Genomic DNA, 72,089 nt, shown 5'->3' with positions numbered 1-72,089 from the left:
GCTGAAGGTAGCAGGGGCAGAGAAGAAGTTTTTGCTCCCTCTGATTTGGATGAGAGGAAATCAGGTCTTTAGGGAGTAAGGGCAGATTCCCAACTTCTCTATTTAGAAATTGAAGCTGTTTGTTTTCTACTAAAATTGTATAAAGCATGTTCTAACTGCTTTTTAGTTCCTAAATATTGTTTTCACTATAAATCAGCTATATTATTTTTTAGAAAAACGTATTCTTAGACCAGAATAACCTATTTACAAATGACCTTTTGGAACGCAACCTGTTTACAAGTTAGGGACTCTGGGTAATGCATCCCAGAGTTAAATGCAAATAGTTTTTCATTATCTGTTGTTATGGATCATCTGCTTCATTGCTCCTCTTCATTAGTACAGATAATAGAGATCTAACTGAATTACTGCTATCAAGCATATCCATTACTTTTGTTCTGTGCTACACAAGATTCCTTGGGTCCTTAACATTATTTCCAACTTAATGTTTTGGTTCTCTGTTTTTTGGGTGGAAAATTTTTTAATATAACTAGTGACCTCCATAATATGCCAATAAACGGACAAGCTGAATAAGCTTTGCCTCCCTTTCTGAACAGATATTTACTAAGAATCATCTCAAGGTATAAATGTGGTGTCAGGGGCAGTGGGGTACATAGAGATAGAGTGTAGCATACTTTCAATAAGTTTATTAATTTTTTATTGAAATCTTGTTATATACTGGACACTCTTCCAGGAGCTAGGGATGCCTACCAAGCAATAGACTTGGTTTGTGTGCTAATGGAGCTTACATTCAAGTGGGGGAAGATGACAATAAACATTTTAGAGAGTAATAGGTGCAATGTAGTATAGAAAACTGGTTAAGGGATAATGAGATAATGTATAATGCATGAGAAGGGATTCTTTGAGGCATGATGATCAGAGAAGTCTTTTGTGAGGAAGTGATATTTGAATAAGATCAGAATGAGGAGGTAGAGCCAGGCATGGGAAGAATAGCATAAAAGTGCTCTAGATAGAGAAGATCGAGTGTGATAGCCCTGAATTAGAAAGGGCTTGGTGGGTTCAAAGGACAGAAAGAGGTCAACCAGGGCCCAAAGTATAAAAATTCCATTAAAAATAATCTTCATGTTTTAATACATGGTAAAGACAATAATCTGCTATTAGCAAAAAAAAAAAAAAAAAAAAAGTCTGAGGGTCAAAAATAATAAGGTGAGGGACACCTGGGTGGATCAATGGTGGAGTGTCTGCCTTCAGCTCAGGGCATGACCCCACCATGCCAGGATGGAGTCCCGCATGGGGCTCCCTGTGGGGAGCTTCTTTCCCTGCCTATGTCTCTGACTCTCTGTGTTTCTCATGTATGAATAAATAAAATCTAAAAAAAAAAAAAAATAAATAATGAGGTGATGGCAAGACAAGCTCCAGATAGCAGCAAGCATGTGTGCATATGGAGAGAAATAGACTTTGATAGATAAGGTGTATCCCTGCTTTAAAGATAACACATATTAGTTATTTTTGTGACTAAAATAATAATAGCTAGCATATATTGAACTCTACTATGTGCCATGCATTCTTCAAAGCACCACAGGACATACCTTATTTAATCCTTACTTATCTCCCTATGGGAAGATCCTTAAAAAAATGTCCTCTAATATATGATGGAATTCGAACAAAGAGAAGTAAAAGAACTTGTCCGAGGTTAGATAGATAATACTTGAAGACACTAGGAACCAATCTACACAGTCTGGCTATTACCATTAAAAATCTAGAAGTTGAGCTGTTGTCCATTGCAAAAAACGGCACTAATGTTTTGCATCGCTGTATAAAACCTTTTTGTAATATGATTTGGAGCTTTCCCATCAAGAGGTGGTGTCCATGTCTCCACCCTAGGAGTCTGGGTTTGACCATGTGACTGGCTTTGGCCAATGAGATATTACCAAGCATGACACAGGAAGATGCTTAGACAGTGCCTACCCCTTGGCAATTTCCCTCTTTCATTATATTTGAGAACACTATGACCACCACCTTGGGAACAAGGCTGGGCTAGCCTGCTAGATGAGGAGTAGGAGCTACACACTTAGCTCCATTTTCCCTGCTAACAGTCACTCTGCTCCCAGACATGCGGGCGAGGCTTTTCTATTTCCAGTTGACTGCAAATGTGAGAGTGAGCCCAGCCAACACCACTTGGAGCAGAATTGAGCCATTTCAGTTGAACTGAGCACAAATTGCTAACCTTAGAACTGTAAGCAAATAAATAGTTGTCATATCAAGCCACTGAGATTCAGAATAGTTTTATTACATAGTAAAAATAAGCTATTCAGTCCAAAGTAAAATAACAGCTTTTGGTTATTTGAAGATGTTGATCAACCATTCTTCTTTCCCCATTTCTTGTGAAGATGCTATTATTCTATCTTCAAGCAAAATAAATAGAGGAGACTAGTCAAAGTGAGCTGTGCGGGGGCCATAAAATTGCCTTAACAAACTGTTGCGTCCCAAAGAAAAGACCATGACACTTGATAAAGCATAGATTTGGTAGAAATATAGTTCTAGCCAACCCCATCTGTCATATGTCCTGGTATTTAATTTCAATGAATAACCCAATAGCCCCATGAGAATTTTGATAGTGAGTAGGACAACTGCTTTCAACTTAAAAGCTTGAGTGATTTCATAAATGTTGTTTTAGAGTACTTGATGTGTTAAAATTCATGATGGGTATCTTTTGGCCAAAGAAAGTATGATTAATAATGTCCAAGAAAAGATGCTAGCCAGTTAAAATATGTCAGCCACCTCTGACAGAAAAATAAAAGAAGAAATATCTTATATGTTGTTCATAGCATGAAGTAAGCAAGTTCTTTCCAACAGGGTCAGCAGAATCGGATATTGCATTCTCTAGAAGATTTGCTTATCTGTTCGAATCTACTGACCCCTGTTTGGTCTGCCAGGCTTACACCAATATTCACCTCACAGGTTTACGGATGCAAAGTTAACAGCCATGAAAACTAATATCAATCACCATTCATTAGAATGAAGTTCAAATTTATTACCATAGCACCCCTATCTCATGATTCCACAATACCCACATGACTATGTGGCGTGTTGCTAAGATTCAGGAAAAGGTAACAGTTACTGTGGTATTGCATTTCCAACATGAACTGGAAATAGCAATGAGGACAAGATAGGATCAATGAACTCCAAAAGAGACAATTTTATAAAATGGGAGAGAATATTGCTTAACAAGACATTTTTTTTTTTCAAACATCCATACTGTCACAAAAAGTACAAGAGTAAAGAAAATGAAAACAACACAATGGACATGGAACTGAAAAATAAAATGATCTCAAGGTAGTCACTTCCTAGCCACTCCCCAATAACTCCTTGTCGAGGATAAGAAATTCAGCCTGCACCTTCTACGAATGGAGTTGGGCAAAGAATAGGAGCCAAATACATTATATTCTTTATTATGGAAAACATTAGTGCAGCTGTTGCATTAATAATCATTATACATGCCTATGATTTAATCTTTTTTCAGAAGATTCACCTATGCCAGAGTGCTAATGCTATATTCTGTTCAGTCACATAGACCTGAGGTGATGTTGTTTCAATTTGTGCTATGAATGTGTATCATGTCTCTTTCACTAGATATGTTTCTTAGGCAAGCCACAATTACAGTGGAACAAAATTTTAAAAATGAAACTTTTTTGCATCTGCAGAAATAAGCGTTCAAAGCAATATCGGTAATAATCGCCAATTTTTTTTTCAAGTATTTATATCCAGTTAGTTAACATACAGTGTAATATTCGTTACAGGTGTAGAATTTAGTGATTCAACACATACAACACCTGGTGCTCATCACGATAAGTGCGCTCCTTCATCCCCATCACCTATATCACCCATCCTCCCACCCACTTCCCATCTGGTAACCATCAGTTTGTTCTCTATTGTTAAGAGTCTGTTTCTCGGTTTTCCTCTTTTTTTCTTTTTTTCCCCTCTATGTTAAGAAACAAAACAAACCAGTTTTCTTTTTCATCTCATTATTAGGGCAACATGATCCCATACAATGTTTAACAGATTTCCCATATTCTCTTTGAGGAAACAGAATAAGATTCCTCGCATATGCTTTTAGCCAGTGTACCATTTCTCTCTGGTACCATCTGTCCCTGAGTAACTGCTTTTAACTTCTTTTTTTTTTTTTTTTTTTTTTTTTTTTTTTTTGGTCATTTTCAAAGTACTCTGAGACAAACACATTTATGACTAATTAATATGGTGATAATACCCGCTACCTCGGTGTGGATAAATCTTATAAAATTTGTATCAGGTGTAGAAAAGACACTTGCCCAGCTCACATTTTCTTTCCAGGCTGCATTCTAAGGACTTATCAGAGTAACAACAAAAGAAAAGAAGGATTTTTGGTTGTTCAAAACATTTAAAATGCAATAATAAAAATAATACTTAAACAATTTTACATGCTTTCATCAAATTTTTTCATTTGTTTATCTTGATAGCCTCCTTTCCTTCACCCTCTTATATTAATTTATTGATGAGGAGACTGAGGGCACACAGGGAAGACCATATTGTTGAATGGTAGAGAGAAGAATTACTTGTTAGTTTCAACCTCTCCACTCTGGTGGTCTCAACTCCATATCATGAAGATGGAGAAGTTGAGTGTATGGAGTTCTGGTCTAGCTTCATTTAAAAAGCTGCATTTTTCCATGTTTTATATATTAAGGTTTTGTCGAAGACTGTGTTCTATTAATAAATAATATTCTACTAAAAATGTACAAAGATGGCATTATCACTCTACACTGCAATATAAGGTATGCCAACTCTGTTACTATTTATTGATTTTATTGATCGTTAAAAATATGTTAATGGAGGTGAAGTCAGGACATAAGAAACAGAAATGGGGGATCCCTGGGTGGCTCAGTGGTTTAGTGCCTCCTTTGGCCCAGGGCGCGATCCTGGGGTCCGGGGATCGAGTCCCGCGTCAGGCTCCCGGTGCATGGAGCCTGCTTCTCCCTCTGCCTGTGTCTCTGCCTCTCTCTCTCTCTCTCTCTCTCTGTGTCTATCATAAATAAATAAAAATAAATCTTTAAAAAAACAGAAATGAATAGCTTTTGTGTTTAAAGTGGATCAAACTGAAATAAATCCCAATATGGTAAAATTACTCTTGTAGTCATTCTATTTTATCTGGTGTGTCAAATATACACATATATTTGATATATCTATCTATATCTATTTATCTATCTATCTATCTATCTATCTATATCCAATAGAAGATATATATTGACTTATTGCTAGACTAGAATTTTAGAAAAAAAGTTAAAACTAATTTCACAACACAAAAACCTTTTAAAGAGATTGAAAACAGGAAAATTGAAATTTTAGTTTTGATTGCTATTCAAATATAAACATTTTCCATAGCACCTAATTTCTATATGTGTATATAGCATCTATGTCCTATTTTGACATTCTATTTTTATTAAAATAAAATAAAATATATTTATTAAAATTTGAGTTATGAGAATCTAATAAAATGTTTAGTTGATAATGATCATTTTCCTTTCAGAGGTTCTTCAGTTTTTCCTATTTCTCTCTCTAGTCTTGCCTGCAAAAGCTGGGATGACTAGTTTGCTTTGCATCTCTCTTGACCATCAGTAGAGAAAGTAAAAACTCTCTGCCCCTTAGTCTGGCCATGGAAGCCCAAATCCCATCTCTGTAGCTGCCAATGTGTAATGCCGTTAACATACGGGCAATTCCATTTTTCCTCTTGCCCACTCCTTGTGTACACTGTTGTGTCAATCAGTTGCATATGTTTTCACAGGAGGCGAAATCAAAGCAGCAACCATTTACCATATGTGACTGTGCCATATGGGGTTCCATCCCTTTTACCATTTCTTTCCTAAAAAATGAATACACAAAAGACATCTTATTCACACATTTTGTTTCACATGTAAGATCAGTCATAAATGATTTCTAGGTTATCCAAAATCTTTACTACCACCAAGGCTTTGGGCTTCTTGATGAGATGCTAACAGATTGCCAACAAAACTCCAACAGGTCATTATTTTACCACTCAAAATTCACATTGTCCTTATCTTCATCTTACTGAGGTATCAGGTTTCAGCAATTCAATCTGCATCCACTTTCAATGTTAAAGTCTAGGGAGATGATAAAATGAGGAATTAAATTCCTCTTTTGCTTAGAACATTTTCTGATATCTAGCTCCTAATGATCATTTAGGAGAATGAAATCCTAATGATTCATCAACTGAATCTTGAGTCATGGATGTACTCAGCTCCCTGTCATTGCTGACACAAGTATAAATTAGTGCTTGGAGTAGGAAAAGGAAGAGTGTGGGTATAAATTGAGGGTATTGGTTGACTGACACATATGGAGCTGGCATTCTAACTTCCAAGTTCCTGAAGGGAGTTATAACAAATAAGGAATAAGGTGCTGCTTTATGATTATCTGGCTATTTGCTAATACTTTTCGATCAAAATTCTGGTGAATATTGGTTGGGGAACACAATTTCTCCTCATTGTCTACATGGGTCATAATACATGATCTCAAATCCTGTTCTTAGAAGCTTACTGTTATTTGGCTAAATGAATGGTAGACATCCAAATTTGTGATGAACACACTAGAACATATGCACAAAGAGAGACTGTGTACAACACACACACACATACACACAATCTTTTATTGCACAGAGACCATTTGCAGTATTAAATAATGCCCTAGAATTTGAATATGTATCCAACCTGCAAGGTATTCCAGTTTCTTTTGAAGGAACAAGAAGAGATATGTTTGAAAGAATTTCAAACAAAGTTTTTTAGCATGGGGAGTGGAATAAAAACTTCCTACTCATATTTTTCTTCTTTTTCCTTTAACCCAAACAGCTGCACAAAGGATTTAAAATTATTTTGTTATCTGTTTAATTTGCTTGCCTCTAAAGTCACATATTAATATACTTGAACATTGAACCCAATTAATAAGCTTGTGCACCTAAGATTTCTGAACATTTTATTAGTTTGTTCTTAAAGATTCTTAAATTCATGTGCTTCCTCTTGATCATTACAATGGCTTTACTTGATAAGAGATTCAATCCATTTCATATTCTTAATTTACTAACCATCTAGTATGGTTTTTTTTTGCAAATTAGCATATTATTACTATTGCTAGTTATATACACATACACCAAGTCCAGTAATGTGGAGGTTAGAAAGTGGGGTTCTAAGTAATTGCTGAGTAGGTGCCAGATATAGGCCTTTGGGCACTTTTCTACATTCAAGTCAAATGCATTGCTCTTTCACTCTACTCAGTTGTAAGTGGTATTTTTTTTTTTTTTTTGCAATTTCTGCATCCATTGAGCATAACTAATTGTTTCTACAATCTTAAATTTATATGGAGTTTAAATTAGCTTGCTGATTGTAATTTTTAAAACTCATATAGATCAAATATGAACAAGTAACAAACTTTTTGTTCTGATTTGTATCAGAACTATTGTAAAAACATTTCTTAAAAGATTAAAATATTGAACGGTATATGTTTTCCATGCTCATTGGTATCTCAGAAATAAATAATATTTTATTTTATTGACACTGTTTTTTCTTAACCAAGTATAAAACATCTCCTTAGTGCTTCCCAATAAATAATTAAATTTTTCATCAAGCTTCCCCTCCTTTGAAATACATAAATGAAAACACTGCTCTATAAATCCCACTTACTGAAGTATAATAATAGTGAAATCAATGTCTTAGAAAAAATGCATCTATTCAGTGTCTCTTTAATAACCACTGAATAACAAAACCTACAGGGAAATATTTTCCCTATTCTCCACAGGATGTAGTGAATCGAAGTATTTTCATTAAAACTAATATGAAATGACAGAAAGTAGAGAAAAGGAGGATGGTCCTTGTTTATTTTACTTCTTTTTGCCACATATCATATATTGATAAAGCAATTTTAAGAGACGTATGCGTGATATAATACAGCGAAATTGACTTTTCTTTTTCATAACCACATGCACATTTTTACATGTACAGCAATATTCTTTTTGAATAGCTACCTGCAGTTAATTCTAAGTCCCTATTGATCTTCGGTGGCCTAGACAAGTTAAAGTGATGATAAAGCAGACAACCTGAATTATCAGCATACCAAATAGGATATGAAAACTTGGTCATGCACAGGCATTCATCTCTGATAATGTATAGTGGCAGACACCAAATTCGAAACTACATTGTGTGTTTTTCAAGCCAGAACAAACTACAATGTGAAAAGAATACCATTTATTTTCCTTCTTTTGTGATGTTCAGCTGCGTAAACATATATTTTAAATAACTACAATCAAGAAAACCATGTAAAAAAGCTCAAATAACCCTCCATATTTAAGTATAAGCAATAAGATGTTTAGAAGATCTAAAATAAAATTGGCTGAACATTAAACTTACATATACATTGCTGAAAACATTTTTTGAGTCTCACCACACTGAGCAGACATGTAGAGAGAAAATATTCTTATGTATAATTCAATGAGAATCCAAGGTAGCAGTAAATTCTACAGAGAGTTTCTGAAAGAGATTTAGACAGGGAAGCAGATGGATCAAACTGGGTCATGTTAGACAGGATAAATATTATGGCTCCTCTTCTGCCACAGAAAATAGAAAAACCATAGAGCTACATTGCGGATGCTCTTTGAAAATTGGCAGATACTTTTAGGTAGAAAAGACTTGGAAGTATTTCACTTTTTTTTTTTTTTCTGAGGTTTCAAAATGGGCTTTTTGTCAAGAAATATTTTCTGTGATCATTCTAACTAAATACTAACTAGAATCAATCTCAGGCCTCAGCCCCATATCTTTCCTAGTAGTGGACTGGTTTATAGAGCTCTTATTGACAAACAGTAAAGCACCAATTTATAACTCTCTATGGCTAAGTGGAAATAAAAATAAGAAAAGCTACCGCATGAGAAAAAGCAATTTTAAAGTGAAAAGATTGTCCAAGGAAAAGAAAAATCTCTAAGTTGTGGCAAGTCAGCAACGTGCTAGAAATTAGAAAACTAATTTAAACCAAGAATAAGAAGATACTACTCTTCACCTGTTTCAAAGTTAGAAAGTCAGATAATGAATTTAAGCATTTTTTTTTAAATGCTTAAATCGCTTTCTGCAATCCTCATGTATTACATGATCCTTTGTGGGGTTTTGGCAGTGTTGTTTCTCCTCAATATCTTATCTCTCCTTATGGATTGTCATTCTTCCAAGTGTATACTGGAGCCAGATGCCAGATCTTAGACCAGCTTTCCACAGTTAACTCTGCCCATCCCTCTTAAACTTGGCGTTCAGTGAATATGAAGTTGATAGCTTATAATCAATCAAACTGAAAGTATTTATAACACAGAAAACTGCAAACACCTCAAATGAGGGCTTCTCTTCTCCCAGAATGCCAATTGTTCAACATTTGTCTACACACTACTGCCTGGCATAATGCTTAGATTTAATAAATATTTTTGAATGAATAAACCAATAAATTAATGTTTGAGACCATATTAACATTTACATAAAGGTAAATTAGAAGACAACTTATTCAGGCTTTTCATAAATTAATATGAATATTAATAACCTTTAAAAATTGTCTTGACAAAAATCAGTACATTATTTGATAGAACCAAGGGTTTGGAGATAGTGAATCATCTCTGCCACCAAGTGATAACCTGCTTGCAAGCTTTTTTTTTACTCCTCACTTCCAGGGGCACTGAAAGAAAATGAAATAAAATAGTCAATTTGGAGTCTTTTGAGTTAATAGAGGAGAAGATAGATTTCTATGCAGAAGTTATTAGGTAATATAAGTAAAAGAACAATATGTTTTAAACTCCCTAAAATTTGCACTTAATGTTCTCTGATCCAGATGCTATGTTTTGAACTAAAGAACCAAAAAATTCAACTAGCCATGGGTATTTAAATTCTCTTGGTCCTGATGAGAGAGAAAACTATAGGGTTATTTGGTTTAGTAGTGAAGATAGTGAGGAGGAAAAAAGTCTGTTTTTCTCTATATACTCACATAGACACTCAGAACATTTCTGTAGTCTGGTCATCAAATGTGTGGGTGTTTTTCCCACACTAAGTAATTCTCTGATTTTTCGGACACCAGCTGGGTGTGCTACAAATTTACTCAATTCTGACACTATGTACCTGGAAATAGCATCAGATTCCACAGATTTAAAGCTTATTCACAAAAGACTCCTTTTCTGCCTAAAGGCAGAGTATGAATTCTTCTTTTACTAGAGACAGACTCATCAGTCCAGAGATGCCACCAAAAGAAAACGTAAATAAGCCTTACTCCGTTAGCTCCCTTTCCTATATATATATATATTTTTTTTTTATGATAGTTACAGAGAGAGAGGGAGGCAGAGACACAGGCAGAAGGAGAAGCAGGCTCCATGCACCGGGAGCCCGACGTGGGATTCGATCCCGGGTCTCCAGGATCGCGCCCTGGACCAAAGGCAGGCGCCAAACCGCTGCGCCACCCAGGGATCCCAGCTCCCTTTCCTATAATTACTCTCCCATAGTTTGACACCTGTGGAAGCCAAAAACTACTTTCCTTTGTCTTGTCCTTTCTCTACAAATTCATTGTTTCTCTTTGAAGATGCTATGTAAGCTTGAATTATAAACTGCTGTTTCGAGTTACTTCGGTTTGATTTCTCCTACATGAAATGCACTGCATGTGTTAATAAAATGTTTTTCTTTCTTTCAAGAGTGCACAAGCATGGGAAGGGAGAGGGAGAAGCAGGCTCCCCCTGAGCAGAGAGCCTGAAGCTGGGTTTCATCCCAGGATCCTGGGATCATGACCTGAGCTGAAGGCAGATTCTTAAAAGACTGAGCCACCCAGGTGCCCTCATAAAATGTTTTTCTCTTGTTAACCTTTTAGAATTACAGCTGAAAAAAAAAATAAAATTACAGCTGAAAACCTAAGATGAGTAAAGTTTTGCCTTCCCTACATTGCCATAGTATTTTTCCATTATCAGATAGGTTGTCAATATAAGGTCAATATATGACTTTGCTAAAAGGTCATACTTTCACCCCTGTCATTATTCATATCTGAAGATATATTCTTTTTCTTATCTTTGCTGCTCCTAGGCTAGTTCAAATCCTTATCATCTCTTGACTGGATTATTGAAATAATCTCCTAACGAGTTTGCCAATTTGTATCCCACATGACCCAGTACTGTCTTTTTTTTTTTTAACACAGCAATCAGTATGATGCTCATAAAACAGAAGTCAGAATATGTCACTCGTTAACACTGAACCTTCCAAGAGCTGTCATGCCATTGAAAGGCAAAGCTTAAACCATTGCAACTGCCCACAGGGCCCTACACTGTCTGATCCTTAATACTTCTCTGATCTGATTTTCTTCTAATCTACCTCTTTCCGACCACCACCACCCCAGACTCTCTTTGGTCCACTCACACTGGCCCCTCTTGCTGTGTCTTAAAGACAGAGATTTTGAACCAGCTATTCCCTGTGCTGAGAATGCTCTTTCTCAAGATGTATACTTAGTTAACTAAGTTTGGCTCCTTAGATTTTGGCTTAAAATGTTACCTTCTCTGAAATCTCTATTTAAAATTGCCAGTTGCCACCTCTCCCCACCTACCCCCTTGCCCCAACTATTGTGTTTTTCTGTTTCATTTTACTAATAGCAAACACTTCCTTCATGTAATGTATCTCCTTCTAACATGAGAATTCAGGTTACATATGGTAAAGTATTTACTCACAGCTGTGTCCCCAGTGTCAAGAAGAGCGCCGGGCATATACTAAGCACTCAGTAGATATTTCATGAGTGAATGAATAAATGAATAACAACAAGGATATAAATCCAGAATACTGAACTTCAAAATTAACATCTTAATTCTGGTAGTCAAATGATCTGATTTCTAATCAAATTTCCGACAATATATGACTTTCGCAAATGTTAAGAGCAAATGGTCTTCAGGGGATTCATTTACTTGGAGAATGTGTTAACTTTCTCTTGATGCTAAAAATACTGCAGAACTATCTTTAGGAATCCTATAGATCCTTAGAATATTAAGCAGCAAATCTCTTGGAATCCTTCCTCCTTTTCTGCTGTCAAAATCTACCAGTAATCGGTGCTTAATTCAAAGGATAGCTCCTGGGGCAGCCCAGGTGGCTCAGTGGTTTAGCACCACCTTCAGCCCAGGATGTGATCCTGAAGACCCAGGATCAAGTCCCATGTTGGGTTCCCTACATGGAGCTTGCTTCTCCCACTGCTTGTGTCTCTGCCTCTGTCTTTCTTTCTCTCTCTCTCTCTCTCTGTCGCTCACAAATAAATAAAATCTTAAAAAACAAAAACAAAGGATAGTTCCTTCATGAAGCAATTCCCAATTAATCTGTTGTTCATCTTTGAGTTGTCCTTAGTATCATAATTTACACATCAAATTTCTTATCAATTTATCAAATTACTTTTTAATTATATCTATATTGTACTTGAATTACCTTTAATCATTAGCTATCTGGGTCTTTAAATATTAGGCACTGGTGTACTCTGAATCAATCATAATAACCCATTAAAAATATTTTTGATTGGTGTGAGAAGATTCAATTTATTACTTGATCAAATTTTAATTACTTATTTATTATCCAATTTCTTTTGTTTAAAGTACAATTCAGAAATCTGTGTAGTATAAAATAAAAGAATAAGACAAATATTAAGTAAAATAGTTAATTTAAAATTGTAGAATTCTATATTGATTCAACTTAGGAAAGAAAACACATCAAAAAGCAATTTTTCAAAGGTCATTTTCTATTTGGAGAGATAGATTTAAGATTCTAAATCAAGGAATATGTTCACTGAAATTTACATGAAAGTTGGACCTTTATAAGGAAACATGAAAGACAGTGCACTCCAAAGAAAAGAAATGAAAGTGTCTCTTCCCATCTCTTGAACCTTCATGGCACTTATTTTTTTTTTTAAAGATAAATGGTTACTATGATTTTATGTTTCACAGTTATAATTAGAAGTTATAAGACCCCTAACGAGAAAACTCACTAGAACCACTTTTAAATAGACTCACATATTTTCACCTTCACTTAGAAAGTGGATGAAAAAACTATATATAGCTTTAAGAACATAATATTAATATTAAATACCATTTGTTGAATGATGGAAGTATTGATGCTTCTTTAAATGTATATGTGTCTTTACATGTATAAAAACAAGCAGAGTTACTTTAAAAATCTCTGTTTAGTAAAAAAAAAAAAATCAGATTGAATTACTGGATACTCTATATTTCAGGTTATTTCTTGTCAATCCTTGCATCTGCCCCCACAACCTTTGCATCCCACAGTACTTTCTTCTCTCCTTATTTTTGAACTAATATTGAAGCCATGTGCTTTGGCATCCTGATTTCTCAAATGACTCCTATAGGATTGTTAGATAAAGAAAATGTGGAATCAACTTAGGTAAAGAAAATGTGAAATATTGTGTTCTGAATTCATGTGCATTTTAGGCACAACTAAAAAGTAGGTTTGGAAAACACGTATCATCAACCTCTACCTCTACCTCTGTCTATACCTCCACCTACATCCATATTTATATCTATTAATTTCTACATTCATATCTATATGCCTTGAGCATTAAGTTCCATTTAGCTTGTGAATGGTGAGTATCCTAGAAGAGAAGATGACTCATTATATCCATATTGTTGAACTTCACAAACTTAGATCAATTTTCCACGTTCACAGAATAAAAATGAGAACTTTGCAATACCTCTTTGGGCTAGAAAGTTGAAACCTTCCAACTATGCAGCTTCTAGGAATTTATTTCAGTGCCTGAGGTGGCTCTCTTTAAACTTAAAAGGAAACAGACAGAAACTCTAAATGGCAAGCATGTGATGACTTTTATCTGCAATATAGCAAAATAAGTAAAAAGAATGTTATATTTCTAAATACTCAAGAAAATGAGAGAGAATTCAATCTTTTTGTAGGGAGAAAAGAAACTTTTTTTTTTTAAAGAGGAATATTATCTTTGAAAAGATCCGAAAAAAAGAAAAAAATTAAAAGATATGAAAAGTACTGTTAAAACATATGTGCTACTAACTCTGGGAAACAAAGGGTTGCGAAGGAGAGGTGCGGAGATGGGGTGACTGGGTGACGGGCACTAATGAGGGCACTTGATGGGATAAGCACAGACTGTTATACTATACGTTGACAAATTGAATTTAAATAAAAAATAATAGAAAAAATTAAAAAATAAAGTTCCATAAATGTAAAAAAAAAAAGTATGTGCTTATGGTATACCAACAATTTTGAAAAGATTTAGGCAAAAAAAAGCAAAACACATTTTATATCTCATTCATATGTAAAATTATTTCTTTTTTTAAGATTTTATTTATTTATTCATGAAAGCACACACACACACACAGAGGCAGAGATCCAGGCAGAGGGGGAAGCAGGCTCCATGCAGGGAGCCTGAGGTGGGACTTGATCCGGGGTCTCCAGGATCACACCCTGGGCTGAAGGCAGCGCCAAACCACTTAGCCACCTGGGCTTCCCTATAAAATCATTTCAAAACAAACATATACTTTAGGGTGCAAATATATACTCTAAAGTATTTGATGAAACTGTCACATATTTAACTTATAGGAAGATAGAAATAAAGAACGGCTTAGGGGATAATTGAAGATGTTTCTGGGAAGAAATTGATTCAGAAGAAATATAGTCATCCAATAAGAAGAAATATGGTGAAAGAAGTGGATTCAAAGTTTTTTCTTCATTCAGAGGAAGAGAATCAAAACTATTTTTTGAAAAATACAAATAAATCACAAGGAGCAGCTAAATAGAAAAAGGTATGAACAACAGTGCTAATTTTCTATAAGAAGATTATTATAAGAAGGACAGTAAAAAACAAAAAATAGACTGAGATTCTCATTAACATATTCCATAGTGGAGAGAAGCAGCCCAAGTGGAGAGTAGAAAGCCCCGTGAGAAAATAAAGCAAATCTCTCCAGAGTATCTCTGCCTACAGAAGCATGAGGCAGATGGTAGGCCACAAGGACTTTCAAAGTCAACACATGTTAAAGAATTGTAAAAATCAATACTTTACCCAACTGCAGCAACCAAAAGATGGGACATAATTCATTAAGTTGAACTACAATGACATTGTCATTTTTGTAGGTCAGACTCACTGAATATCATCAGGAAGAAAGTATATTACCTGAGTTCAATAAATATCACTTTCAGTTGTTATAATAATAAAATAACACATTGAGAACAGTATGGAGACAGCAGAGTTAAAGAAGCAAGGCAAACCCAAACTATTACAAACTCGTTAAAAATGAGACCCAGGGGATCCCTGGGTGGCTCAGCGGTTTAGCACCTGCCTTCGGCCCAGGGCATAATCCTAGAGTCACAGGATTGAGTCCTGCAAGGGGTTCCTGCATGGAGCCTGCTTCTCTCTCTGCCTGTGTCTCTCCCCCCTCTCTCTCTGTGTCTCTCATAAATAAATAATTTTTTTTTTTAAGTGAGACCCATAGTAGGCTGGAATAAATTGTGCTAAAAATGTAATGACTGACTTAAGATAGACCCAGCAACCACTTTAAAGGAAAAATAAACAAATAAACAAAAGGAATTATCAGGAAAATTGTAGATGAAAAAGACAAACTTACCTGATGTAAGGATGATTGGTGTCCCTAAGGAGTGAATCCTGTAATAGGAAAAACATATATTTAGAAACATAATATAGGATGATATTCTTGAGATAATGGAAGAATTAAATCTGTATATCTAAAATGAACTGGAATGCCTAGGCAATTTGACATGGAATAATTAAGGTTGAGACAAATCCTTGTTAAGCAATTAAATGTTGAGAATGAAAAATAAGGACTATTCTCACACAGCCAGAAAAAGCAAGTCAGGCTGGTGTCAGACTTTATCAGAGCAGCCATCAATATGAGAAGACAGTGCAGCAATCTCTATTCTCAAAATATAGAGATTCAGCAAATTGCTGTTTTCATTTTTTAAAAATAGTTTTGGGGTGCCTGGGTGGCTCAGTCATGCGTCCAACTTTTGATTTGGGTTCAAGTCATGATCCTAGGGTTGTGAGACCCCACAATGGGCTCTACACTGGATGGAGAGCCTGCTTAAGATGCTCTCTCTCCTTCTCCCTCTGTTCCACCCTCTCTTGTGCCCACGCAGCACTTTCTCTCTCTCTCTCTCTCTCAAACAAACAAACAAAAAAAAAAAATCAGTTTTTTTCAAACACAAAATACTTTGGGAATACAGAGTACATTTAATCATATTTTAAAACAAAATGCTTGGATGATTAAATCCACCTGACTCTGACATTAATCAAAATAAATTAGGGAGAATAAGAAATATTTTGGCATATGGACTGATGGGCAATGACACAATTTAAATACATAAAGTGAATTAAATACTTGAACAAAATGTAAATAGTACAAAGTCTCAGAAAATAAAATAATTGTAAAGCAAAGAAAGGAGATGAAAAAGGAAAGAAGAGGAAAGTGATGTAAGCAAGTCAATCAATTCATCATAGGAAAATCAACTCATCCCATAATATGTAAGACTTAAACATGAAATTAAACGATAACTTCTAACTCATAATGCTTTTCATCATACATTTTTTCAATCTAGAGATCTCTTTGAAGATTCAGAACTTAGAGTAAAATTAATATATTTTTAAAATCATGTAACTTCTTCAGTTATTTTCTGCTGAATTCAAGATAATTGTAATTAATGCTTTAATTTAAATCATTCCATATTTTTTTAGATTTTATTTCTTTATTAGAGAGAGAGTGTGAGAGCACATGAGGTAGAAGGAGAAATAATCTCCCCACTAAGCAGGGATCTTGACTCTGGGCTTGATCCCAGGACCCTGGGATAATGACTCCAGCCCAAGGCAGCCACTTAACTGATTGAGCCACCCAGGTACCTCTAAAACATACCATTTATAGAATTAATCTCTGATTGAAAAATTTGTTCTGTCTGTAGATGTATATCCATCCTTCTATTCACTTTTTGGTCCAGAGAAATGTTAATACTGCTTATTTCTGGATAGTAGGTTTTTTTTTTTTTTTTTAAGATGTATTTATTTTTTTAGAGAGAGAACATACAGATGCAAGTGGGGGTCAGAGAGAGAGAAGCAGACTCCCCACTAAGCACAGAGCCTGACACGGGACTATCTCACAACCCCAAGATCATGACCTTGACAGAAATCAAGAGTTGGACACGTAACCAACTGAGCCACCCAGGCACCCCTGGATAGTAGGTTTTTAACTATTATGTTGAGTTTTACCTCTAACTTTTTTGGTTTTCTTTAGTTTATTGAATTGTGGGCATATATTATTTTTTAAAATGATAAAGTCACAAAAAATGATAAAGTCACTACTTTGAAAACATATATGCACTGGTTGGTGATTTTAGAAATAAAGAAATGTATTCATGAGATCAGTTGATTTTTACTTTATACATTTTTATACTATTGATATGAATTTTAAATATCATATTGTAAGCTATTTCAGGGCCTGTTTCTGAAACTTTCCTTATGATTGAAAAACTATTGTTGCACTTAATTAGAATCTGTGGATAATTTCATTGAAGTATGTTGATGAAGTATCTTAAAATATAATTTTTAAAGATATTAATTTCATTTGGAAGTTACAGGTGTATTGATCATCTTACTGATTTGCTTTCAAATGTGATGATTTTGCAAAAGCACTTCATAAGCCCACTCTACATTTTCTACTTTCATACAAAAATGAGCAAACGATTAAGAGTGTACAATAATACAATGGAAATTTTCAGATGATTTTATATGTTATAAGTAATTAGTAACAAAAAAAAAAAAAGAAAGAAAGAAAGAAAAGTGAGTATACCTTTTAGTGTGTAATTAAGAATTCCAGAGTCTTACATACTTGTCACACCCAATATTCTTAACTATTTATAGTGTTTAATGTTTTCTGTTGTATAGTTTAGTGATGGAACAACTTAAAATTAGATTCTTTTAAAATTACATATGACATGGAAAATTCTAAGACTGTGGAATTAAAGGAATTGAATGTTTTTCCTAAAAAATGAGTTAGAATAGTTAACAAATATTAAAGAAAATAAAAAGAAATGGAGGACTCATACCAAACAAATTTAAGACTTACTAATAAAGCTAATTAAGACATTGTGATACTGACAAAAGAGTAGATAAAATAGAACAGATCCAAAAATAGACTCACATAAATATGGTTAACTGACTTTTGACAATGCAAAGGTAATTCAGAGGAGAAACATTTGTCTTCTCAACAAATTGTGCTAGAACACTTGGATGCACATATACAAAAAGATGAACCTAGATGCAGGCGTTACCCCCTATTTAAAAATTAACTCAAAATGTGTCATACACCTAACTGTCACAATCTACATGATCTTGGTTTGGTAATGAATTTTCAGATGTAATCGCAAAAGTATGATGTACAAAAGAAAAAATTGGTAAGTTGGAATTTTATTAAAAACTTCTGAAAAAAAAACACTTCTGCTTAAGTTTAATAAAATGGAAAGATGAGTCACAAACTGGGAGAAAATATTTGTAAAACACATTTGGTAAAGAGCTTGTATCCAGAATATACAAAGAATATTTAAAATTAAACAACATGAAAACAAACCACCCAACTAAAATGGGCAAAAGATTTATACAGACACTTCACCAAAGAAGATACACATATGGCAGATAAGTATGCAAAAAGATTCTCAACATTTTTTTTTGTCATTAGGAAAATGAAAATTAAAGCACATTATATTAGAAAGCAAAGATTTGGGGAACAAAGAAAATTTAAGGGAATATATGCCCTCATTACATTCTGATAGAAGGACTAGGTAAATTCTTATGATTTTAGTTGATGGTCTGTTAGCCAAAGGAGGTAAAATATTTTTCCCTTGCCTTCCAGATAACAGGACTGAAGAACACATGGTGATGTATATTTGAACTGTTACATGCTTTAAAAAAATAATTTACAAGAGAAATAATAGACTGAATTTCTCCTTTGCCTAATGAATGAAACTTCAAAGATACTGCTAGATATGAATACCTTAAGAAAGAGATCACCAGCTATGTTTTTTCTTATGGTTATGTATTACCTTTGCTTTAAACTATGTCTGGGGAACAAACAGAAGCATTCGTTATGTTCATTTTCTATTTTATAGCAAGATGGAAAATAAGCTTTCTCTGAAGAGGCCCAAGTGGGATGCTTCCAGGCATTTCTGGTAACTTGTAATACCACGCTGCCTGAAATGATGGTGATATATTCTTTACTTAACTTTACAAACTTGCAGGTTTTATTATTAAAGAATACAAAAGAATTGAATAACACTGACTTGCGATGGAATAATGTTGCCCTAGAAAATGTAAAAGCAATCATTTTGTAATGTATAATTCATTCCTTTGTAGGACAATCAGAAAATTGTTTTCCTGTCTGGATTGTTCTGAATTTTTACTCTAGCTGGAATCATCATTGTTCTCATTCAGAGTGTATAGCCATTTACACGTGGGAGAATAGTAGACAGTTCGATTAATCTAGTAATTATTTGACATCCAAGATTATTCCCTGACTGACTTTAGTTTCCTTTCTGTTAAGAGTTTGTTTGTGTTCATTTATCTTTTAGAGGATAAAGATTATCCCAAATGTCCTGTGAAGGAAGTTAAATAAGGCAAAATATCTCATCCTATCGCATGAAATTCATGCAGATGAGCAATTCCATGTTATATGTGTAAAACACCTGAATGAGGCAGAAGGTAAACAGGACAGAGAATATATTTCCTTATTCTGGTGTGGATTTACTGCCAATTTGATCTTTATACAGTCCTCTATTCTCTTAGTGCCAGCATCTGCTGAGCACCAATTCCTCTTGCTTCTATAACGAAGGCTTCTGGTTCATGGCTCAGGTTTTATCCATACGTAAATCTCTCTTGCACTATTCTATTCATTCTCTGGAGGAAATCAACCAGGTTTCTGCACTGTTTTTTTTTTTTTTTTCCCTTCAACTTCCACAGATCGTTAACTAAACACATTTTTATTCAAAATAACTATGTGCCATCCACTCGTCCAGATGCTTGGGATAAGTTTATAAACAAAGATTCCCATTTCTTGGAGCCCACAGACTCCTGAGAGGTGGCAGGTGATAAGCAATACCTCAATTAAGTGAATTATATATGTTAGAGGTAAAAAGTGTTATGAAGAAAAAGTGGCGAGCAGACCAGTTTGCAGAAAAGAGTGATCACAAAGGATGGTCTGGACAAAGACTTGAAAGAAGAGAAAGAGTTTGCCAGAGAGAGTGTGGTTAAGTGCATTGCAGGAAATAGACTATTAGAAGATGGGAAGAAGTTTTTAATTTTGATATAGTCTAATTGATCTGTTTAGTTCTGATGCCTGTGCTTTTGTTATTGTATCCAGGAAATCACTGCCAAATCCAATGTCATGAAGATTCTCCTATATGCCAAACCCAGTATCATGAAGGCTTTCCTCTATGCTTCCTTCTAATACTTTTATAGTTTTGACTCTTATGAATAGGATCTATTTTAATTACTTATTTATAAATGCATCTATTTTAATTATTTATTTATAAACCTATTTTTCCATGCTACTTTCTTAGTGATAACAGCAAAAGGAGGATGTTCTCTATTTATGTATTCCCCAAGCATGAAACACTATGTCTGATATAAGTTGTTCATAAATGTTGGATGACTACAAAATAAATGAATGATTAATAATAAAAATGAAAATAAGATCTTCCTATCTTGGGGATAGGTCTCAGCATTCTACTTGTATTAAACTCATTTAGTTCTCACAAAACACCTCTTAAGGAAGAAAGGGATGCACTGAGATGTTAAATTACTTGACCAAAATGATATTGATGGGCAACAAACCTTGGAATTCATGTGCATATATATTAAATGTTGAAGCCATTTATAACAGTATCTTCTAAATGGCAGAGTAGAGTGTAGGTTCACAGATTTGGCTTAGCATCATAAGAGCTTTAAAAAATACAGTCTTGGACTACACCCCAGATCCACTGAGATACTGAGAACTGGAATTTTAAAAATTGTCTTGGGTATTTTATATGCAGTCAGCCTGACATCTGCCTAAGCAAAATTGTTTGCGAATCACTGAACACTAAGATTCCTCATTTGTACTTGTACACAATAGGACTAGAAAGTGCTTGAAATGTATTCTTGCTGCTGTTATTTGCTATTCAAATTATCATCTTCCAAAGACAATTGAAATTATTTGACCAGAGAAGGAATACTCCAGGGACTTGTAGAGCTTGACTTGCTAAACTAGGGAGTATTATTATCATTAGGAGGTAAAACAAGGGTATTAAAGAAATGTAGAGCCTCCACCTGCATGGTAAGCCCTGAAGTAGGTGAGTGTGTACATTAATGTGTACAAATCACATAGAAATAAAATGGAAAGAGGAGCTCACAGACACTTACTCCAAGCAGCCTACTAAGGGTGGGCAATTTGTTTTTTGAAAGAGCAAAATAAGTTTTGAGAGAGACCATTAATGACTAAAGAATGAATTAATCAACTCAATGGATGTGTAATGCCTCCCTGAGTCATATAGAATTTCAACTTAAGCTACCAATTATCTTTCACGCTCCTTACCAAACATCATTCTGCCCTACAGAGTATAGAAAACATTTGAAAAAGTGAGGGGGCAGGGCAAGATGGCAGAAGAGTAGGGTCCCAAGTCAACTGTCCCCACCAACTTACCTAGATAACTTTCAAATCGTCCTGAAAACCTACAATGCAGTCTGAGATTTAAAGAGAGAACAGCTGGAATGCTACAGAGAGAAGAATTTGTGCTTCTAACAAATACAACTCGTTTTTAGCCACTCTGCACTGAGCAAAATGACTAGAAAGAAGAACTCACTACAAAAGAAAGAATCAGAAACAGTACTCTCTGCCACAGAGTTACAGAGTTTGGATTACAATTCAATGTCAGAAAGCCAATTCAGAAACACAATCATAAAGCTACTGGTGGCTCTGGAAAAAAGCATAAAGGATTCAAGAGACTTCATGACTGCAGAATTTAGATGTAATAAAGCCAAATTTAAAAATCAATTAAATGAGATACAATCCTTCCTTCCTTAGGAAGGAAGCTGAGGAAAAAAGAGAAAAACAATTAAAAGATCATGATGAAAGGTTAAGGGAAATAAATGACAGCTTCAGAAGGAAAAATCTACGTATAATTGGGGTCCCAGAGGGCACGAAAGGGACAGAGGACCAGAAAGTGTATTTGAATAAATCATAGCTGAGAACTTCCCTAACTTGGAGAGGGAAACAGTCATTCAGATCCTGGAGATAAAGAGGTCTCCCAACCCCCCCCAAATCAATAAAAATCATTCAACACTCGGCATTTTATAGTGAAACTTGCAAATTCCAAAGATAAAGACAAAATCCTTAAAGCAGCAAGAGACAAGAGATCCCTAACTTATATGGGGAGAAATATTAGATTAACAGCAGATCTCTCCACAGACACCTGACAGGCCAGAAAGGGCTGGCAGGATATATTCAGGGTCCTAAATGAGAAGAACATGCAACCAAGAATACTCTATACAGCAAGACTCTCATTCAGAATAGAAGGAGAGATAAAGAGCTTCCAAGATAGGCAGAAACTGAAAGAATATGTGACCACCAAACCAGCTCTGCAAGAAATATTAAGGGGGACCCTGTAAAAGAAGGAGGAAGTCCAAAGAAATAATCCACAAAAACAAGGACTGAATAGGTATTATGATGACACTAATTTCTTATCTTTCGATAGTAACTCTGAACGTGAATGGGCTTAATGATCCCATCAAAAGGTGCAGGGTTTCAGACTGGATAAAAAAGCAAGACACATCTATTTGCTATCTGCAAAAGACTCATTTGAGGCCTGAAAATAAAAGGTTGGTGAACCATTTACCATTCAAATGGTCCTCAAAGAAATCAGGAGTAGCCATCCTCATATCAGAGGATGTAGTAAGAGACTGTATCTCAAAGACTGTAGTAAGAGATGAAGAGGGACACTATCATACTTAAAGGATCTATCCAACAAGAGGACCTAACAATCATGAATATTTATGCCCCTAATGTGGGAGCTGCCAGGTATATCAATCAATTAATAATCAAAGTTGAGACATACTTAGATAGTAATACACTTATACTGGGAGACTTTAACATGGTGCTTTCTGCAAATGTCAGATCTTCTAAGCACAACATCTCCAAAGAAACAAAAGCTTTAAATTATTGGACCAGATGGATTTCACAGGTATTTATAGAACTTTACATCCAAATGCAATAGAATACACATTCTTCTCAAGTGCACATGGAACTTTCTCTAGGATAGACCAATTACTGGGTCACAAATCAGGTCTCAACTGATACCAAAAGATTGGAATTGTCCCTGAATATTTTCAGACCATAATGCTTTGAAACTAAAACTCAATCACAAGAAGAAATTTGGAAGAAATCCAAACACGTGGAGGTTAAAGACCATCCAGCTAAAAGATGAAAGGGTCAACCAGGAAATTAGAGAAGAATTAAAAAGATTCATAGAAACTAATGAGAATGAAGATACAACCATTCAAAATCTTTGGGATACAGCAAAAGCAGTCCTAAGGGGGAAATACATCACAATACAAGCATCCCCCCACCCAACCCCCCAAAAAAACGGAAAAAAACTCAAATATACAAGCTAACCTTGCACATAAAGGAACTGGAGAAAGAACAGCAAATAAAACCTACACCAAGCTGAAGAGAGTTAATAAAGATTGGAGCAGAACTCAATGACACAGAGACCAGAAGAACTGTAGAACAGATCAACAAAACCAGGAGTTGGTTCTTTGAAAAAATTAGTAAGATAGATAAACCATTAGCCAGCCTTATTAAAAACAAAAGAGTAAAGACTCTAATTAATAAAATCATGAATGAAAAAGAAGAGATCACAACCAATACCAAGGAAATACAAACGATTTAAAAAACATATTATGAGCAGCTATATGCCAATAAATTAGGCAATCTAGAAGAAATGGACGCATTTCTGGAAAGCCACAAACTACCAAAACTGGAACAGGAAGAAATAGAAAACCTGAACAGGAAGAAATAGAAAACCTGAACAGGCTGATAACCAGGGAGGAAATTGAAGCAGTCATCAAAAACCTCCCAAGACACAGAAGTCCATGGCCAGATGGTTTCTCAGGGGAATTCTATCAAATGTTTAAAGAAGAAACAATATCTATTCTACTAAAGCTGTTCTGAAAGATAGAAAGAGATGGAATACTTCTAAACTCGTTCTATGAGGTCAGCATCACCTTGATTCCAAAACCAGACAAAGACCCCACCAAAAAGGAGAATTATAGACCCTGATGAACACAGATGCAAAAATTCTCAACAAGATACTAGCCAATAGGGATCCCTGGGTGGCGCAGCGGTTTAGTGCCTGCCTTTGGCCCAGGGCGCGATCCTGGAGACCCGGGATTGAATCCCGCGTCGGGCTCCCTGCATGGAGTCTGCTTCTCCCTCTGCCTGTGTCTCTGCCTCTCTCTCTCTCTCTCTGTGACTATCATGAATAAATAAATAAAATCTTAAAAAAAGAAAAAGATACTAGCCAATAGGATCCAACAGTATGTTAAGATTATTCACCATGACCAAATGGGATTTATCCCCAGGATGCAAGACTGGTTCAACACTTGTAAAGCAATCAACGTGATAGATCATATGAACAAGAGAAAAAACAAGAACCATATGATCCTCTCAATAGATGCAGAGAAACATTTTGACAAAATACAGCATCCATTCCTGATCAAAACTTTTCAGAGTGTAGGGATAGAGGGAACATTCCTCAACATCTTAAAAGCCATCTACGAAAAGCCCACAGCAAATGTCATTCTCAATGGGGAAACACTGGGAGCACGACAGGGATGTCTGCTGTCACCACTGCTATTCAACCTAGTACTAGAAGTCCTAGCCTCAGCAATCATACAACAGAAAGACATTAAAGGCATTCCAATTGGCAAAGAAGAAGTCAAACTCTCCCTCTATGCCGATGACATGATACTGTACATAGAAAACCCAAAAGACTCCAGCACTAGATTGCTAGAACTCGGGAATCCCTGGGTGGCTCAGCGCTTTAACACCTGCCTTCAGCCCAGGGCATGATCCTGGAGACCCGGGATCAAGTCCCACATCAGGCTCCCTGCATAGAGCCTGCTTCTTCCTCTGCCTATGTCTCTGCCTCTGTCTCTCTTCTCTGTGTCCTTCATAAATAAATAAATAAAATCTTAAAAAAAAAAAGATTGCTAGAACTCATACAGCAATTTGGCAGTGTGGCAGGATTCAAAATCGGTGGAATTTCTATACACTAACAATGAGACTGAAGAAAGAGAAATTAAGGAATCAATCCCATTTATAGTTGCACCCAAAAGCATAAGATACCTAGGAATAAACCTAACCAAAGAGGTAAAAGATCTATACCCTAAAAACTACAGAATAATTCTGAAAGAAATTGAAGAAGACACAAAGAAATGGAAAAATATTCTATGCTCATGGATTGGAAAAATTAATATTGTGAAAATGTCAGTGTTACCCGGGGCAATTTACACATTTAATGCAATCCCTATCAAAATACCATGGACTTTCTTCAGAGAGTTGGAATAAATAATCTTAATAGCCAGGAAAATATTGAAAAATAAAACCAGAGCTGGGGGCATCACAATGCCAATTTCAGGTTTACTATAAAGCTGTGATCATCAAGACAGTGTGGTCCTGGCACAGAAACAAACACATAGGTCAATGGAACAGAATAGAGAATCCAGAAATGCGCCGTCAACTCTATGGTCAACTAATATTTGACAAAGCAGGAAAGACTATCCACTGGAAAAAGGACAGTCTCTTCAATAAGTGGTGCTGGGAAAATTGGACAGCCACATGCAGAAGAATGAAACTAGACCATTCTCTTACACCAGACACAAAGATAAACTCAAAATGGATGAAAGATCTAAGTGTGAGACAAGAATCCATCAAAATCCTAGAGGAGAACACAGGCAACATGATTTTTGAACTTGGCCACAGCAACTTCTTGAAAGATACATCTATGAAGGCAAGAGAAACAAAAGCAAAAATGAATTATTGGGACTTAATCAAGATAAAAAAAAAACTTCTGCACAGCAAAAGAAACAGTCAACAAAACTAAAAGACATCCTACAGAATGGGAGAAGATATTTGCAAATGACATATCAGTTAAAGGGCTAGTATCCAAGATCTATAAAGAACTTATTAAACTCAACAGCAAAGAAACAATCCAATCATGAGATGGGCAAAAGACATGAACAGAAATCTCACAGAGGAAGACATAGACATGGCCAACAAGCACATGAGAAAATGCTCTGCATCACTTGCCATCAAGTAAATACAAATCAAAACCACAATGAGATCCCACCTCACACCAGTGAGAATGGGGAAAATTAACAAGACAGGAAACAACAAATGTTGGAGAGGATGTGGAGAAAGGGAAACCCTCTTGCACTGTTGGTGGGAATGTGAACTGGTGCAGCCACTCTGGAAAACTGTGTAGAGGTTCCTCAAAGAGTTAAAATAGATCTGCCCTACGAGCCAGCAATTGCCCTGCTGGGGATTTACCCCAAAGATACAGATGCAGTGAAATGCTGGGACACCTGCACCCCAATGTTTTTAGCAGCAATGTCCACAATAGCCAAACTGTGGAAGGAGCCTCGGTGTCCATGAAAGATGAATGGATAAAGAAGATGTGGTCTATGTATACAATGGAATATTCCTCAGCCATTAGAAACCACAAATACCCACCATTTGCTTCGGGGTGGATGGACCTGGAGGGTATTATGCTGAGTGAAGTAAGTCAGTTGGAGAAGGACAAACATTATATGATCTCATTCATTTGGGGAATATGAAAAATAGTGAAAGGGAATAAAGGGGAAAGGAGAGAAAATGAGTGGGAAATATCAGTGAGGGAGACAGAACATGAGAGACTCCTAACTCTGCGAAAGGAACAAGGGGTGGTGGAAAGGGAGGTGGACGGTGGGGGGGCGGGGGGGCTGGGTGATGGGTACTGAGGGGGGACCCCGACAGGATGAGCACGGGATGTTATGCTATATGTTGGCAAATGGAACTCCAATAAAAAAATTTCAAAATGAAAAAAAAAAATTTTCAAAATGTTGAAGAATGTGGAACGTCATTTTCATTTATGTGTAGAGAAGTCATGTGTAATTACAGGGGTAAGACCTCCCCTCTCTTTAGAACCTGAACATAGAATGGGACTCTAAGAACTGGGTGTAGTATTATTAGAAATAATTACATGTGTGGCTAGAGTAGTAGCCACTTATGCCTCAGCAATGTGCCTCGTTCTTATTTCTAATAGACTCTTAAATGCCTCATTTGAAAGCCAAGAGTGAAGGAAGTGAACTAACAATAAATGCATAATAATGTGAACCACTGTAGGTATCTATTTTTTTGATTCTTCATAGTGTGAGATAACCAGAAAACCATTGCCTAACTTCCTCATGTGAGTTTGGATTGCACAGCTTCTGAAAATTAATGTTTTTTTTTATTGAGCAAGTGCAGCAAGGGCAGTTTTTATACAAGGGAGAAAAAAACCCATTACAATTATAATTACACACACAAGAAATAAGGAGAAACCCTCAAAAGATTAAAAAAATTGTAATCAGGATGTGAAAATGAAGGTGCTTGAAACCACAGCAGAGAAACTCTGCAAGAAGGACTGCCTGGGAATGTGTTGCTGGAATTAGTGAGCTGTGAGGGGTCCTTAAGGGTCCTGGGAAACAGTCTTTTTTTTTTTCCTCAGCTGTTAGATTTAAGGAGTATATTCTAGAACACTTGATAGAGGTATGAGATTGGGGGACTTTATATATATAAAGGGAGAGTGAAGCTTTGAATATTAAAAGGAAACTTAGAGATGAGGAGATTAAGACTTTAGGATTAAAATTAAAATTCAAACCAAAGTGAACTCAAAGCAGGTTTACTTGTGAAAACTTGGACATTTTTGTACTTCTCTCCTTGATCATGGGAAAAGTCATGCCATTGTGCATCTTTATGTTGCTTTCCTCTTGTAATTTATTTTATTTCATTTTTATTATTTTATTTTATTTTATTTATTTTATTTTATTTTATTTTATTATTTTATTATTTTGTCTTGTATAAACACAATATGTAATTCAAGGAAACATTTTGACTAGATCATGCAAACCACTATGGTTCATAAACAAGACAAAATTTCTAAGATAGTTATTTTAAGTTTTGATCTTAAAATTTATCAAAGATACAGAAGCAAATCTATGAAATTATGTGCCTTTTTATCTTCTGCAGAATTCCAATATGCCATCATATTAAAATTTCTGTGTTTACAAGAACAAATGTAATATATTTTTCTTGCAATGAATTAATAATATAAAGATGGCATTGATATATATGTAGAGGATTGTTTCTTATTCACTTTTATAATAACAGGATATTTTACGCTCCTCAAATATTGATGCAAGGATGCTAAGTATACAGGAGGTCTCCTTATCCCCTGAGCAACTCCACCATTGCTTTGTGTTTGACTTATAAAAGAAGAGAGGGGATCCCTGGGTGGCGCAGCGGTTTAGCGCCTGCCTTTGGCCCAGGGCATGATCCTGGAGACCCGGGATCGAGTCCCACGTCGGGCTCCCGGTGCATGGAGCCTGCTTCTCCCTCTGCCTGTGTCTCTGCCTCTCTCTCTCTCTCTGTGACTATCATAAATAAATAAAAAAAAAAATTAAAAAAAAAACAAAATTAAAAAAAAAATTTAAAAAATAAAAAAAATAAAAAAAAAGAAGAGAAAGCATAAACTGGGAATAATCTATTATCTACTCTCTTATTTTCCTATTTCTTTTACAATTCACCTTTAGGTGTTTTCATTTTAGTCTTCTCTGAGAAGATAAAGACATAAATTCTGCATTAAAAACAGACAGTGATGAGGGAATAATCCACCCAAACTGATTTGCTTTGGCAGATTTCATCTGTCTTCGAACCTAATATGCATTTGTTGTCATTTCCATGAAAATGCTTCTGATTACTAATCAACCATTTTTATTAATGAGTTAATATCACTCCTAATGATTTTACATTTTCCTTAAAATGTAAATGCCACATGTAATGCAAGCCTATGAATTGTGTGCCTACTGCAGGTACTGAGTTTGCATAAGTGAACTGTTAAAATGATATAACTTCACATGCAATGCTATTCCTTCTGATTTTCTCAAAAACAAGTAATCCTCTATATCTGTTTAACTACATGTTCCAGTTCTAGGTGGCATGTTACCTTTGACTTATAGGCTTTTATAACAAGCAGAATGGAATGTTTTCTTAGAGTTGGGCCAGAAGTCAAGGACCACGTGTCCCTTCTCATCATAAAGGGGCTCTGAGCACTGTTTAACCCTGTTAACCACGCTCTGCTCCTAACAGAACACCTCACTTGGCTCCTTACAGAATTTTACTTCTAACTCTCCTTTCATTCACCATTATGGCCACATCCTTCTTCACCATTAATTAACCATTGAAAGCTAGGTTTCTGTGAGGCTTGCGTCCAGGTAATTTCCTTTCTGTTCTCCTCTATAGACATTCTATTCAAAGCAGTGCTTTACTAACCCTCAACATACCAGTAACTACCAAATTTTCATCTTTGGTCAAAACCTTTCTTCGTTCCTAGACTCATGTCAACATTTCCAATTCCATTCCATTCTTTAATCTCAACATGCCCAAAATTGTCCTCATGATATTCATTCCCTCTTCTCCTATGCCAAACCTGGTCATTTCCCAGTGATTCATATAGCAGAAAACAAAATCACCAAACTTCTAGCTACACATATCTAGTTTTCTCCTTAAAACTGACATAGGGACCCAGCACCAATTCTTTTCCTCATTACCTCATTACCTCATTAATATCTCTTGCATTCTAACATTGATGATCTATCACTATATCCCACACACAAGTTACTCTCTTCAGAATAGATAGTTTTTGCCTCTACCCAATATATTCTTTTTCCAGTGCAGTTCTTTATACTGTATTCATAGTAATCTTTCCAAATGAGAAACTTACCATGTCATTCAGTGCTTGCTTCCCCAACTACCTGTCCAAACTTAACCAATTTAAAATATTCAATGGTTATATCCTATTTCTTTTTTATTTTATTTATTTATTTTTAAAGATTTTATTTATTTATTCATGAGAGACGCAGAGAGAGAGGCAGGGACATAGGCAGAGGGAGAAGTAGGTTTCCCATGGGGAGTCTGACATGGCACTAGATTCTGGACTCCAGGATCACACTCTGAGCTGAAGGCAGATGCTCAGTCACTGAGGCACCCAGGTGTCCCCTATTGCTTTTTTAAAAAAGCTAAATACTTTATTCCATTAGAGTGCTTTTAGGTCCGCAACAAAATTGGGAAAGAGGCACAGAGATTTTCCATGCACTGCTTGCCCAGACATATGCACAGCCTCTCCTATTAGCAACATTCCCCACAATAGTGGTATATTTGTTACAATTGACGGCTCTAAGTTGATGAATAATAATTACCCAAAGTCCATAGGTTACATTAAGGTTCATTCTTGGTGTTATAAATTCTGTGACAAATGTATAATGGCATGTATCCACCATTGTGGTTACATGCAGAGTATTTTAATTGCCCTAAAAAAGTTCCCTTGTCCTGACTATTCATCCACCCATCCCCAATCTTGTCAACCACTGGCTGGCTGTTTTACTGTCTCAATAAATTTACTTTTGCCAGAGTACTATATATTTAGAATTATACAGTATGCAACCTTATTAGATTGGCTTCAAAATATGCATTTGAGGTTCCTCCATTATGTCTTTTCATGCCTTGATATTTCACCTTCTTTTATTACTAAATAATATTCCATTGTTTCATCTATTTCTCCATTTACCTACTGGACACATTGATTACTTCCAAGATTGGGAAATTATGAATAAAGCTTCTATAAACATCCACGTTCAGGGCTTTGTGTGAACATAGTTTTCAACTTCTTTGTGTAAAGACTAAGAAGAATGCTAGATTATATAATGAAAGTATGTTTAATTTTGTAAGACACCACCAGACTGTCCTCTAAAGTGGCCGTACCATTTTGCATTCCTGCCAGCAACGAATAAGAGTTCCTCTTGCTCCACATCCTTGCTAACATTTGATGTTGTTTGTCAGATTTGGGTCATTCTAATAAAAGCATAGTGGTATTTCACTGTTGTTTTAATTTACAATCCCCTAATGACATACGCTGTGGAACATCTTCTCATGTGCTTATCATCTCTATATCTTTTCTGGTGAGATGTTAAGGTCTGTAGCCAATTTTTAAAATTGAGTTGTTTTCGTGTTAAGTTTAATAGTTATTTGCATATTTTTGATGACAGCCCTTTATAATATGTGTCTTTAGCAAATATTTTCTGCTGGTCTGTGGCTTGTCTTCTCATTCACTTAGCATTTTCTTTTGCAGACAGAAGTTTTTGATTTTAATGAAGTACACTTATCCATTATTTCTTTTGTGGTGTGTGCTTTTGGTTTCATGTCTAAAAAGTTCTTGATATATCCACAGTAATTTAGGTTTTCTCCTATGTTATATTCCAGGAGTTTTATAACTTGGCATTTTACATTTAGATCTATGATTTATTTTGAGTTAATTCTTGTGAAAATTGTAGGGTTTCTGTCTAGATTTATCCATTTTTTATTTTTTGTACTTTTTGCATGTGGATCTTTAGGTTTTCTGGCACCATTTGTTGAAAAGATTATCTTTACTCTGTTTTACTGCTTTTGCTTCTTTGTCTAAGATCAGTTGACTATATATATATATATAGTCTATATATCAGTTGACTATATATATATATATATATATATGGGTCTGTTTCTGGGTTGTCTATTTGGCTCCATTAATCTATTTGTTCATTTGTTCTCCAATATCATACTGCTTTAGTTACTGTAGCTTTATTGTAAGATCTTGGAATTAGGTAGAGTCCTCCAACTTTGTTCTTATCCTTTGGTTATTATGTTAGCTATTCTTGTTTTTTATTTGTTTTCTTCTCCAAAAAAATAGACTTTTTGACTCCATAGAATAAGCTTTTCAACATCCACAAAATAACTTGTTGGAACTTTGATTGGGATTGCCTTGAATCTATGAATCAAGTTAAGAAGAATGGTCAGCTTGATGATATTCCTGTCCATAAACATGGACTATCTCTGCAATTATCTAGGTCTTTGATTTTTTTTATAAGAGTTTTTTAACCTTCCCTTCTATAGATCTTGTACATATTTTGTTAGATTTATAACTATATATTTCATTTTTAAGTGTGCTAAAGCAAATGATACTGAGATTTTAATTTCAAAGTCTATTTGTTAATTGCTGATATGGAGGAAAGTGATTGACATTTATATATTAACCTTGATATTAACTTCAGGTTTGCTTCAAAATATTTTGTTCTATTTTAAATTTTATTATATCTTTCCAAAAGCTTCCCTTAAAAAATATTTATTTACTTTTATATAGAGAGTGCAGGAGTAGGAGGAGGGATGGGGGTGTGGGGAAGAGAGAGAGAGAGAAAGTCCTCAAGTAGACTCTCCACTGAGCCAGAGAGTCCCATGTGGCATTCAATCCCAAGACTCTGAGATCATGACCTGAGCAGAAATCAAGAGTCAGAGGCTTAACTGACTGAGCCACCCAGGCACCCCTTTATCTTTTCAAGAACTTTGAAATAAGGTAATCGTGTTTTATTAACACTGTTTGTTTTACAGAGAAAACAAACAAACTTGATTCAAAGATATTCAGTTACTGTCTATGACTCAGTGATGGTCTTGGCAATGATCATAGCTGCCTACTACTGGGAACACTGCACATCACCATGTTGGCTGAGAACTTGATGAAAAAGATACCTCCTGGAGTTTTCCAGACTACAGCCTTCACAACCATTCCCAGTGGCCTAGCAATAGAGTACCCACTACAACAATGCAAATTCTGATTTAGTATGTTTTCCCCAGGATCATTTTGCTGTTCTACCAACAGGGGCATGTGCAGACACACAGTCATATGCACACACAAACACACATTGCTCTGCATTCATTGTTCTTAAGTCTTCCAAATAAATACTACTCTTCCAGTAGTAGAAGTGGGAAGAAATTTCTAATATCAATCCTTCTGCTAAGAATGAACAATGTTAATTATTTTAAAATATTGCAGGGTGAAGTACACAGTAAAGTATTTTCCTATGAATATTTGCACAGTACACATATTTATCATTAAATACTCCTCTCTAGTCTGTATATGATCATAGTTTAATGAAGCAAAAATTTTGAATAATGATCTTACTTAAAACATTCTGGAAATACCTGGTAATCTGATCCTATATTTCAAGATTGATGTTTAAAACAATAATTAATTTTATAATTTCTGTCAAAATATTCTAAGAGAATTTAAACATAGATGCATGCTAGAAATAATTTAATCTGTTGTTTCTTTGCATGTGGCTATCAAGTGTGTAGATAGCAATACATGAAGAATTTGATTTTTTTTAACAGAAAAGAATTTACAATTTAATTATATTCCTTAAATGTTACTAATTGATTTCAAATATTTAGTTAATTCCAATAAGGATAATTAACAAGTAACACAAAACATGTTTCCTTTTTGAGGAATAACGTTCTTTGCAATCTACATTAAAAACCTGAAATAAATTAAAAAAAAAAAAACCCTGAAATATAAATTACTGCTGAAACAGAAAAATTTTAAATGATCTAAATTAGCTTCATGCAGATTACCTAAAATTAAAATGCCACTGTCATTTCAGGTCACTAAGTAAATATAAATAGTCTTTCTTGTGATACCTAAATATAACATCTGTGACCTAAAGTTGTTAGAGTAGTTAGTAGAGTTTAGAGTAGTTTAGTAGTTCTCTAAAGTAGTTAGAGAAACTTTTCTCTTGGGATCATGGTCTTTCTAGGTTGGCTAGGTTATTCATTATACAAATATTATTTTAGGTTGAAAAGTTTGTGAGGGAGGTGCCTGGTGGCTCAGTCAGTTAAGCATCTGAATCTTGGTTTCTGCTCAGGTCCTAGGATAGAGTCCCATGTGGGGCTCCATGTCCAGCATGGAGTCTGCTTGACCTCTCTTTCTGACCTCCCTCCCTCAAATAAGTAAGTAAAATCTTTTTAAAAAAAGAAATATTTGTGAGGTTCATTATTGTTGCTGAGAATACTATAGTGAACAAAAATCTATAAACAAAAATAATAAAAACCACCAAATTCTAAAATTTGTGTCCTTATGGAATTCAAGTTTTTGAATAACTAAACAATAGGCAAATAAAATGGTGAATAAATATTATAATTTTACATAGTAATAATCTAAAATATAAAGGAATGAATGGAAATAGATGGGAGAGTTAGTTGTAAAGGTAATCAAAGTAGGATTCTATGAGGATGTGACATCTGAACAAAGACCTAAAGAAAGTGGATATATGAACATGGGGACAGAAATGAGCTGAGCAATCCAGACTGAGGCAATTGATGCAGACCTAAAAGAGGAGCATGACTGGGTGTCTGAGAAATAGAACAAATATTAGTATTGAGCAGAGGGGACCAGCGGAAGAGTAGTGGTAGGAAATATATTTAGAGGTTGCCCACAGTCACACCAAATAGAAAACACTAACAACTTAGATTTTATTTTTATTATTATGAGTAACTACCAAAAAAGAATGACCAAAAAAGAATGACATAAGTTGTGGATATATATTTTGAAGAGGGGACATGAACTGCTGTATTTAATGTAGGTTAAGAGGGAAAACAGAATGAGGCTGGGAAGCTATTGCAGCAGACTTTACGGAGACCATTTTGGCTTGAATATGGAGGATGGAAAAGAAATGTTGACTATACCTCACATTGGGGCTGGGGTGAGAATATTCTAAGGGTTGCCTCTCATCACCTCAACACTAGGCAGCCCCTCTGGTGAGCTGGAGGAAGTATGTGCCATCATTAACCATACTGCTCTCTTCAACTGACCTTTCCTCAGCAGTGGATGAGTATAATGATATCTGAGAACTCCATGAGGGGAAAAATGGGAGAAAACAGTCCAGTCAATGTTAGTTCTAGGCTTTACCTATATAGTATTTACATGCCATAGCCTTATTCACTGGTAATCTTCAGTGGGACTTGGAAAAATAATTTTACAAATAGGACATTAACCTATCTATATATCTGCTACAGTCTGTGTATTTACATATACCCTGTGGTGCTATTTCTGGAACGGTGGCTGATGAATGACAGACACTTGAGTGCTTCTGTGCACGCTGGTCAAAGAACATCTTAATGCTATTTTTTTCTTTTCTTCTTCTTCTTCTTCTTCTTCTTCCTCTTCCTTTTTTTTTGTTTGTTTGTTTGTTTTGTTAGGGTAGTGGGTAGAGGGAGAGTCAGAAAGAGAATCTTAAGCGGGCTCTCACTCAGCCTGGAGCTCAAGGCAGGGTTTGAAATCATGACCCTGAGATCATGACCTGAGCCAAAAGGAAGATTCAGATGCTGAATGGACTAAGCCATTCAGGTACCCTTTAACGTTATTATTTTAGTATGCAACACATGACATAGTTTCTGGCCACAAACTTTATTCTTAACCTCCAGCTAGGAATTTTGCTAATGCTTGAGAGAAGAAATTCCCAAAATGATTCAATTATCTAATTATCTATCATTTGGTGATTAACTGGTGCTCTCTCCATATAAAGTATGAAATATAGAAGAACATGTCACTTCAGAAAAAAGAAAGAGAAGTGGAAAGAAGAAAAATTTGAAAGTATCATTTAAAGATACCACTCATAATAGACCAGTATAACTTGCAAGTGTGTAACAATTAAAGAGGCAATTCTGTCTGGCTAGTAAGTAAAAGATGAGATACATAAAAATATGATTCCTATATTTTGCTAATTCATTCAATAATTACTATTAGTTCCTAATTCCCAGGGATTGCCTAGGAGCTGAGGGTAAAACAGTTAAAATTTGATCACAAAAGTACCTGGAAACTTGGGGGAAAACTAGGTATTTTCTAAGTTTTAAGTCTGAATATCTTGCTAGTGCTTGTAACAAAAGAATCTGGATTTTAAAAGCCCCTAATATACAGCTTTACTTAGTAACCATCAGTATGAAATATAGTTTTTCATATATGATTGACAGCCAATCATCAAAATCATTCCAAACTCTGAGAACAGCTATCAAGTTTATATTAATAAACAGCACAGAAAATCACAAGACAAAAGCTGTATTTCTCTGGTCTTCATTGCTTATAACATTAATATTATAAGCTATTCTTATTCCCAAAAGAATTATCTCTTTCAAGACATTCATCACTCCCTCTGCCACATTACTTATGAATATTTTATTACTTAAGAAAAAAAGAAATTAAATATCCCAAATGAAATTTGTATCATTTTAAGTATTAAAATCTTTCAAACAAGGGCATTCTGATCAAGGACTGAGTTTATAGTCACTTTTCTCTACTCTATCTAAGCGTTGTCTAGAATTTCATGAAATTAGATTAGATATTCTAGCTAATATACTTTAGCCTTTGACACCATGTTACATGGTTAATTATATGTAGAAAGCCTTAGATGTAAACACAAGGGGATATTTTTTCTTTCATTAATTTAATTAATGTAATATAACACTAAATATAAGAAAACTTCATGGGGCATAGCATCCTTCAGAAATGAAGGAGAATGAAACTTTCCCAGACAAACACAAACTGAGGGAATGTATCACCATTAGTACTTCCTTACAAGAAATGATGAAAGGAGACCTTTAAGATAAAATAAAAGGATGCTAATTTAGCAGCACATTGGTAAAGGTAAGTACAGTCATCCCCTCTTATCCATGAGGAATACATTCTGAGACCCCGAGTAGATAGCTGAAACTTGGGAGTAATGAAACCTCTATATACTATATTTTTTTCCTATACATATTATGATAAAATTTAATTTTAAATCAGGCATAGTAAGTGATTAACAATAATAACTAAAAATAGAATAAAACAATTATAACAGTACACTGTAAGAAAAGTTATGTGAATGTGGTCTCTTTCTCAAAATATCTTACTGTACTATAATCACTCTTCTTCTTTAATGATGTGAGATGATAAAACAACCTATATGATGAGATGAAATGAGGCAAATGACATAGCCATTGTGATGTAACATCATGATACTGTTAACCTTCTCATAATACATCAGAAGAAGAATCATCTGTTTTCAGATTAGGATGGACCACAGGAAACTGAAACCCTGGAAAGGAAACCCCCACAGATAGGGGAGGAGGGGAGTATTTGTACATCGTCAAATCCAGAATATTCTAATACTGCAATGTGGTGGAGAGTTAGCCAGTTAACTCAAGCATAAAGAATATAGGACAGTAGTATTAAAAATAACCATGGTTGGGTGCGTGGGTGGCTCAGTCGTTTAAGCATCTGACTAGATTTTGGCTTAGGTCCTGATCTCAGGGTCCTAGGATCAAGCCCTGCTTCATGCTCCATACTCAGTTGGGATTCTGCTTGAGATTCTCTCTCCCTCTCCTTCTACCTAGCGTTTTCTATAAAATAAATAAATAAATAAATCTTAAAAAATAAATAAACAGGGCTACAATAAATGTTTGGTGTCTTTGGAAAGTAATGTTGGATGGAAGAAATAGTAAAATACCAGACTAGAAAATAATAGGCCATGGAGAACATTGGATATTCATTTTAAGAGTTTGGTGATTGAATCCACTAAAGCCAATTAAGTGGTCATAGTTGTACGTTAGGTCCATCTGCAGAACATGAGTCTAGCACATTTGATGGATTAGTTTATGATGATTTCTTCATCATAAGCCAAGTTTTTGACAGTTAACTCAATGTCAAATGAGGAGACAGCTTCCCAGTCCTGATGTTTACTAGCAGGAAGCATTTGTCATTCTTATTCCTACTTAAGTGATGGCCAAGCAACTTCTTCAGCCAATAGCCGATTATGAATGACTAATTGTTTAAACATAAATCTCATGAAGCACATCCCTGTAAGATCTTCTGTACCAATAAGAAAGCTGAGGAACATATCATCATCCGAATAAACACAATCCACGATTAACAGGCTGACTTTTCATTCCTTCCTGGAAGCATGGAACACTTTATCATCCTTCCTACATCCTTTTTGCCTAGTTTTTCCCTGAGATTTTCCAGTTCTTAAATAATCCTTAAATAAGAGGAAAATTTAGGGGGAAATACATTTTAAATGAAAACAGTATGCTTTATTACTTCAAAGGTAGCACCCAAACAACTGTATGCTATTTAACTTTTTGACTTATGTAAACCTTTGTGTGAGGGCAGGGGGTAAACTTTCAGAAAAGGATAAAGCCTCTTTAGATTTTTTAAATGTAAATAATTTTACTTTAATTCTGAATGCATATCATACATTTTTCACTGAATTTGTTTGTTTAGTTCATTTAATCGTATGCTTAAATGAAAGTTCTCTGCATATTCTGGTTTCTTCCCAGGTTAACATATATTTCAAGTTTCTGGTGTTTTTCATTCCAGGTTAATAAATATTTAAGTTGAAAATTGTAAAAGAATCTATCCAACAAGAGGACTTAACAATCTTCAATATATACGCCCCGAACGTGGGAGCTGCCAAATATATAAATCAATTAACAACCAAAGTGAAGAAATACTTAGATAATAATACACTTATACTTGGTGACTTCAATCTAGCTCTTTCTATACTCGATAGGTCTTCTAAGCACAACATCTCCAAAGAAACGAGAGCTTTAAATGATACACTGGACCAGATGGATTTCACAGATATCTACAGAACTTTACATCCAAACTCAACTGAATACACATTCTTCTCAAGTGCACATGGACTTTCTCCAGAATAGACCACATACTGGGTCACAAATCGGGTCTGAACTGATACCAAAAGATTGGGATCGTCCCCTGCATATTCTCAGACCATAATGCCTTGAAATTAGAACTAAATCACAACAAGAAGTTTGGAAGGACCTCAAACACGTGGAGCAAGGACCATCCTGCTAAAAGATGAAAGGGTCAACCAGGAAATTAACGAAGAATTAAAAAGATTCATGGAAACTAATGAGAATGAAGATACAACTGTTCAAAATCTTTGGAATGCAGAAAAAGCAGTCCTAAGCGGGAAATACATTGCAATACAAGCATCCATTCAAAAACTGGAAAGAACTCAAATATAAAAGCTAACCTTACACATAAAGGAGCTAGAGAAAAAACAGCAAATAGATCCTACACCCAAGAGAAGAAGGGAGTTAATAAAGATTCGAGCAGAACTCAACAAAATCGAGACCAGAAGAACTGTGGAACAGATCAACAAAACCAGGAGTTGGTTCTTTGAAAGAATTAATAAGATAGATAAACCATTAGCCAGCCTTATTAAAGAGAAGAGAGAGAAGACTCAAATTAATAAAATCATGAATGAGAAAGGAGAGATCACTACCAACACCAAGGAAATACAAACGATTTTAAAAACATATTATGAACAGCTATACGCCAATAAATTAGGCAATCTAGAAGAAATGAACGCATTCCTGGAAAGCCACAAACTACCAAAACTGGAACAGGAAGAAATAGAAAACCTGAACAGGCCAATAACCAGGGAGGAAATTGAAGCAGTCATCAAAAACCTCCCAAGACACAAGAGTCCAGGGCCAGATGGCTGCCCAGGGGAATTCTATCAAACGTTTGAAGAAGAAACCATACTATTCTACTAAAGCCGTTTGGAAAGATAGAAAGAGATGGAGTACTTCCAAATTCGTTCTATGAGGCCAGCATCACCTTAATCCCAAAACCAGACAAAGACCCCACCAAAAAGGAGATTTACAGACCAATATCCCTGATGAACATGGATGCAAAAATTCTCAACAAGATACTAGCTAATAGGATCCAACAATACATTAAGAAAATTATTCACCATGACCAAGTAGGATTTATCCCGGGACACAAGGCTGGTTCAACACCCGTAAAACAATCAATGTGATTCATCATATCAGCAAGAGAAAAACCAAGAACCATATGATCCTCTAATTAGATGCAGAGAAAGCATTTGACAAAATACAGCATCCATTCCTGATCAAAACTCTTCAGAGTGTAGGGATAGAGGGAACATTCTTCAACATCTTAAAAGCCATCTACGAAAAGCCCACAGCAAATATCATTCTCAATGGGGAAGCACTGGGAGCATTTCCCCTAAGATCAGGAACAAGACAGGGATGTCCACTCTCACCACTGCTATTCAACATAGTACTGGAAGTCCTAGCCTCAGCAATCAGACAACAAAAAGACATTAAAGGCATTCAAATTGGCAAAGAAGAAGTCAAACTCTCCCTCTTCGCTGATGACATGATACTCTACATAGAAAACCCAAAAGCCTACACCCCAAGATTGCTAGAACTCATACAGCAATTTGGTAGCGTGGCAGGATACAAAATCAATGCCCAGAAGTCAGTGGCATTTCTATACACTAACAATGAGACTGAAGAAAGAGAAATTAAGGAGTCAATCCCATTTACAATTGCACTCAAAAGCATAAGATACCTAGGAATAAACCTAACCAAAGAGAGAAAGGATCTATACCCTAAAAACTATAGAACACTTCCGAAAGAAATTGAGGAAGACACAAAGAGATGGAAAAATATTCCATGCTCATGATTGGCAGAATTAATATTGTGAAAATGTCAATGTTACCCAGGGCAATGTACACGTTTAATGCAATCCCTATCAAAATACCATGGACTTTCTTCAGAGAGTTAGAACAAATTATTTTAAGATTTGTGTGGAATCAGAAAAGAACCCGAATAGCCAGGGGAATTTTCAAAAAGAAAACAATATCTGGGGGCATCACAATGCCAGATCTCAGGTTGTACTACAAAGCTGTGGTCATCAAGACAGTGTGGTACTGGCACAAAAACAGACACATAGATCAATGGAACAGAATACAGAACCCAGAAGTGGACCCTGAACTTTATGGTCGATAAAGGAGGAAAGACTATCCACTGGAAGAAAGACAGTCTCTTCAATAAATGGTGCTGGGAAAATTGGACATCCACATGCAGAAGAATGAAACTAGATCACTCTCTTTCACCATACACAACGATAAACTCAAAATGGATGAAAGATCTAAATGTGAGACAAGAATCCATCAAAATCCTAGAGGAGAACACAGACAACACCCTTTTTTGAACTCGGCCATAGTAACTTCTTGCAAGATACATCCACGAAGGCAAAAGAAACAAAAGCAAAAATGAACTATTGGGACTTCATCAAGATGAGAAGCTTTTGCACAGCAAAGGATACAGTCAACAAAACTAAAAGACAACCTACAGAATGGGAGAAGATATTTGCAAATGACATATCAGATAAAGGGCTCGTATCCACGATCTATAAAGAACGTATTAAACTCAACACCAAAGAAACAAACAATCCAATCAGGAAATGGGCAAAAGACATGAAGAGAAATCTCACAGAGGAAGACGTAGACATGGCCAACATGCACATGAGAAAATGCTCTGCATCACTTGCCATCAGGGAAATACACATCCAAACCACAATGAGACACCACCTCACACCAGTGAGAATGGGGAAAATTAACATGGCAGGAAACCACAAATGTTAGAGAGGATGCGGAGAAAAGGAAACCCTCTTACACTGTTGGTGGGAATGTGAACTGGTGCAGCCACTCTGGAAAACTGTGTGGAGGTTCCTCAAAGAGTTAAAAACAGACCTGCCCTACGACCCAGCAATTGCACTGTTGGGGATTTACCCCAAAGATACAGATGCAATGAAACGCAGGGACACCTGCACCCCGATGTTTCTAGCAGCAATGGCCACAATAGCCAAACTGTGGAAGGAGCCTCAGTGTCCATTGAAAGATGAATGGGTAAAGAAGATGTGGTTTATGTATACAATGGAATATTCCTCAGCCATTAGAAATGACAAATACCCACCATTTGCTTCAACGTGGATGGAACTGGAGGGTATTATGCTGAGTGAAGTAAGTCAATTGGGGAAGGACAAACATTATATGTTCTCATTCATTTGGGGAATATAAATAATAGTGAAAGGGAATATAAGGGAAGGGAGAAGAAATGTGTGAGAAATATCAGAAAGGGAGACAGAATATAAAGACTCCTAACTCTGGGAAACGAACTAGGGGTAGTGGAAGGGGAGGAGGGCGGGGAGTGGGGGTGAATGGGTGATGGGCACTAAGGTGGGCACTTGACGGGATGAGCACTGGGTGTTATTCTGTCTGTTGGTAAATTGAACACCAATAAAAAATAAATTTATTATAAAAAAATAATAATAGTGATGACTCCATCATGGATTCACTAAGAATTTCATGAATAAGAACTTCATTACTTTTTAAAGATAAATATTAGCATGTTAAGTCAAGTAACTGATGTTGTTAAGATAAATGTTAGTAATTCAACAAACATTTATTGTTACTTCATAAGCAGCAGGCATTATAATATGGATAGAATGATGTATATCATTTGGTTTGTGTCTTCAAGGAATACACAATTTGTAGGAGAGGACAAATATAAAAATAACTATAAAAAAAGAAAATTGTGAAAGATTTGATTAAGGACTATGAAGCAAACTACATTTACAAAGAGTATCCTGTTTTTTTTACTTGATGGAATATACTAAGAAGTTCTATGACTGGTAAATCTTAATTCTAAAGAAATAAATCAAGAAGATAATTTTCAGTATGATATTATTATTTATGGTCCTTTTATATGTGACTGTTCAGAAAGGTAGACGATTTTCAATATCTTTTTCTGAGAGTCCATGCATCCTAGAGAATAAATTGTTAGGTATGGAGCAGGTTAAAAAAAATAAAAATAAAAAAAAAGCAAACTTCCCTTACCTGTTTGTATGCTCTTGTAAGGTAACTTGCTTTATCAAATGTGACACAGGCAGACACTTAAGAAATACTTGCACACAAGAATTTGCTATACTTAGAACCCTCTATTTATAATGCAAATAAATACAAGCTAGTCTTCTGGATAATGGGTGCCATGTGGAGAAAAAGTGATATAATCGATTGACATTCAGTGATCAAATATGTGAGATGTGAGTGAGACTGTTCTAAATCATTCACCATGTAGCCGACCTGATGGTTAACCTGACAGCCACACTACTCATGCATAAAAGAGCCAGCATAGGTCAACCTCTGCTGGCCAAGCCCAGAAGAATTGGCTGTACTAAGAAAAAGAAATGTACTAACTCATAACTAAAATAACTTTTCTGTATATAGACTACAACATTTTAATTGAATGTATACATCTAAATAAGCTATAATTCTATCCATAGAAATCCACCGTGAACTGACATCTAAAATATCAGCTTGAACCAACTCTATATGACCTATATTTACATACAGATTTTTTTAAGTTTAGCTATTTCAGTGGGATATTAGATATTATATTAGCATGCAAGAGTGAATTCCAAAATTATTTTAAATCTTTTTCATATAATGTATGTAAGAGTCATTCCAAAATTCTATCAATACTTAACTCTGTCCACAAATACTGATTGCACTATCTACTACGTGAAACCTCAAATTTATAAAACTTAACCATAATTGTCAAGGTACTTTGTCTCTCTTGGTAAACCATAATTAGCTTGTGTCATTTACTGGAAGGATTACCCTTGATGATGCATTCTGGCCATCTGCCGAATTTAACAAGTCAAAATGAACATATTAATGTTTGCATCAACTAACAAATAATTGAATTCCTTTAATATCTTATGGATATGATGATCTGATTATTCTCCTTCCTCACTTTTCCAAAATTCCCCAAACTATGAAACAAATGTACTCTCAACTTAAAAGCTATATTTATGCCATGCTATTGATAATTTAATCAAGTTTCTAAAATCAATTACACTCCACTCTATATAACCTCACATTACCACTAAAGATGCAGAAAATGAAATTTGATTGCTTTCTCAGGTTATCTGTCATGAGTACTTAATGGAAATTCGCCAAGCAAGTTTCTCACCAGACCGACTATACACCATACCAAAGGTACTCACCAGTGTTTTATGACACTTACTATTCAGTAATCACAGTTATCGTTCTAGGTCCCACAGTATGAGTTTGTCCTATTGAAGAAAATGAAGCATTATCAAATATTGAACCTCTCATATTTCTTGATAATGCTCAGAGGAACTATTCAGATCTTATCCATCATTTCTGCATTTTAAAATTCTGTGCATTATCTACAAAGTGATATCTAGGATTCTGGCAAGCAGAATCTTAATGCTCTGGATATTTAGTGTGAATGTCAAACTCTGTGATTTCCCCCATAATAAATTTCAATTGACTGGTGTCACTTACTGGAAAGGTTACATGTGATTGAATTTATGACCATTTGCTGCTGAACTCAGCTTATAAATTGCTAATGATTCTGGCAGATGATCCAGTTTCTTATGCCAGTGAAATATTTGAGGTTAATTAAATAGCCTTCATCACCTCTTTTCACCAAAATGCCAATGAACTGCTGAGAAGTTAAATAAATGTACTACTTGGTACCCACTGATGCCAAATAAACCACTCTAAGTACATACTTTCCTGAGCCTATTATAATGATCATCTAAAACAGAGCATGAAGTCTTAGATCCTTAAACATTACTAAATGGAGAAATTATTTGAAAAGTAATTTTTTTCCCCAGCACCATTAGGGAAAATCCCATAAGATCAAAGTAAGAGTAAAATAAACTTAAAAATAATAATAAAATAAATTTAAATATACAACAGTCAACAAATATTAAGATCATAAAATTCTTTACAGATACAGAACATAATTTTTCACTTCACATAAATATTCTAAAATCAGTTATTATTGAACATTAGTTCAATGTTTAAAATAAGTCACACTTCAAAATTATGCTAAATTACAGTAATTCAGGTAATAAATTATTTAAATAAAACACAATTGATTTCCTTTAAGAAACAGTATCTTCAGCTCTCACTATCTAAAGAAATATTTCTCTTTTGCCTTAAGTATGGTGTTATATAAATACTTCTACAGTGACATCATTCAAAATCATTAGGACTTATCTGCACAAGACTATTTTCCTATCCTCTATCTATTATACTCTTCTAAGATTTTTTTAAGGATTTGTTTGTTTATTTGTTTATTTGTTTATTTGTTTATTTATTTATTTATTTATTTATTTGAGAGAAAGAGCAAGAGAGGGAGCACACATGAGCTGGGGGAGGGCAGAGAGAGTGGGAGAATCTCAAGCAGGCTCCTCACTGAGCGCAAAACTCGACATGGGCCCCAATCTCACAACCCTGCTATCATGACGTAAGCCAAAATCAAGAGTTGAGGGTCCAACCAACTGAGTCACCCAGGCACCCCTCTTAGTTTTTATTAGAACTCTAGTTTGTTATTGTTGTTGTTTTGAGGTGGTAAAATTCTTAGCTAGAAGATTCTGTTCCCCACTATTCCCTGTAGTCAGGGGTTGACACTGAAATGTTAAGAAGTTAGTGGGTAGAGTTTCAAGTATTGGTCCTTAAGACTTTACCTTCTTTCTGTTATTTTTCTTTTAAGAATTCTCAAATTCTGGCATCCAAGTTGGGTCATAGGTGATCTTGAAAATAATAGAGCAGAAAAATTAAACCGGTTAATGAACCCCAGACTTATTTTATGTAAGAAAGAGAAAGAATGTGCTACATTATTTAGGTCCTTTATTTGGTCACTTAGCAATTGAACTTTAGTCTAACTTATATAGCTAGCAACTAATTCATTAATTCATCAGGTGATATAAAATGTTTTAATAGAAATGTTAGCCATTAATTAAGCAATAATTTGAAAGATGGTCAACAAATTTTCTGTAAATTTTTGAGGTTTTTTTGTTTGTTTGTTTTTTGTTTTGTTTTGTTTTGTTTTTGTAGACTTTGCAACCAGCTTAGAGCCCAAAGCGGGTCTTGAATGCACTACCCTGAGATCAAGACCTGAGATCAAGACCTGAGCTGAGATTAAGAGTTGACCACATAACCAATTGAGCTAATCTTAATAGTTACAATATTTACTACTCAAGATAAAATAGAATAAGCTGTTTTTTAAGGTAAATATTAATTGGTATATGTGGAATTTTAACCTCATCAGTTCTTACCTACTCTGATCAAACAGTGCTGCAATCATCTTCAGCATTCTGCATTCTTTGACATTGTATTGTATACCTAAACTAGCTCACCCATCCACAATATTTTAGATATTGTGGGGATGACTTTAAAATTATAATCTCCAGCTCTGACTTTTCCACAGAACTGCAAAAGCAGTTGAATGCTTCTGTGTGGCTTGTGCTGTGCTCAGGGATGTGTATATGTGAACAAAATAGATTCAGTACCTGCATTGACAAGTTAGCAGTCTAGTGCACATGATAGACATTAAACAAGCAAATTAGGGATCCCTGGGTGGCGCAGCGGTTTGGCGCCTGCCTTTGGCCCAGGGCGCGATCCTGGAGACCCGGGATCGAATCCCACGTCGGGCTCCCGGTGCATGGAGCCTGCTTCTCCCTCTGCCTGTGTCTCTGCCTCTCTCTCTCTCTCTGTGACTATCATGAATAAATAAATAAAATCTTTAAAAAAAAATAAAAAATAAACAAGCAAATTCGAAATCAGTATATATTTGTTATTGTGTAAAATTCCATGAATAACATTTCAGGATTGTGGAATACAGAGTGACAGGATAAGAAAATAATTATCTTTGTCAGTCAAGGGAAAGATAATTACAGAGTCTAGAAGGAAGAAAGAGAGATGTCTAGGAAGACAAGAAGGAAACAGCATGTTAAAAAGTCCCTAAAGTCAGGATAACTTTAGTAACTTTTTGCCAAAAAATGATGTAAAAAAAAAAAAAAATTCAGGTGGAAATCCCTGAAGTGCTTAAAGCAAGTAAAATAAAGAATGTGATTTATTCCACTGAAAAGATGACTCTTGCTACTCTGCTGAAAAAATAATAGATTGGATTGGAATACACTCAATAAATTTGTTAAATTAAGCCAATAGAAAGTCAAGAAATGTGATTATGTGAAAGACAGTCTAATCCACTGATTGATAAAAAGTAAAAAATGTTTAAACTAAACACTTTCATTGTTTTACTACAGAAGATTACTTACTCATGATGACAAAATGCCCTTAAGAATGATAATAGCAAATATGCAATGATGCATCTGAGAGAGGCTCATATTGTTGGTGAGCACATAATGACTTTATTGTAAGTATTCCTATGTTGTGTTTTATTTTATTCTATAAAATAAAGGTGGTAATATGGAACTGTTATTAAGATATGGATGTCATGATTTATTATTTTAAACATTATTTTAAAACATTTCTTATTAATCTGATCTTCTTGTATGAATATGCATGCATTTTTAGCAGGGAAAAGAGGTTCAAATTTTATCATAAAAGTCCAAAGATGAATTGTAATTATTTGATAGAATTTCGCTTGTTGCAGCTATTGACAGAAAATGTGTGCTAACAGAAATTCCTATAGTTCAGTAGAGAGACATGATAAAATAATAGGATGAGCACAGAAAAAAGGAAAAGAAATAAAATATTTTAGTATTTAGCATTGCACTGTCTTAGCATCTCCAGGGTAATAGCCAATTAAAGAATAGTATAATAAATGTATAGCTAACAACCCCAAAGATAGGAAAGATAGAATAATGAAAATTCTTGATTAAAAAGAAACCAAATGATAAGGAAAAAAGGAAATAACGTTAGTTGAAAACAAAAAACCAGAGCAAAATGTAGATGTAAATACAAATATATCAGTGATTACATTAAATGTTAATAGTGATCTGGTTAATATTGGATACATTAAACCTAAGCACATGCTGCTTATAAGAAAAATCACTTTAAATATGAGGATACATAAAAATTGAAATTAAAAAGAAAATATGCCATGCAATACAAAGCTAACGTACATCAAAGTAGACTTTTTGCAAAGATATTGGTTTTAGTAGTAGGTAAAAAGTAACATTCCTACCAGAAGAAAAATAATAATTCTCAATTCATATGTACTTAGGAATATAGTTTTAATTATATGAAGCAAAAACTGAATGAAAAGGAGAAATAGATAAACCTATAACCCACATGAGAGATGTTTAACCCACCTCTCTCAGTAACTGATAGAACAGAAAAAATTAAGTAATGGAAAGTCTGGACTCTCTGATTAACACACCGAACTTCTGAACTGACATATTTAGGACACCATGCCCAACAGTGACGGAATAGAGATGTCCATAGACACTTGCTGGACCATAAAACAGGACTGAAGAAATTTCAAGTGATTGAAATCATTCAGTATATTCTTTGACTGCACAATTTAGAAATTGAATATGAAAAGATTACTAGAAAATCCACATAAGGATCCATAAGCAGCTGTTGAGAAGAAATTGTAAGATAGTATTTTCATAACCTGGAAGCTGGCGGGGATTTCTTAAGCAGGGCACAAAAGCACTGCCCATAAGGAAAAAACTGATCGATTAAGTCTCATTAAAATATTAAAAATTATCATAAAATCAGACAAAACTAATTTACCTTGTATAAGTTGGGATGGTAGGAGTAGGATCTAGGGTTTGTGACTGTAAGGAGGCAGAAGGGAACCTTCTAATATGTTGACCATTTTCTATATCTTGATTTGGGTGATTGTGACATGAGTGTGTTCAGTTTGTGGAAATATATTGATTTTTATTTTTAGCATAGTGCTCTTATTTTCATATGTATTATAGTTGAATTAAACATTAAGAAAAAAAACCCCAAACTTCTCTTCTTCAGTGGATACAATTAAGAGAGAGAAAAGGTAAGCCATAAAGTGAAGATATTTGAAATACATACATCCAACAGACTTACATTTGTAAGTCAATAAAAGATAGTCAAATACAAAAGAAATATAAAAGACTTAAACATTTTATAATGTTCTTACGAAGACCAAATGCCCAATAACCACCTTAAAAGTTACATTAGGAACTTTTAGTAACTATTACTAATCGGGAATTAGGGAAATGCCAATTAAAACCATAATGGTTACTACACACCCAGTAGAATGATGATTCTAACAAGACTTATAATATCAAATGGAGCAAATGGAACTTTAATATACTGATATCACAATGTAAGCAGATGGACCCAATTTTGAAAACTGTCAGTATTTTATAAAGTACCTTTTAAATATATACCTTTTAAATCTACAGTGCCACTCCTAGATGCATAGTCAACAGAAATTCTAACACATATGCATCAAAAGTGATGTACAAGAATATTCATAGCACCACTATTTATAAGATACAAAAGATGGAATTACTCAATATGTCCATCAGGAACAGAATGCATAAAAATTTGTGATATATTAATATAATATTGCAATAAAAATGAAGGCAGTAAAGTTACACAAAACATGGATAAATTTCATGAACATAATACTAAGAGAAAGTAGCTAGATGCAAAATAGGTCATTCTGCATGATTTCATTTAAATAAATTTCAAAAAACAGATAAAACTAATTAATGGTGACATATAAATAAAGTTAATCTTTATCTTTGGATGGGAGTTACTGGATGGAAATTTATAAAGCTTCCTATCTGCTAATAATATACTTTATTTCTTATTTTTATTTTTTTAAAGATTTTGTTTATTTGAGAGAGAGAGAGAGAAAGTGAAAGAACATGAGCTATGGAGAGGGGCAGGGGAGGAGGGAGAAGCATGGAGCCAGATGCGATGGGGGTAACGGATGGGGTTAAAAGTTGTTTTTTGAACTTCTAAAATAAGCATGAGACAATCAAGTAGCGATCTTTCTTTCTTTCTTTCTTTCTTTCTTTCTTTCTTTCTTTCTTCCTTTTTTTTTTTAAGATTTTATTTTTTTATTCATGAGAGGCACAGAGACAGAGAGGGGGCAGAGACACAGGCGGAGGGAGAAGCAGCCTCCATGCAGGGAGCCAGATATGGGACTCTATCCTGGGACCCCGATATGGGACTCTATCCTGGGACCCCAGGATCACACCCTGGCGGAAGGCAGCACTAAACCACTGAGCCACTGGCTGCCAAGTAGTGATTTCTTTAAAAAAAAAAAAAAATTGTATCTATGAGTAAAGGGGAGGGAAAAAACATTAGACTATCAGATAAAATTAGGGAGTTGTAAGCATATTGATTTCAACTATGGGAATAAATGGCAAAAAAGAAAAAAAAACTTTAATAAAAGGAGACTCACCAAATATGAGACCTCTTCATCAGCTCCATATAGGCATAGAAATAAATTCATGAAGAACAGTAATTTAAATGTATTTTATTTTATTTTATTTTATTTTATTTTTATTTTATTTTTTTTTAAATTTTTATTTATTTATGATAGTCACAGAGAGAGAGAGAGAGGCAGAGACATAGGCAGAGGGAGAAGCAGGCTCCATGCACCGGGAGCCCGATGTGGGATTTGATCCCGGGTCTCCAGGATCGTGCCCTGGGCCAAAGGCAGGCGCCAAACCGCTGCGCCACCCAGGGATCCCTTAAATGTATTTTAAAGTTAAAATGACCTACACATCAACTTCAAGAGAAAAAAATATACCTTTTTTTAACTTCAAATTTTATGTGTCTGCTTAACGTATCTGGATTGTTTCTGTAGAAAAATCTGAAGGTTTAGTAGCAAATGGCTACTAGAAAATCAATTTTATTTGAAAACTCCATTTCAAATGAGCAGGGGCTGATAGTCCAGGTGACAGATTTAATAGATTGTATTCTACTCTCTGGAGTGCACTGAGCCCATCACAGTTCTACACTGATACCCACACTCAATCTGACAAACACACAGAATTTCATGTCTTTATTAAAAGTCGTGATGTAATTTTCTCTTATGTAACTAAACATCATATTCTTAGACAAAAACTATTTTAAATAATCTCTTTTTTCCATAAAGAGAACCCTTGCAAATGTTATACTTCAAACTTCTGCTAATCGCTGAGAATTACATATAGCAAGCTTACAAAAACAAAAGAACAAACAAACAAAAAACACCTTTTGATTGAACTGAAGAAGGAATGATAAAGTACTCTTTCCAAAATCTGCCTTATTAGTAATGCTTGATCTTTACTAAGGCTATTTGACCACCCATTTATTTATTACTCAACCTACAGTTTTTACCTTTTCCATTGTGTTGAACTCTGAAGATATTTCTGTTGTTGTTGTTCTATTAAACTCTGTGGGAAGTTGAAAACCTTTAAATGACTTAGAAATGTTAAAACAAAAACAAAACTCAAAAAAAAAAAACACTGTATCTTATTGCTTTCACAAGTGATGTCTTTTAAATATAAAAACAGTTGCATTAATCTACATTGCATTAATGAAATGTCAAGGAAAATACAACAATGTCAAAGGTTACTAACAACTCCAGAGTCATGCATTCATATGAGCAAAACGATGAATCAGTTCATCTAGTTTATTTAGGAGGGCAGGCAATTTATTTTCTTTCTTTTGTATAGAGTAAGTCACAAATACTGATATTTTTAAGATGCCAAAGCTTGTAATAAATTAGTCAATCTCACTTTTGCATAAATCCTAAGTCAAATATAAATTAGGACAGTTAAGCAGTACATTTAAACAAATTAATCCGAGGTAATGTGTGTTTTGTTCTGGAAAGTTTGCAAATATTTAATATTTGGAACTCTATTAATATGTTAATAGACCAAAGCAAAAAAATCTGATAATAGTTAAAATGCACATTCATTCTGTATAATTCTTCCTATACTAGTAATATAAGACTACTTCTTTAACATGATAAAGAGATTTATCTCAAGCCACCATTGAAGCAGTTAACAATTATGTGCTTAAATAGCTTTCTCATTAGTGTTGGACGAGCTAAGCATAACTGTTATCTCCACTATTACCTAGCAGTTCTAACCATTATAATAAGAGAAGACATAGAAATAACAGAGGAAGCTAACAAATCAAATTATTATTATTATTATTTTCAGGCCCTATGATTGTCTCAAGAAACTAGAAAACTCAAGTAAATCAACAGGCTAATACTACAACTCTTAGAAGTAACTGATGTGTTATATCAACAAATGGCCTTCATACACTGGGAACAAGCATTTATTTGTATTTTCCAATGGACTGGCTTCATAGATTGTTTTCACAATATATAAAGAATAATATATTTCTATTATCGGATAAAACATGGAAACGTGTTAGAAAATGATACCAGAAAAAAAAAAAAAAAAGAAAATGATACCAGGTATCTCAGCACGTTTGTGTTGCACCTGAAATGTACCTGTAAGCATATGTAAAAATGTAAATTATATAGCAGAAGTGGGTTATTAGCACATATTTTCCCCTAAAACACTTGTTTTGTTTTTTTTTTTTCCCATTCTTACCCCACCCCATACTTCTCCACCACTCAATTTTCTCCTCTCCTCTCAACTAATAACTGCAGTGTGATCATTAACAACTCAATTTTATTTTTTCTATATTCCTTTCCCCAGTCTCATGTTATAATGCATACACATCCACACATGCCTCCCTGTGCATACGTAGTTCTTTGCCATTGTTTGCTTAATAAAAAAATAAAGATTCTGAGTGCCTGGGTGGCTCAATGGTTGAGTGTCTGCATTTGGCTCAGGTCATGATCCTTGAGTCCTGGGATCGAGTCCTGCAATGGGCTCCCTCCAGGGAGCCTGCTTCTCCTTCTGTCTATGTCTCTGCTTTTCTCTCCATGTCTCTCATGAATAAATAAATAAAATTTTAAAAAATATATAAATAAAAAATTAAGATTCCATCAAGTAGGCTATGTATCTCTCTTTTCCCCCTCAGCAGGACATCAACAAAGTCTCTACAAATCAACTATTATAGCTCTCTCTCATATATTATAGTAACTGTGTAATATTCTTGACATAATGTTCATAACTTATTTTAACTTGGTAAAATACAGACATTGACTATAATCCCAATGTTTCAGTTACCGTAACAATGTTGAATAAACTTTTCTATATATGCTTATTTACTTATAATATTTTTGTTTCTAGCTCTGGTACTTACAAGCCTAGAGAACCATAGGGAATTTATTTTCAGTGTACGACTCCACATCTTGGTTCATGGAGCCAAAGCCATAGAATAGAATAGAAATTGTCTCAGTTTCCAAACACCAAGTACAAATGTACCTTATCTTTACTTTTTCCATCCTGGTAACATGAAATGGGTGTTCACTCTCCTGTTTTAGGAAAATACCTTCCCCCTTGATTTGAATCCTATCCCCTTTTACATTTATCAAAATCTTCATTAGACATATTATCTTTTCTATTCCAAATATTCAACCTCTTTTCATATTTACTTGGTACTTCTCAACAGAATTTAAGCATGTGTTTTATTCCATTTTGAAAAAAACAAAACAGATAACCAGAAACAACCTCATCTTTAGATCCCATACTCTCCTCTTGTTTCCACCAGTTTCTTTCCTCTCTTTTACTGACAAGTTTCTTGAGTTATCAACACTTACTATGACAATTTTCCCTGTCTTACTGGTTAACTCTAAATTCCTGAGATCTAGTTTTTGTGTTCATAAATGCCAAGGTCCACAATACCTTTCTGATAAGAGTCAGCCTTGATCTTTCATCAGCCTCTTCACTCAAGTAAAAGACTAAGAATAGTTGCTGCAATGGTTAGTTCTCTGTGTCAACTTGACTGAGCCATAGGGTGCCTAGGTATTTGGTCAAAAATTATTGTTTCTATGAGGTCGTTTTTGTATGAGGTTAACATTGGAATCAGGCTGAGTAAAGCAGATTACTCTCCCTTTGGGAATGGGTCTCACGGAACCAGGTGAAAGCCTGAATAGAACAAAAAGGCTGGTGCTTCATGAGTAAGAGAGAACTTCTTCTGCCTGATTTCTGGGAGATGGGGCATAGATCTTTTCTGGACTTCTGACTCAAATTGAATTACTAGTTCTTAGATCTCAAGCCTTTTGACTCTCCGACTCAAACTTACATCGTCAGATATCCTGGTTCACAGGCCTTCATACTCAGATTGGAAGTGCACATTGATTCTCCTGCACCTTCAACTTGCCAACCACAGATCTTGGAACTTTTCAACCTCCATAATTGTGAGAAAACTTCTTTAATGAACCTATCTATCTATCTATCTATCATCTATCTATCTATCTATCTATCTATCATCTATCTATCATCAATCAAATTTCCATCCTCCCAAACTATTATTAATAGCAATATCTGACATGAAATTACATGCAAATTTTAATTTTCAATATCTGTGTTTTCTAAAATGAGTACGATTAATGTTTTTTAATGTTTTTTAGAATAAAAATAATAATGGTAGTTTTTCTTTCTTATTACAATATCTCAAAGAATAGTGTCTATTTTTGACTGAATGTGTCTTCCCAAAATTCATATGTTGAAGCTCTAACCTCCAATGTGATGTATTTGGAGATGGGGCCTTTGGGAGGTAACTAGGTTCAGGTGAGGTCATGATGATGGTGCTTCTTTGATAGGATTGGTGTCTATAAGAAGAGGAAAGAGTAGAGCTTTTTCTCTCTCTTCGGCATAAGATACACAGTGAAAAGGCAGCCATCCACAGCCAGGAATAGGGCCTTCCCAGAACTGGCACGCTAATCTTGGACTTCTAACCTCCCAAACTGTGAGAAATAAATTTTTATTGTGTAAGCCACCTGGTCTATGGTATTTTGTTAAGGCAACCTGAGCTGACTTAGGATGTATCATGTTTAAAAAGAAACATTTTAGGTAAACAAATGTGGTTAATTTTTAAAATAAAAGGCAAAAGAGCATAGTGGAAAGTGTGTGATATTTGGAGTACTGTGACAAACTGGTTTTAGTACTAGTTCTGCCAGTGGACTTTGGATCAGTGACTTAATCTCTGAGGGCCGAGGAAACTTATCCTAGTAACACCTGTCTCAAAGTTTTATAAGAAATTGTGAAATAACAGATTTAATGTGCTCACCCTATTGTAGATGATCAAATCAATACAAGTTATTATATTTAGACTATTCAAAATACATCCTAACAAACATAATTCTATTTATATATTACGTTTTTCCCATTAAAATAAAAGCTCCATAATGGCAGATACCATTTGTTTTATTTATATCTGTATGCTCAGAGAAATATTTGGCACATGGAAAGTATTCAATAAATGTTTTTGAATAGGTGCATGAATGAATAAAAATTAGGAAAAGAAAAATCCATCTTTATGTTTATATCTTAGTTAGAACAATGTCAAATAATAGCAACTAATTAAATATTGATATTGAGGTGTCAGTATTTTAATTGAAATGCATCCCTTAATACTGAAGATTTTAAGGAACTCAGAAGAGTGTTTATTATTTGACCTATTAACAAGAGTCAGAATTGTTCTTTCATTAACAAATCAAAGCTCTAAAAAGGAAAAAGAAAAAGATGAAAGAAATAGGAACTAAGGTTAAGGTGATAAATTAATGCCAAAGAACTTTATAACCACTGATTAATTTCCTGTTAGTCCGAGTACCCTATTATTTATTATAATTCTAAACTAAGATTTACTTAGCCCTTTCTAAAAGATGAATGACTTCAAAATTATGTCCCAGGACCTATTTCTCTTATTACCTAGCAATTTTCTCCTTCTGACTCATTTTGGAAAAAAGCATATCATTTATATTATATATGTAAATATATATTTATATACTCACAGTTGCATATCTATCATTTTAATAGTTGAGTTAGTTATCAAGTGTTGATTATTTTAAAAATATATTTTTAAGCTGTAACTCCATATTTAAACCATAGCTCAATTTCTTTTCCTGACAGATAAATTGCTCTAGGAAGTTCAAGGAGCAGCAAAAGAACATTTAACACTTGAAACTGTGTTCTTTAAATTATAGATTTAGGACACTTGGGGATGAAAAGAACTTTTAACATCTTTTTGCCTAATCAGTAAAAATGAATTTTCTTTACATAAAGAACCACCTGTTCCAAATTGTTATTTAGCTACTATTTAAATATCTTTGGCGATGAAAGTTCTATAAGGGAATTTTTTTCCTTGGTACTGTGTCCATAAAACCATGAAAAGGGTTTGCATATAGTGAGGACTCAGTAAACATTTCTTGAATTAGTGAATGGAAAAAGAATTACTTTCTCAAGAAAAGCTAGCTTTTAGTCTTTTTTTAAAGCTTCCTTAGTGGTACTGTAAAAAAGGAGAACAAAAATGAAAAAAAAAAAGAAAAGAAAAAAGAGGTACAATGCCCGTGGTGGAAGAAAAATTTGAAAGAGCAAATACTACATGGAATAGTAAGTCATGGAAATCTTTTCTCGTCAATAAATATAGCTCAATTACATCATGTTTAATAGATAGAAAGGATCCTTTAGAATGTACATATCATAAATTATCTTGCCAATTCTCCTTTGGTGAATATTTACATTGTAACACATTTTTGTTGTTAATAATAACATTGTGATAAATATCCTTGTCCTTACATTGTTTCTTATCCATGTAATTAAAAAAAGGACTTGATATAAATTGTAATATTGCCTTTTAAAAAGCTCAGATCAATTTATATTCCTGCTGAAAGTGCATTAGATGCCAACAATGGGCATTTTCTGGGAGTTTTAATCTCTGTATAGCTGATAGGTGAAAAATGGCATTTCGCTGCTAATACTACCACATGCAATGTAACACAAGTGGTCAGTGGTGTGGACTTTGGGCTCAAGCTGCCTAGGCTGGAATCCCTACTTCACTAATCAATACATATGGAGCCTAGCCCCTCTGAGTCTCAGCTTTTTCACTCATAAAATAGAGTTGGAAAAAAAAAAAAAATAGAGTTGGAAAAGATACGTACTATATAGTGACCTCGTGGGATTCAAGGAAGTTATGTATGTTTAAAGCTTGGTATAGTGCCTCATGTATGGTTACATGTTTTTTTCAAGTTGTTTATGTTTTTTTAATTATGATTGTTATGAATATTAAATATATTTTCTTGTCTTTATAATAATATCCTTAGCTAATACTATTTTGGTTTTCATTTACGTGTGTGTGCGTGTGTGTGTGTATCCTATCATCTATCTATCTATCTATTATTTATTTTTTTCAAAGATTTTCTTTTCTATTTGAGAGAGAGAGTGTGTGTGTGCAAGCAGCGGGAGGAGCAGAGGTAGAAGGACAAGGCAACTCCACACTTAGCACAGAGCTGGAGTCGACTCGGGGCTCTATCCGATGATACTGAGATCATATGCTAAGCCAAAAATCAAGAATGGGGTGCTCAACTGATTAAGCCACCCAATCTTTCCTATCTATTTAATATATTTAAGATAGTAGGAATGCATGTGATTTTTATACCATACTGATATATTTTTTCCCTCGGTCATTGTACTAGTTTGCTAGGACTGCCACAATAAAGTACCACAGACTGGGTGACTTAAACAACAGAAATTTATTTTCTCACAGTTCTGGGGGCCGGAAGTCCAAGATCAAGGTATTCGCAGGGTTGATTTCTCCTGAGGCTTCTTCCGTTGGCTCCTACAGCTTCTCATTGTGTCCTCACCAGACTTTTTTCTTGGCCTGCATATTCTTGACCTCTCTTCCTCTTCTCATAAGGAAAACAGTCAGATTGAATGAGAACCCCACTCTATGACGTCATTTAATCTTAATTACCTCATTAAACACCCTTCTCCAAATATGGTCCCAGGATTATAGTTTCAACATACAGATTTGAGAGAAGGGGGACAATTCAATACATAACAATCATTTTTACTAACCATTTTATTCCCTGTAATATTTTTGCCTTAAGGAAGTTTCTTTTAAACATTTTAATGTAAGCTTAACATACATTAATATGAGTTCACAAATCACAAGTGTGCAATTCAATACATTATTAGAAAGTGAACGGATTTAGGTACCAGTACTCAGGTCAGAAAATTGAATGACTACCACCAAAGAAGCTCCTCACCCCACCCCTTAATTCCTCCTCTTAAACACAATGTCTTCCTTCTCTGGTGTGAACTTTAAATAAATAAATCATATAGTGTTTGTTTATTTGTGTCAGATTTCTTTTGGCCAACGTCATATTTATGAAATTTGTCTATGCTATTGCATGAAGTTCATAGTTCATTCATTTTAATTGCTAGGTAATACATGTTTGAAAAATTTAAAACTCATTCATACATATTACTTTTAACTTTTTTGTTATTTCTAGTTTTAATCTATTAAAAATAATGCTGCTATAATAAGTTTCATGCATGTCTATTGTTGCACTCATGCACACATCACTGTTGGATATGCACTTCAAATGAAATTGTTGAGGCAGAGGCCATGTACTTGATCAAATATATAGGATTGTATCAAAGAATTTTCCAAAGTAGCTGTACAAATTTGCCCTCTTACTGGCAATGCATGAGATTTCTAATGGGATTATATCTGCAACAACTATTGTCAAGCTTTTTCACTTGGGCCATTTTAATGGATATGTAGCGCTATCTATTTTTTGGTTTTAAGTTAAATTTTCCCTGATTAATAATAAGTTTGAATGATTTTTCCCATATTTAGCCCTTTGAGAAATAAGGAAATTTTAAATGTTTATGTAGTTAAATGCATTTATGTAAAATTCATAGTTTTAAAACCATAATGAAAAATTCTTTCAATCTAAAGACTTTTCAAAAATTTACTCATGTTATCCTCTAGCATTTTTATGTTTTAGTATTTTACATTTAAATGTTTGATCTTCTTGGAATTAAGTCTCATAAAAATTTGCCAGTAGGAATCAGATTTAGGTTGGTCCAAGTACATTTTATTGGTTGGGCTAATCTTGGCTGGGTTAACATTAGTCTTCTCATCCACTAACTGAGATTTTGACTTGTCATTGGTGTTGATTCTTCTTTCTGTAAGTACATTATGAAGCATCTGCAGAAAGTTGACATATCCATAGGATGCATGTAAATATATTTTGTTTTATTCCTAGAAGTATTTCCCTTATTTAGTGGACCATATTTTCAGCATTATAGGGTCATGACTTTGCTTGAGCTAATTCAACCTTTCAGTTTATTCTTTACCTCACTCTTTCAGAAGGAATCACAGGATGAGCAGGGTGTTCTGGAAATAAACTTCTCTAATGCCTCCCTATCATATATCAGACATCCAGCAGTCACTACAGTTCTTAAAATAGCTGTATTATTTTTTGGTAACATTTTTATCTTTCTCATTTCTAGTATTTACCTACCATTCTCCATCTAAACTCAGTCTCTTGTGTTAAAAGTAAGAAATCCAGGACACTAAATTTCAAATTTCTTTATGTACAATATTCTATAATTAGTTTTATAAATTCATCTAATGTTCTAGATCCCATAATCTTAATCAGAGAATGAAATATTTATTTAACAGCCTCACCTAGAAAAAATAGAATATCTTTAATTATTTAGTACTCACAATGTGTGCTAAAAGTCAGTATCTTCTGAGGTAATTATGGCTGAAACAAAGTAGGGCTCAATAAATAATTTTGAATGAATGCGTGGACTCAGCTCATAGTGGGAAATGTGCTCATGATCCTTATGAAAACGCCGTTAATCTAGTTCATAAATATTCATATGTTTGGTATATTGTAGGAATTTGGACCATGAAGACAAAAAAGGAGGAATAGTGCCAAAAACACATAGCTAAAGCCAAAATTGCAATTAAATTTTTTGGAAAGGAATCAACATTTTAAATATACCCTTAGAAGAGAATAGGTAGTTAGCAATGTATGGACCAAAAGAAAAAAAAAATCAATGTTATATAAAAATCTTATTTATAGATACTTCAAGAGAGCCCTTTTGACACTCATTCCTGTGATCTAACTTTTCAAGGACAAAGTATGAGCCTCAGCTCTGATAAGATCTCTTATTATACCTTTCTGGGGCTTTCTCTCTAATCCTTTTTCTCTCAAGTTGAATCAAGTATTCTTCCTTTTTGCTCCAGCACTGTCTTGTGTCTGTATCTGATGTTAAAATCACCACAGTTTTTTAAATAAGCAGTAAATGTTTTTGTGTCTATTCTCCACAGAAGTCTCTGAGGGCAGGGACTTCTCTAACTTTGTGCTCTTAGCACTCTGCATAATATTTAACACATTATAAATCTACTATACTTAATTCTTTAACAGAAACAACTTTTGAATTGAAAGGCAGAGCATAGTAACTCCAGTGTGAGTAAACTTAAGTAAAAGACTTTCCCCTCTACTCACATACTCTATGTTCTCAACATTCACCTATGTTCTAGTATCCTAAAGATAATTGACAGTAAGTAACATCTATTTTTCATTTACTATGTCCAGGCCACATGAGAGGGGATTTTGGTTTCCTAGGGCTTCTATAGCAAATTATCACAAAATTAGTGGCTTAGAATAATGTGAACTTGTTCTATCATAGTTTTGGAGGTTGGAAGAGTCCAAAAACAAGGTATAAGTAGATATTTTGGCCACACCTTATATCTGTGCTAAAATCTGGAAATTAAAAAGAAATTACAGTTCTCTCTGTGATTCTTAATCAGAGAGGTTGGAAACTTGCTGCCCCATGAAACCCTCCTCCACCTCATAAAAAGCTTGCTCTTTGAGTTTTAAAGCCCCAATTCTAAAACGTTTAACCTGGAACCCTCACATGCATAAATTATGTATCAGTTTGTTCATGTTTAAGATAGACATTTTTACCTTACATATTGACAATGAGGAGTAAATGTGGAGACATAATCAATAAATAATGATAACAGCTACCATTTGCTGATTTCTTATCATGTGCTCAACATTGTACTCAAGTCTTTTCATGCATCGTTTGTATATCCCTGTCAAATAACTGAGCTTCATTAATAGATTCCTCTTTTCCATGGAGCCTGTATTCCAAAATGTGGTTCAGTATAATGTGAATAAAACAAGACACTTTTCTCCCCAGAGTCTTTAAGGAAGCATATTCAGTAAATCAGTGTTCCAAAAAGGGGAAATAGGGAATCAACATACTAAGAATACAGTAAGATTTAGATACCATAATTATTCAAAGCAGTGAAGCCGTGGGGTGAGCGGAATGGTCCAGGCATCTCGGTGCAAAACCTGGTTTATCACTAATGTGTGATGGTTTTTCTGAAGCCAAAAAAATGTTTACACCATAAGAGAGGCATCTGTAATATGGAGATAAGATGCTTGCCCAATATTATATAAATATATAAAATACATAAAAACAGTTTAAGACATCAAAAGTACTATAAAAATTCTATTAACAACAACAACAAACTACCATTGAATGGTTTTTAAAAAGAGATAGTCTAGGGAAATATGACGTATTTTGAAAGTTTAGCAGATGGGAACAAAGTAAAAGCAGTTGGTTGTGGTGGTTGTTCACGATGTTGCTGTTGTCTTGCTTCTAAATTTTTTCCAGGTTAGTCTTTTAAATTTTTCATACCTGGAGTTGAAGAAAGTTTTAAACTTTGCTTTATATGTGTGTGTTTGTATGGGGGTGAGAGATAAAATTACTCAAAATAGCATCTCCAATCAAATATTTTTAATATGCTGTTAAAAATAGTGTTATTGTTTTTTCTATATATTGTGCTCTGCTCACCACAAGTGTTGCTACCATCTGTCACCATACAACACTATTACAATATCATTGACTATATTTCCTATGCTGCACCTTTCATCCCTATGACTTATTCATTCTATAACTGTAAAAAAAGTGTTATTTTTCTAATAATATTACACACCAAGAGACTTAAAGCCCAGAAAAAATGATGCTGCCAGTGATTTTAGGTACAGAGAAGTTTGTCATTTAGACACCAGAATAAATCCAGTAATGATCAGACTTCAAATAAATGCATATCAAACTTCAACTATGCTGTATTCTAAAGATTTGGATGTAATATATTTTAAGATTCTATTACCACATTATATTTCATTTAAGCATTTTATTTAAACTATTAACTTTAATTTAAAAATAGGCAACTTTATGCATTTATTGCTACGTTGTTTGTTTTTGACCTAGTAGATCAATAAGAGAGAAATACATATGCTAACATAAGTTTCAATCTTTTCTCCAAATTTTGTCTTCAGTCAAAATCTTTTAGAACTTTAAAAAAGTTAAAGCAAAATTCCATTTTCACTACTTTTTTTTATTGTTGATCCCTCAGAGCTTTCAGATAATAAGCGAAGCGGGAGCTAGAAATGTTGAAATACTGTCAACCAGGTTTTCTCATTGAATTTCCAATCTAAGCAGAAATCTCATAAGGAAACTGCTTTCACAGTATCTCAAAAAAGTGTGGGGAGTTTAAATAGAATCCCAACGTTTGGATTATTATTTAAAACAATCCCCAAGTCACCCAAGGTTATCCATTTAGTCCTTTCTTTATGGTACAAAGGGGATTGTATAAAACATTTTCATAACTGTATGCAGTTAGTAAAATACTAAATTTGTAAATCTTAATACATTGGTAAAACCAATATAGGTCTTCATAAAACCTAATTGAATTGGAATTTAGCAAAAAAAAAAAAAGTCAATGTTCTCAAGTTTCCTTATTGTTTACTAATTATTTGGTTCTCTATATATTTAAGTTTGAGATTTCTCATTCTTTAAGAGCTCATGCTGTATTTTAGTTTGTTAATCTGATATCATTTTAGTTTGCTAATCTAATATCAAGACTTTTCTCCCATAAACATTGCGTATGAGAAAAAGGTTTTGAACTACTCTAGCATATCTTGTTCTTGGAATTTGACCTTAAAAATAGCTTTGAAAAACTGTGAGCAATCCTGCAGTAAAGCAGCCTTCTAAATTTATTTAACACAGGATTTCACAAAGTTTTTAACATGAGACTTTTTTCTTACATATGAATTCTCATATGCAAGAAATATTAATATTATTCTTCATTAAAGATATCCATTAATGTACATATTAATATCATTCTTCATTACAAAAGAATAGTTCAAGATGGAATGTTCCTTTTCCTCTCCCCTGAAACCCTGTTGAAATGTCAATGAAAGGTGAAAAAGGATTCAAATGCATAGTATGGAAGAGAAGGTAGTGGATGTTATCAGTTTATACAAGTTGTTATTGGATTTGTGGAAAATGGAAAGTAGATAGAAGGGTGTAAAGGTATAGTTAGAACAGAGGAGGAAAAACCCAGATGTCTCTGACAGACACAATGAAAATGGGTTTGTTTTATTTTCAGGGCCATGGAGAGCCAATACGCACAGAATTCTTAGATAGAGATTGCAGAAGAAATACAGGAGTGACCAGAAAAAAGCTGATTAATAGGGAGTCCAGGGGATCCCTGGGTGGCGCAGTGGTTTAGCGCCTGCCTTTGGCCCAGGACACGATCCTGGAGACCCAGGATCGAATCCCACGTCGGGCTCCCGGTGCATGGAGCCTGCTTCTCTCTCTGCCTATGTCTCTGCCTCTCTCTCTCTCTCTCTCTCTGTGACTATCATAAATAAATAAATAAATAAATAAAAAAGATTTAAAAAAAAAAAATAGGGAGTCCACAAAGAGCCTTGCTGGCTTACAGTATTTTCTGCCTCTGTGTGCTGAGTCACTCAGAGTTCAGCCATTATTCCCAGACAAAAATCAGAACGCTGTATACATCCTATTACACATTTGAGGACAAATTGAGATTTTGATATTATCAATGTTCTAGCATTTGGGATGATTGTGCTCACCTGTTTTCCAGTCGTGTACCACAGAACAAAGAATATCAGTTGAAATCTATGTGAGCAGATCCTCTAGTAAACTCTCTCATAGGTGGAGGGCTGAGGCAGCTACAGAAGAAGAAAGCTTACCCATACAGCAATGAAAAAAAATCCAAGCTAACTGCTAATATGAGTCAATTGAATCTTCATTTTAAAATAAGAATAGAAATCTAAAGTGACAGCAGATATTTGAGAGAACTGGAACAAAATTGAAGAATCTAAATGAATAAAGAATATGACTAAGCTGAAATAGTAATTCAGAATAGAGAGAAGAATTTCAAAAAATTATAATTAATATTCTTTTAGAGATATGAACATATTCATGAAAACCTAGAAATCTATCATGAAAAAAGAAACAGAGGAAAGGAAAGAATCCTTTAAAATTAAAATGTGATTTCTTAAAAAAATTAAAAGTCCATTAAAAGCATGAAGGTAAAAATCAAGATATTTTCCAGAATATTAAGCTCGAAAGTATTAAGTCAGAAAGTACAGAAGAGGAAGAGAACAGGTAAGAAAAAACAAACTGACAAATGTCAATTTAAGAGGTTCAGTAGTCAAGAAATTGGGATTAAAGAGAGAACATGAATAACAACAATAGCAACAGTAATAATAATGAATGGAAGAATGTTTTCAAGAGTTTAAAATAAATCTTCAAGTGATGGGGGCTTTAAGTGCCAAATTCAGTAAATGAAGAATGACTCACACAACTTTCATAAATTTTCAGAAATATAAAGACAATTTCCTATGTAATGTATAATCTAATCCTGAACAATTTTCTTGATAAAGAGGTGCCACTGAAACTACTCCACGGCAATCAGAATAACCCAAGACCATCCCAGACACAGGGTGACCTCTGGTAACTCTATCTGTAAAGGAACAAAATTGAGATTGGCATTTAAGTTTCCAAGAGGAACACTAGATATTAGAAGATAATACAAATGAATTTTCAGCAAAGCTATGGAAAATGACTACAACTCATTATAAAAAAGTCATTATAAAAATTTCTGGAAATTAAAAGAGTTCAGCATAATTTCAAATATATATTTTCATCAATATATAGCCTCATATTTTATGAACTTTTTCTGAAAAAAAGTCTGTATAATAATTAAATGGAAACAATAATCCAGGAAGAGGAATTATAAAGATAAAAGAAGCAGTAGAAACTAAGGAACAGAAATCCTAGATTAACAGGTCATTCCCTAGTGCAAATATTTTATGCTTTAACAGGAAGATGTAGGTCTCTTATAGGGATATCCTTTTGAAGAATGTGGTCACCATGTAATAAATAGTTTAGTTAAAATAAATGATAATGCTAAGGATATAATAAAGGTAGGTGCTTAGGGAAAAGGCAGGTAATGATAACCCCTGGAACCCATTTAAAATGCTATTCAAGAAAATTGTGGGAAAAATATGCAGCACTTTAAAATGTGGCATACCTTTCATCTATTCAATTGCTCTTATAATGTTATTTTTTAAATGGCACAAGGTAAGTGTCATCGGGTAATAGAGTGATACTTGCTTTCTTGTATCCCTATCCCAATACTATGCTTAGTTGTAAACGGAACTTAGAGGAAGGAAGAATGTATTTAGGGGAAATGTAAATGAGCTAAAGCTTTATTTTTCAAAATTGAGATTTAATATTTACTGTCTAAATTTTGATTAACCAAGAAATAGGAATATAAGCATATTTGAATTTATAAATGACTGTAGATTTACTAAGAGAAGCATTAAAAATGCTTGACTTTGGTGGAAGAGAATTTGAGTTAGGTGATAGTTTAGAACTTTCATTTTTATACTTTTTTCTTTTTATTTTTTTATTTTTTTTATTTATTTTTTTTTACTTTTTTTCAATTGTTTGCATTTTTCTTCTTTTAATCATCTGTTAAATTCATGTTTTATAACCATAATTTTAAACTTAGAAATAACATTGTCCAAACTATACATTAATGCATAGTTGGATGAACAGAATCCCACTATCCATACAGTTTTGCAATCTGTTCTTTTGTTTAATTTACTTTTATTTTTTAAAAAGATTTATTTATTTATTTGAGAGAGAATGTGTGCACATGCTCGAGAGCCTGTGCAAGTTGGTGGGGAGGGGCAGAAGAAGAGGAAGAAAATTTCAAGTGGACTCCTTGTTACTCAAGGCTCAGGGCTTGATCTCATGACCCTGAGATCATGACCTGAGCCAAAATCAAGAGTCAAGCCCTTAACTCACGGAGCCACCAAGGTTCCCCACAATCCGTTTTTTAATTCAATTGCATATTTTGGACAGTTTTCCACGTCCACACAAATAGGTCTAACATCCACCTTAATAGCAGAATGATTTGACTGGGTCACATTTGATCAAACATTTTCCTTTCTCCTCAGAATATAGATAGTTCCCATTTATTTGATATTATAAATTGTGCAATGCATACATGTGTGCATTTGTCATTGCTCACTTTGCAAATTTTAATTTAGGGTAAATTTATGGAAAAGGAAATATCAAATAAACTGATTAGAACATATGTATTTCTACACTACTTTCCAAAATAATTTAAACCAATAGAGATACCCCAAGTGGCATAAAATAGTGCCTGTACCCACATATCCATATTGACAAACTTTAACATGCATCAGAATAAACTGGATGACTTATTGAAATACATGTAGCTAGGCCCTACTTACTTCCAAAGTTTCTACCTTTGGAGATGTGGATAAATCCTGGTGATTTGTATTTCCGGCAAGCTCCCTTGTAATGCTGATGTTGCAGGTCAATGCACTCTTATTTTGTGAGCCACTGTAGTAGAGATTAGAAAATGCATTCTTGGGATGCCTAGCTGGCTCAGTCAGTAGGACATGTAGCTCTTGATCTCAGGATCATAAATTCAAGTCCCTTGTTGGGGGTAGAGCCTACTTCAAAAAAATTGTTTAATAAAATAAAAAAAAATGAAAATGCATCCTTACTTGAAAACATTCTATTTTGAATTATCATTATACCACTTAATTTACAGGATAAGAACTTTACAACAGCATAATAATTCCATTGTCACTCCCATTCTCTTTGGTATTGTCATTTATTTACATAGATAGTATAATAGTGAAACCCACACTATGTTACCATTTGCTTCTGATTGTTGGTAATCTCATAGTGATTAGAGGGAAAAAGAGTCTTTACATTTACCCACATTTCATCCCGGTCAATGCTCTTCATTCTCTCTGGTAGATACAGGCTGCTCTCTGACCTGATTTCTCTTTAGCCTGAAGAAGCCCTGTTAGCCTTCCTTGTAATGAGAGTCTCCTGGAGAGATAGCCTCTTAGCTTTTGTATATTTGAAAACATCTTGATTTTTTAATGGTATTTTTACAGGGTATAGAAGTCTCAGTTGACAGGTTTAACACATTTTCAAAAATTTTCACTTATTACAACTGAAAAAACTACAGTTTCTATATCTGGAAGCTGGGGCTTGCCTGTTTGTTCTCATTTTGACTTTGCCATGTTATCACCCTCTTCTCCTGTCTCACACATTTTACTCTGGCCATAGTGATTCATTTTCTTGTTTCCCATATACAGCCAGGGCTTTCTAAACTCACTTATTTGCTCATTTTATTTAAGTCCCAATCCCTTGTCTCTTCCAGCCAATTCTTGCCTCAAAGTCCAGTCCAAATGCACCTTATGTACGAAGTAATTCATTTACAATGAACCATCTGAACTATTCTAACTCCCAGCATACTGACTCTACATAATGGTGTTCATTATTATAGAACACTTACTGGTGTCACCATCTTGTCTCTTCTAAACTCTGTTAGAGTTGGTGGTAAACTCTGTTAGAAAAAGAGTTATGTTACTATCTTAGTCATCTTTCTATTTCCTTAATTCCTAACATGCTTCTTCCATAAATAACACAATTACTTCTTATTAAAAATATCCCACAGAAGATCCAATTAGCATAATAGGTATATTGTTGACTAGAATAACTTTGCTTTTGCTGCTTCATGAATTTTAAACTACTAACATAATTTTCTATTACATTTTTCTTTTTGAATCTAAATGGAGACAATTGACATGACTGATTCATGGCATATGGCATGCCCATCTGCGGTGAATGCTGTGCTGCCCGGATCCCCCTTCAGGAATGAAGGACTTACACTCCAGTTTCTGGGAGACCTGATGGCAGGCAGCCCTCAGCTGTCGATCACTTTTAGGGGCTGTTTCAACTGCAGAGAGCCACGGTGCCCAAGACCACACTCTTGGACAATCCTTCACCATAACAACCAATCAACATGACCAAGTTCAGCTTATTCTCCCCAAGACAAAATAAAACTCCATCTAAGTTTAACTGAGGCTTTACAGAGATTGCATTATAGCTTGACTTCTCCCTCTGCCCGGTTCTGTTCTTCTCTTCTACGCATATTGATTCCTGGAGCCCTTCACAGTACACCTCCTTCTTTCTACTCTTCATCTCAGAGATTGTTTTCCTGGGGGACCCAGGCTGCAGCACAAGACTAAAGCAAATGCTAAATATTAATGTATCTTTCATTTGCTGGACAATATGCTTTAAAGTTCTTCCCTTCCTCCTTGCATTCCTGATCAATCAGTATGTACAATACAGATACAAACAGAACACTTTATTAGTCTAGAAAAGTAGATTTATTCTAAAAGTTACAATGGATTTTAAAGACGTATTTGCCTCATATTACCGATATCCCACTTATTTCTCATTAGATCATATAGTGCAAAAGAGACAAAATATGTGGCTCAGCCTAATTTGTGAACATCACAGGAATAAGCCCCAACGCATAGTTAACATAGGTACCTATGCAGAGATCCAGATACTGGTCTGAGCTGGCTTTTGTCAGGCAGTCTGACATTACGCAGATTTGAGGAAGATAAACTGTAGGTATTTATAGACCTGGTCATAAAGCCGTTTTGTAAAAACTGTTCCCTTTTCACCTGCTGACTGAAGCAATATTTGATTATTGTGGTACGGAGGATAGATCGATCATACCTTTTTACTAAAATAAAAATAAAAACAAATTCAGGAGAGATGAGGAAAAGGTTTTTGTTCTATTTAATACCCATTCAAACTGCTTAGATCTTGGGTTTTAAATTGAACTGGAGCCTTTTTAGATTTCTGTTCCTTTCATGGGTAGGAACCATTTTCCAGTTTCAACATAGAAAACAAAGAGTAGGTACTAGTGTTCCTACTTAAGTATACACTAGCCTTCTAGCATTATTGGAAAAGATAAGTTTCTCATGAAAGCCATATAAGTTTTCTTTTCTGCTGTGCAGTACTCAGTTTTACTATAAATGAGAGCTATTAAAAAGAAAAAGTGTAGAACAAAATTCGGTGAATAGAGATCAAGTCGGAGAACACAAAAATCCTAAGTAATCGAACTATAGTTAAGTCAGGAATAGATTAATGAGAAAAATCAGTGTTTCTGCTATGCCTAAATATGGGAATGTATAAAAAACCCAAATGAGTCACAGTGAAAGCACTCCCCAGAATGCAAATGAGTTTTGATTCAAAGGAGTGTGGAAGTCAAGGCACCCGGAAAGGAAAGAGGAAGGAAGGTATTCCACTGACTAGAGGGAAAAAGCTCTCTGTCCACTCATTTCCCACAATGGGGTAGAACCTTCACCACATTTCTGTGGAATTCCCGTGAGGAACATAGTGTATCCCTTCTTGAATTAGTGTCTGCGTGTCATGTATAAGCATATATGAGTCATAAAAATTTCATTGCAGCTTTATTTTTTTGTTGTTTATTATTTTTTAAAGATTTTAATTATTTATTCATGACAGACACACAGAGAAAGGCAAACACAGGCAGAGGGAGAAGCAGGCTCCTTGTGAGGAGCCTGCTGTAGGACTTGATCCCAGGACCCCAGCATCAAGCCCTGGGCCAAAGGCAGATGCCCACCAGCTGAACCAGCCAGGCGTCCCTCATTGCAGTTTTAAATTCTGTCCACATCTTGATCCATTTCACTATGTTGAACAAAATTATTTCTGGGATTACTTAATTTTGCTAAAGCACTATTCTGATCAATTAGGGAATGGGACAAAAGTATTTTCTCAAAATTCAACTTGCAGGATGAAACTAAAATGTTTCTGGTCATGTTAATGAGTATTTAGATAAAAACAGGGTTTTAGGTAGAAAAGTCTCTTTTGAAAAACCTAGATGTATACATTTTTCTTTGGAAATGGATGTGGAATTGAACAAAATAAGGAGAGAGACCCGGGGACCAAGATTCATTCATTCATCATTCATTCATGCATTGTAAATATTTTTGTTTTGTTTTCTTTATTTTGGTAAAGAAGGAATTTTTTAAAAGATTTTTTTATTTTTATTTATTCATGAGAGACAGAGAAAGAGAGAGAGCATAGACACGGGCAGAGGGAGAAGCAGGCTCCATGCAGGGAGCCTGACTTGGGACTCGATCCCGGGTCTCCAGGATCACACCGTGGGTGGAAAATGGCAGGCATTGAACTGCTGAGCCACCCGGGCTGCCCAGGAATTTCTTCTTTAAGATTTTATTTATTTGACAGAGAGAGAGAGAGCACAAGCAGGAGGAGTGGCAGAAGGAGAGGGAAAAGCAGGCTCCCGCTAAGCACAGATCCAATGACAGGGGGCTCCATCCCAGGGTCCTGGGATCACAACTAGAGCAGAAGGCAGAGCCACCCAGGCACCCCAAGATGTTTTACTTTGCTCATTGTTTCTGTGCTTGTCTCAGACTGCTCGGACTGCTGTAACAAAGTATCAGAGACTGGCTTGCTTATAAGCAACAGGAATTTATTTCTCAGAGTTGGGGAAGCTGGAAGTTCAAGATCAGGGCTCTGGGGAGAGTCCTCCTCCAGGTTGCAGACTGCCACCTTCTGCCTGTGGCCTCAGTTGGCAGAAGGGGCAAGGGAACTCTCTGATACCTCTCTTATGTGGCACTAACGCCATTCACAAGGCTTCCACTCTCATGAGCTTATCACCTTCCAGAGGCCTCACCTCCAAATAACATCATACTGGGGAGTAGGTGTTTAAACTTACAAATTTTGAAGAAGATACAAATGTTCAATCTCTAGCTATGCTCAAAGATTTCTCAATCAGAGGAAGCATAGTCATCGAAACAAACAATTAAAATGATTTGAATGTGATGCAGACGAACATAAAAAAAATTAAAAAAGAGAACAGATTTAAAAGTGCACCCAAATTTGCCCAAAGCATTAGGAAAAACCAGAAAGTTGGAGTTAGGACTTTGCCAGGGGCAGTGTTTTTCTCAAGGGGACAAAGGACCATTTGGCCTGTGCCACACATTCAAGACAAAACCCAGATGTAACGTTTGTCCTTATCTTCAGATGAAGCACATACACTAGAAACCTGTGTGTAAGCTGGTATGTGTGTTTGCAAAGTGTATTATTTTCTAAATGTGAGCATTTAAAATATACATTTTAAAACCTGCTGATAATTTTTTGACTTTTTTTTTTAAAGATTTTATTTATTTATTCATGAGAGACACAGAGAGAGAGGCAGAGACACAGGCAGAGGGAGAAGCAGGCTCCATGCAGGGAGCCCGATGTGGGACTCAATTTCTGTACTCCAGGATCACGCCTTAGGCCAAAGGCAGACACGCTTAACCCCTGAGCCACCCAGGCGTCCCTTTTTTGACCTTTTTAATAGTATAATAGTGATTTAGTAAATGGAAGAGACCAACACTTTTACAACCCCTAAAAGACCCCAGTTAGGTATGTTACTCCTCATATAGACTTAGTGTGAATGTATTATTTCTTCTATCTCACAGGCTGGAAGAAGCTTTTCATAGTTCACTATAGAGCACATGACATTCCTACATATGTTCACTTGTCGTGAATGTACCCAATCCCATGCTTTCCTGCTTATATCTTCTCATCCCACTTCTGAAACTCCACTCCTTGATCTCCACATTCTTACAAAGTATATTTCATAAGAAATTATTAAGTCTAAGAAAGAGTGTATCTAACCACATCCACTCTGAAGCTAAGTTTTATATTAAAAATGCCTGGTACTCATTCAACCATATTTGAATGATTACTATGGGCCAGACAATATTTCAAGACCTGTAATAAATAGTGAATAAGATGGGAAGGGGGGCCCTCTATCCTCATAATGCTTATAATTTAAAGTATATTTTTTACCTGTCATTTGTGTGATTTTCTGTTCACACAAATTTCATTATTAGATAGTTCTCTGAGAAGATATTTCATACAGAAAAAAAATAAGAATTGAAAAGTAACGAACTTCCTGCTTGCCTCATAATAGGTGAG

General features: G+C 34.7%; 2 long non-coding RNA genes across 3 annotated transcripts; one reads left to right on the top strand and one right to left on the bottom strand.

Annotated features, from left to right (window-relative positions):
- Positions 1–13,776: 13,776 nt before the first annotated feature.
- On the bottom strand, positions 13,777–51,342 carry LOC118353567 (uncharacterized). 2 transcript variants are annotated; one of them, XR_004812778.2, is made up of 5 exons: positions 51,280–51,342; positions 45,672–45,737; positions 44,195–44,243; positions 15,665–15,702; positions 13,777–13,902 (listed from the first exon to the last, which is right to left on the bottom strand). It is a non-coding gene; the product is annotated as an uncharacterized LOC118353567 (long non-coding RNA). The 2 variants fall into 2 exon arrangements; XR_007409175.1 differs by lacking the exon at positions 13,777–13,902 and having other exon boundaries at positions 15,555–15,702.
- On the top strand, positions 44,091–52,907 carry LOC118353566 (uncharacterized). Its single transcript, XR_004812777.2, has 3 exons — positions 44,091–44,166; positions 47,253–47,362; positions 52,110–52,907. It is a non-coding gene; the product is annotated as an uncharacterized LOC118353566 (long non-coding RNA).
- The last annotated feature ends 19,182 nt before the right edge of the window (positions 52,908–72,089 follow it).

Source organism: Canis lupus, chromosome 38 (assembly GCF_003254725.2).
Source record: "Canis lupus dingo isolate Sandy chromosome 38, ASM325472v2, whole genome shotgun sequence".
NCBI classification, from domain to species: domain Eukaryota; kingdom Metazoa; phylum Chordata; class Mammalia; order Carnivora; family Canidae; genus Canis; species Canis lupus.
This window is presented reverse-complemented; position numbering and strand designations above follow the sequence as displayed.